General features: G+C 28.8%; 8 protein-coding genes and 3 non-coding genes across 13 annotated transcripts; 3 read left to right on the top strand and 8 right to left on the bottom strand.

Moving 5' to 3' along the window:
• Positions 1 to 7403: 7403 nt before the first annotated feature.
• On the bottom strand, positions 7404 to 7531 carry LOC124928266. Its single transcript, XR_007098485.1, has one exon. It is a non-coding gene; the product is annotated as a U6atac minor spliceosomal RNA (small nuclear RNA).
• Positions 7532 to 7632: 101 nt separating this feature from the next.
• TRNAV-AAC lies at positions 7633 to 7706 on the bottom strand. Its single transcript has one exon. It is a non-coding gene; the product is annotated as a tRNA-Val (tRNA).
• Positions 7707 to 8170: 464 nt separating this feature from the next.
• Positions 8171 to 16064, bottom strand: LOC124923772 (vacuolar protein sorting-associated protein 41 homolog). The gene is made up of 19 exons (XM_047463742.1): positions 15660 to 16064; positions 15108 to 15374; positions 14703 to 14882; positions 14088 to 14348; positions 13809 to 13941; positions 13645 to 13735; positions 11980 to 12082; positions 11743 to 11846; positions 11531 to 11624; positions 11273 to 11428; positions 11116 to 11178; positions 10964 to 11029; positions 10606 to 10806; positions 10307 to 10384; positions 10105 to 10224; positions 9948 to 10028; positions 9750 to 9835; positions 9028 to 9109; positions 8171 to 8937 (listed from the first exon to the last, which is right to left on the bottom strand). The coding sequence occupies exons 1-19, from the start codon at positions 15930 to 15932 to the stop codon at positions 8485 to 8487; spliced, it is 2892 nt and encodes a 963-aa protein (XP_047319698.1). The 5' UTR covers positions 15933 to 16064; the 3' UTR covers positions 8171 to 8484.
• A 2245-nt stretch (positions 16065 to 18309) lies between these two features.
• Positions 18310 to 21254, bottom strand: LOC124926108 (serine carboxypeptidase-like 51). Its single transcript, XM_047466275.1, has 13 exons — positions 21029 to 21254; positions 20852 to 20946; positions 20659 to 20766; positions 20321 to 20561; positions 20210 to 20253; positions 20047 to 20114; positions 19864 to 19969; positions 19539 to 19777; positions 19394 to 19463; positions 19078 to 19128; positions 18940 to 18992; positions 18724 to 18856; positions 18310 to 18388 (listed from the first exon to the last, which is right to left on the bottom strand). The coding sequence occupies exons 1-13, from the start codon at positions 21171 to 21173 to the stop codon at positions 18314 to 18316; spliced, it is 1428 nt and encodes a 475-aa protein (XP_047322231.1). The 5' UTR covers positions 21174 to 21254; the 3' UTR covers positions 18310 to 18313.
• A 4095-nt stretch (positions 21255 to 25349) lies between these two features.
• LOC124927315 lies at positions 25350 to 29189 on the bottom strand. Its single transcript, XM_047467711.1, has 6 exons — positions 29032 to 29189; positions 27796 to 28661; positions 27560 to 27678; positions 26392 to 26985; positions 26042 to 26270; positions 25350 to 25968 (listed from the first exon to the last, which is right to left on the bottom strand). The coding sequence occupies exons 2-6, from the start codon at positions 28579 to 28581 to the stop codon at positions 25735 to 25737; spliced, it is 1962 nt and encodes a 653-aa protein (XP_047323667.1). The 5' UTR covers positions 28582 to 28661; positions 29032 to 29189; the 3' UTR covers positions 25350 to 25734.
• A 1838-nt stretch (positions 29190 to 31027) lies between these two features.
• Positions 31028 to 31922, bottom strand: LOC124926815 (uncharacterized protein At1g08160-like). Its single transcript, XM_047467122.1, has one exon. It carries the CDS (start codon positions 31838 to 31840, stop codon positions 31244 to 31246), a length of 597 nt encoding a protein of 198 aa, XP_047323078.1. The 5' UTR covers positions 31841 to 31922; the 3' UTR covers positions 31028 to 31243.
• A 14399-nt stretch (positions 31923 to 46321) lies between these two features.
• Positions 46322 to 49687, top strand: LOC124927642 (increased DNA methylation 1-like). The gene is made up of 16 exons (XM_047468098.1): positions 46322 to 46408; positions 46484 to 46782; positions 46860 to 46964; positions 47038 to 47119; positions 47207 to 47266; positions 47349 to 47401; positions 47482 to 47657; positions 47758 to 47950; positions 48042 to 48099; positions 48174 to 48230; positions 48327 to 48563; positions 48669 to 48739; positions 48834 to 48878; positions 48955 to 49048; positions 49133 to 49273; positions 49355 to 49687. The coding sequence occupies exons 2-16, from the start codon at positions 46553 to 46555 to the stop codon at positions 49442 to 49444; spliced, it is 1692 nt and encodes a 563-aa protein (XP_047324054.1). The 5' UTR covers positions 46322 to 46408; positions 46484 to 46552; the 3' UTR covers positions 49445 to 49687.
• Positions 49688 to 51051: 1364 nt separating this feature from the next.
• TRNAS-GCU lies at positions 51052 to 51133 on the bottom strand. Its single transcript has one exon. It is a non-coding gene; the product is annotated as a tRNA-Ser (tRNA).
• A 160-nt stretch (positions 51134 to 51293) lies between these two features.
• LOC124923830 (cyclin-dependent kinases regulatory subunit 1-like) lies at positions 51294 to 54606 on the top strand. Of its 3 annotated transcripts, XM_047463808.1 has the most exons (6): positions 51862 to 52251; positions 52604 to 52697; positions 52781 to 53516; positions 53669 to 53810; positions 54370 to 54406; positions 54485 to 54606. In XM_047463808.1, exons 3-6 carry the CDS (start codon positions 53448 to 53450, stop codon positions 54513 to 54515), a joined length of 279 nt encoding a protein of 92 aa, XP_047319764.1. In that variant the 5' UTR covers positions 51862 to 52251; positions 52604 to 52697; positions 52781 to 53447; the 3' UTR covers positions 54516 to 54606. The 3 variants fall into 3 exon arrangements, with proteins under 3 accessions (XP_047319762.1, XP_047319764.1, XP_047319763.1); XM_047463806.1 differs by lacking the exons at positions 53669 to 53810; positions 54370 to 54406; positions 54485 to 54606 and adding exons at positions 51294 to 51439; positions 51516 to 51576 and having other exon boundaries at positions 51660 to 52251; positions 52781 to 53128; XM_047463807.1 differs by lacking the exon at positions 54370 to 54406.
• A 5150-nt stretch (positions 54607 to 59756) lies between these two features.
• On the bottom strand, positions 59757 to 61011 carry LOC124927426 (zinc finger protein ZAT5-like). The gene has a single exon (XM_047467829.1). It carries the CDS (start codon positions 60728 to 60730, stop codon positions 59837 to 59839), a length of 894 nt encoding a protein of 297 aa, XP_047323785.1. The 5' UTR covers positions 60731 to 61011; the 3' UTR covers positions 59757 to 59836.
• Positions 61012 to 69817: 8806 nt separating this feature from the next.
• LOC124926121 (aquaporin TIP1-1-like) lies at positions 69818 to 70908 on the top strand. Its single transcript, XM_047466291.1, has 2 exons — positions 69818 to 70277; positions 70350 to 70908. Exons 1-2 carry the CDS (start codon positions 69876 to 69878, stop codon positions 70725 to 70727), a joined length of 780 nt encoding a protein of 259 aa, XP_047322247.1. The 5' UTR covers positions 69818 to 69875; the 3' UTR covers positions 70728 to 70908.
• Positions 70909 to 71837: the final 929 nt, after the last annotated feature.

Below are 71837 nucleotides of genomic sequence, written 5' to 3'. Positions count from 1 at the left end.
AAATACAACTTTTTAACCAACTAGGCCAATAACACTTTATATTTTTAATTCAACACCAAATTTGATGAACGCGGGACGTTGTAAAAATAATATATATATATATATATATATAATGATGCTTAAATTTGAAAGTGTCCGGATTGTCGGGTCGAGAGTTGTGGTTAATTTGCATATATATATGTTAGAGTAAATTGATACTTGGGTCGGATTCTGAGTTGACCCGTCCATAAACTTAAAACGGTTAAAAATAAAATAAAAATGCTATAGGTATGTTTTGAACTCAAAATACTAATAACACTTTTTATTTTTAATTTAGCATCAAATTTGATGAACGCGGGACGTTGTAACAATATATTTTTATTTGTGTGTATCGCACGAAAATATTCCTAATTTTATTAATAACTTGATAAAAAAATACATCAAATATAAACTAACATCATGTACACTTCATCCCCTACTAAAAACTTAAATAAATGTAGAAACATCATCTCAAAGTCTAGAAAAATCCACTAATAATAAATGAATTGGGTTGAAGAAATCATATTTAAATATTTTGTTCATATGGGAAAGTCGTAATGGTAGTTGTAGAGGCACAGCATATGCCTTGTAGCTATTATAGTTACGAACTTATCCATAATTCAATTTTAATCCACCAACTACTATGATGTGATACTCTTTAATATTATTTTTTTTTGTATTAAACATAACATGATATATTGATATGTAATAGTTTCAAATATTATTTATTTGTTTGAATAATTTGATAATTTATGAATAAGTTTTTTATATGAATATAGAGTTGGAGATCATTTTCGCTCACAACTAAATATTAGTGTAGCGCATAACATATGGACTTGTCGTTTTAATTTGTCATTTCAATATATTTGTTGAACAAGTCTTAAACAATCATATATTATCTAATTTGGAAATACAAATTCTTTTCACGATTTAATCAAACACTATTTGGTCAAAAAGTTATAATGTGTTTTCATCCACAATTTTTTTATACTCTACTTAATTGACTGTATTAATAATTGACTGTACCTAAAACAGAGTATTGTTAAGACTTTGAGATGCATTATACAAAGTATGGAATGAAATATTTAGGGCTAGTGTAATTTATCTTATACATCCAGTCAAATATTGTTTTTTCACAACAATAATTTTCTTTTGATAAACTTAATTAGCAATAAGAAACGTTCTAAAACTAGTTAATTGACTTATCATCAATAATATCTATTTTGTAAGTGTAATTTTTTTTAAATGATAATTATTTTAATATTCAACTTTATAAAGTAAATTATTTAGTTTCAGGAAAAGGAAATTATGTATATTTAAAATATTTTAATCAGCTAAAATAATTGGAGGATAAGAATTTTCTTACATTAAGAAAATAATAATAAATTATATACAGAAGTTAGATAATAATAATAATAATAACAATATTATTTAAACAATAAGTATTTCTTCACTTTTTAGTAGTCTTTTCATCTCTTACGCCAATTAAATGTGGAAGATTCAATAATTGAATTAACACTTTAAATAAAGAGTTGTTTGAGTGATGATAATTAAAATTAATTAATACGATAATAATTGAGAATATTTCGAAGGTAATATCCTTGTGCCTTCTTATAAATTTAGAGGATCCAGCTTTTTCTTCTTTTTTTTTTAATGAAATATAATTAAGCCTTATAGCCCTGGCATACGCAATGGGAGAAGTCTAACTTAGCACTCTACAAATATTTTCTTAATTATTATATTTGGTTTTAAATTATTAACTCATTTAAATAAGATATTTAATAATAAAAAAATTATTTTTTTTTTTTAAATGTTCATTCATTATAATATAAATGATAGTCGTTAAATATAACGACAAAATCAATATAAAAACACGAATGTTTACCTTGTCATCAAACACGATCGAACACAACGAGATTAAACATTTGAGACTAATAATAAAAACATAACTAAAAAAATTATCATCAAAAACCAAACCTAACATAAACTTTAACGTTAACGAGTTTGAAGAATCTTAAAAAAATTAATAAATTCACCGCATCATAATAATATATCGATCGGTCATCAATGAGTTTCCAGAAGATACCTCATTTATTGTCATAATAACAACGATCGTAAGTCAAATAAACCATCAGAAAATAATTTAAATAAAATTAACTGACTCAATCCAAGTTATCAAAATAAAATTGATTGTATTCTTAGTATTCCAAGAGTTTGTTTGATCTTTGATTTTTATGTTTCATTTTATTTCAAATTTTTTGTTTAATAATAAAAAATAGATTTATTTGAATTTTTTATTAGTTCAATTATTAAATTTTTTTTAAAATTTAAATTTAATAAAATAAAAAATAAAAATAAAGTAAGAGATATAATATAGAGTATTTATAAAATATAATTGATAAAATTAAAAAAAAATAAACAAAAACAACTTATTTTTTTAATCAATCAATCTAATTCATTAATACAAATATTTTTATTTGTATAAATTTTAATTATAAAAATATTATAATAATTCAACTAATTAAAATTATAAATATATAATATTTTTTTATCAAATATTTTTTTTCTTCTAAATAACCCAACTTCAAACAAGCTATGGTCAAATAAATTAATTCATAAGTGTTTTCACCAAAATGTGATTTTGTTTGGTGCATGTGAAAACTGTCTATAGACTCTCTGCACAAGTGTAACAGCTAATTCAGGTTCTGAAATTGTAATAAATCCGAATTGGGCTATAGTCCACGCACACTTAAAATCCCTGACATTTTCAAAACTCATAACCTTTCTCTATGGGCTTTCAAATAATTGCATTGTTCAGATTTTTGTGGAGCGCTCTATATAGAAGTTTTTATAAATTATTTATATATTTATTATTATTTATGAATTATTAAATTACTTATTTTATTAATTAAAATATTAAAATATAATTTTTTTATTTTTATTAAATTTTAATTATAAATATATAAAATATTTTAATAATTAAACTAATTAAAAATTTAATAACTTAATATTTTATCATACAAAGTTTTAAAAAAGCTTTTGGTGTCATAATTTTTGTTGCATCCAATTACGGTGTTGTATTATATGTTTTTTCTATTCTTATTTTTATTTTCAACTAATTTATTTTCGTTTAAGCAGTGTTTATGAGTAAGTATTGTATTTTGTACTTAGTGCTAGTTGATACTATGTTTTGATTGTCTATGGTAAACTTAACATGAATTTGTGAGGTTTATTGATTTTACTAATTTAAAAAATAAATAAAAATAAATGTATACCAACATCTAATCTTCTTGGTAGACCAATATGAAATCATGGCAAAGAGTTCGAGCTAGATATCATGGACGAGATATATTATTTTGAGGCCAATAGGGTTTGTTTGGAGGATCACCGTGCCTTGTCTTTTTATTATTTAAAACAATGTCTTTTTATTAAGATTGGAATAGAGTGGTTCAGGATTTTGGTACAGAAAATTTGAACTTGTGTTAAATTGTATCTATTATATATTTGTATTTTTGTACTCTATCATATGAAATTAAATCTCGTCACATCAATTTCTTTCTTCGTTCTCGTATTAAGTTAAAGTAAAAAATGTTCTTGTGATGTGTAAAATTTTAATTAATTACAATCAGGAGACAAGTATTGATTTTTAAGATTGGGTCTAGTATCTAAAGTATCAACAACATGTGCTCATTGTCATACTTAGAAATGATTCTAGTTTGAAGACTCCTAACCAATTATAAGTCCACTCTCCTAAATATTCAATTTTCTTTATTTAAAAATGATCGTTAAGGACATGTTATCCTTGGTCGGGTGGTTTCGCTAGTCGAATTAGATATAGAAGAAGATTAAACATAATGAAGAATTCGTCTCATAATAGAGTTTAATTTTGATAGAACGCAAACAAGTGTTCTCATCTGAACGAGACGTTATGCGTTGACAAGATATTAATAGTTTCAATATGGGGGCATTGCTACAAATTGTTCTCTAAGACGATTCCATATAATTTTTGTTAAAAAAAAATTTGAGAGTCAAAAGATTTAATCCAAGATTTCGTTCTTTGGATAGAGCGTTATTCACGGTAGAATTCTTATGGATAATATGTGCATAAAAAAATGTCGTATTATGGCTAGTCGTATGTGTCACAAAAAAGTTGAATCGGCAACTCACTTACTTCTCTTCTCTTACCTATTTTTGTTCCCTCCCTGTGATAGGGAACACGGAAAAACATGAGAAAATGGAAGTAGAGGATCTTATTTGGTTGTAATCGGAATGAAAAATAAAATTAAAATCTCTCAATCGAATTTTAAATTGAGAAGATAAATGATCATAAATATCTCTAAAATCGGTCCCCAAAAATAAAAAATAATATATATAATAGGTTAGTTTACTACACAATTTGGATGAATAGTATTATTCATGTATATTTGAATTTTTTACTTCACCATTTGACATCCTTTTCACATCAATCACTTTATTCTGATTTATTATATATCACAACAACCATGCATATTTCTTGGTCGGCCATCCCTTTTAGCGATTGTTGTGTTTTATGGTACACACCGGTTCTAGTATAAATTTAAAATTATTCTTGTGATATGTAAATTTCTAAATAGTTGCAATTGGTTTCCGGAATCCCCGAGTTTAGGGATGAGATAAAGATGAGTTAACATATCCCTTCAAGCTCGAGGACAAGTATTAATTTTTAAGTTCGAGGACGAGTATTGATTTCTTTATTTTTCATATAATTCAGATAAACTAATTATTGGTTGAATGTAACACCCTCTTTAGTTGTAATTTCTTTAATTAATTACCCTCCACTTGAGTAAGGATCTTGAGTTTAGAGAAAATGATATTGCTAGCAAACCTACTTAGAATGAATTTTATGCCCAGCAAATAAAACATGGGTGTTGTATTAAGAAAGATTTATTTTTTTAAATGTCAAAACTGTATATTTGCGGTTAAATGAATGAAATATTGATGTACATAACCACCTTAATAAGTAGTTATACAATTCGGTCGAGGTGAAAGACCGTTATGATGAGATGCATTTCTTATTGTAATCCTTTAAGATCTTGAATAATTGGAGTTGAATATATATATATATGGAACATTAATTACTTGATTAATTAATTAATAGTGTCGATCCCCCGAGAATTGGGTTGCCCCATCCTCATGTAAATAAACGTGGAAAAAAGACCGGCTCTGTTAACAATTTGTGGATGATATATATATATATAAATAAACTTACTTATCAATTCCAACTATTGTTTTTTTATGATGAAAATAATACATCTTCATTGACATCATAACAAAAAGAATTTCCACAGTAGTTCTCAATACTTGCAAGCAGGAGCATAGCTAGAAATAAAAATCATATAGAGCTGACTTGTAAAAAAAAAATTATAATTATAAAATCACCTAGAAAAGGAAATTGTAGATTCTGAATCGAATTACTGAAGTTCTGAAGTTGTATCCTGTGATTTTTCATTGAATAAAACTCATCAATTATTGAATCAATATCTATCATTGTAGTAAACTCTCTTTCAATGTAAATAATCATATAATCTGCCAAGAATTCTTTTTCCATCTATCATTCTTTTTCCATCTTTTTCCATCATATAACTGAGAATGATTGTTCCGTTGTTGCAGTAGAAACAGGGAGCATTAAAACAAAACAAATTCTGTCAATTAAGTGATAATGATGTGCTTTTTCAGTCTCTACAAATCGTCGACATAATTCCGAAATGGTAGAAATATTCTGAAACCTTTCATGATTAGCTATATCAAGCTTATAATGCTCCAACTGACTTCTCAAATAATGTAGTTCTTGACTACTAAAATTATTGGAATAGAATTTTTCTGCAAGATTGTGAATATCATTAGCATTAAACAACTTAAAGTAGAGCTAAGTTTAAGAAGTTCTACAGTCTCATCATCAAATCTTCTATTGAGCTCTTCAATTTGATAATCTATTACAACATGAAATACGTGAAAACGATAATGATGCTCAACTGTAATAGAATCTCTTTACTAACATGAACGTCTTGTAATTGATTTATAACAAACATTCATATTAGGTATCTCAATACCATTATTTTCACAAACTGATTGCACAATCATTAGATGATTATCATAAACTTATGTTCTCAAAATATGAAGTAAAGACTTGGTAGTTGAGACAAAATCCATTGCATTTAAAATATCTAAAGAATTCTCTTGTAAAGCTCGACAAAGCAAATCTGTGATCCCCATGATCTTATGCATTAGATATAAATTAAATATGAAATCAAAGAACTTGTTGCCTCTCCCCATACAGAGTTCGAAGGTATTTCTTCAACCATGTGCTCAAGAACGATAATTACAGACTTGTACATATCTATCGTACTATAAATCGACTCAAAATGAGAACTCCAATGTTTTCCAGCTCGCTGCAAAGTACCTATTTGGTTAAGGCCATGACAAACAAATGATAAATGAAATGATTAATGAGAAATCAAAGAACTTAATTTTGGAGTTAGTGCCTGTCTCGTGGATACCAGTAGCTACCATATTTGCAATTTAGATAGCTTGGGTAGATTGCAACATAGTGTGACGTTTTGGAGATGCCTTTATCAGATTACAAATAGAATTCAATTTTGAAAAAATATCCAAATAGAACTCTCCTTAAGGTGTTTACCGGCAAGAATTGAACTTTTTGTTAAGAAGTTTCAGCCCGTTTTCGTGTAAAGTAAGTTGGTCAATTTTCAACCAAGACTGTTTTATTGTATTGTATTGTAGCAATTCAGGCTAGTATCCTGAAATACACAAACAAACAAGGTATCAATATTTTTAATAATATTATTAACATATATATAACATAATCTTGAGATAAATACTATAGTAATTATGTTCTCATATTATAAAGATTTAAGAAGTCCTTGAAGAACCAAATAATTTACAAAAATTGGGTCCAAACAAACCTCAATGTAGAGCAGAAGAGCTTTAAAACGGTTGGCATTGTCAGGAAGAAAGCCAATGGAAGGGAAAACAGTGTCAAGTGAAGATTCAGTCCCAAAAGTAAACAAAGATGGGAGAATGGTTTTTTTGACCTCCCCAGTGGTTAGAATTCATGAAATATCTCTCTATGCTTGAACTTCACATAGCTTTTTGGCCTGTAATTAAAGTGATCAAGCTCGTTTGGTCGTAGAAGAAGGGCTTCAGATTCTGATCTGACTCCCCATTGGCCTTGGGATACCGAGAGATAAAGAAAGTATGAATAAGCAAGACAGGAGATGATGATCATCATGAAGAAGGATTGATTCTTCAATACCCACTTACTAATTAATTCTCGTAATCTCTTCTGCTTTTGAACTTTTTAGAGAGACCAAAGACAGTGAAAATACAAAAAAAAAATTGGGTTATAGATCCACCGAAGTGGGTAGCCTTAACCGGATGTGTGGTAACAGGTAAGGCCCGAAAGCCGTTCCCGTCCCTGTCGGGGGAGATGCCAACCATCTCTCCTTTCTACGAACACGTTCGTTACTTTTGTTTCTTTCATTCTTATACATTGTCTCAAATATTTAAATTTCCGATGTGGTACATATTAACACTGATATAAATATTTATTATTAAAAATGGCTTCGCCCGGGTTCGAACCGGAGACCTTCAGTGTGTTAGACTGACGTGATAACCAACTACACCACGAAACCTAGTTGTTTTGATTCATCATTTATCACAACTTAAAAACAATATTTAATAAATTATTATGATTTTTTGTGTTCATGTTTATGAGTTTTATTTTCTTAATTGTTAGTCTTATATTTGTAAGAGACAACAACAATGAAAAAGAATAGGATTAAAGATCTCAATTTGTAATCCGTTTTAACATTAATACTAAAAATCAGACTTGCTAGCTAGGTACATAACCAATACTTGGTATAAGAAAACATATCTAATGGATACATAATATTATAAATACTCTAATAAAAAAAATAGTATTTGATGATAATGTATAGATAGGTGCATTAACTTTGGTATTAACCCTTCACTTATCATAAACTATGACATATTTTCTAATTCTACATGGTAAAATAGGTTATTTACTAACTTGCTATAGAAATTGGGGAAGAAAGAAACAATATTATAGTTTTGGCAAAATGTTACCTCCATAAAATGATAGAATGCCCACTGTAAAGTTTATATTAAAAAAAGAATTTTAAACAGTCATTTTAGTCTGCAAATCATCATAAAACATCACAAAACACAGTCTTGTTTTCACTTCACTCATCCTCAATACAACATTATCTACTCCGATTCAATGTGACACTTTTAAAAACCTATTGAGTAAGAAATACTTCCACCAAATAGACAAAAAGGGCACACTGACATGCCAATACCACAACAAATAGACACAAAAAATATATATAATAATGAATAAACCAGCCTATACAGGTGTGTACTCAAACCAACATCATTCACACTCACGCCTCAAGCTCCTTTGGCAGCTGTCGTACACAAAATACAACGCAGTCGAGGACCATCTAACATTGTATCTCCTTCTTCTCCTTCTTCTTCTACTTCCTCGTTCATATCCCCATTATCGTACTCATAGTAGGATGATGTGTTTTCGGGTTTCTTTGCCGCTTCTGTCTCTTTCGAGACTGTGTACATCGAATCAGTAAGGCAACTAGTGTGGTATCCGTGACAGCAAAAGAATACTACCACAGATACATTCTGGATGGAAAAGGCGTCAAAGCACACGCAACAACGAGCACCTCCCCTCGTTTTTGACTTGATTTCCATGTTTGGTATTTTCTCGGTTGACTGAGAGGCAGAAGCGATACCATCCCGTTTAGCATGTGCTCCATCATCTTCGTTACTCAAGTAAACTGCTCGCCTTGCTTCTTTGTAATATTTTATCAGAAGATTGACACTATCAGCCTACAAAATCAGCAGAAATTTGTTTTCAATTCATTCCTATCAAAATGGAGATACAATAGCTATGGAATGTATCAAGCTTAAGAAGAATACCTTAAGAATATCATTGCAGCCATGTCGCAGAGATGTTTCTGTCCTATAGTCCGTTATGATTTTGACCAGTCTATCTCTCAGCCTGAGAGGAAGTAACCGTAAGCAATAGTCAATTTATATCTATAGTTAGAACTATAAGTTACATTTTATCAGGTTCAGCAGTATTGGATGTGGATTAAATTTCACCAACCAATTGTTTGTTTTTATGTGTATTTTCCAGTTAGCAGTTGGAATCTTCTTCCTCCATAGGAGGTCAAAGGTTCAAACCTCACCAATGTAACAAAAAGGCTAGAGGTATAACCAAACCTAATATGTTCAATTGGAGGACTTATTTGACATTGTTATTTCATCGATGTCTTTGTAATTGATTACGTTTAAGTAACTGTTTTGAAGTTAGTTCATAAGCACGTGGAATGTGAATTCTTGGATATATAGGGAAGGGTATTTAAAACTTGACAAACCATTTTCCCAAAAAAAAAAAAATTAAACTTGACAAACCGACCCTATATCTTATATCTCAGACATCTAATCTGCCAGATATAGGGTTTAGATATAGTAGCCGGGATGATATTTAGCCAAATACCCGTACCTAATTCACGGTCACCCCTACTAAAAACAAGTCCCGGGAAGGAAACAGGCTATATGACATTGATTGGTGGCAAGAGTTTGATGGCAATCTTCAAAACTCGAAAGAATCTCAAATAAATAAATAAAATACTAACCGTGGAATTTCTAGACCATTGGGCACAATATTCACTATATACAATGGATCCAAATTGCCCACAGTGTGCTCTAGCAATACACCCACCTGCCAATCAATAAAATTATCAAATTAAAAATGATATAGTATTACGAAAGCATCCTGCTCATTTTTTGTGTCAAGTGCATTTAACAACAAACAAAAAACAATGATTATGTACCATTTCAGGCTTATTAAGACATTGTTTTATCAACTCTTCCCAAAGTTCATCATCTTGCTGCATACTAACAAATTCAATAGCCTGCAAAGCAGCACAATTAGCCACTAACAATCATAGCTGAAGAGACATAAGGATTTTAAAACATTAAGAACACTACCTCAGCAATATCCCCCAAGTTATTTATAATTACTGCAAGGGCTTTTTTTGAGTTGCCCATTCTTCCAAGGATGAAAACCTGCTCTCTTAGTAAACCCTTTTGAAGACAAATCTCATATGCCTGAAAGATATTGTAAACATTTACAGGTAAGACAAAACTAAATTATGAGAGGAATTATTCAGAGCCAATTAACAGAACAAACCTTCTCAAGTGTATAGTGCTGACTGCTGCGGAGGAATGGAACCAACATCTTTTGATCATATTCTGCATAGAGTTCCACCTATTATATTTGGTAAATAATTACAAGATTGTTAGAAGTAATACACAACTGAAAACATAAATCATCAAAATATTTGGAGCAATAACTACTATTTTTTCCATAAACAAATTGAATAACTTCCTGTCAGTCAAAAGCTGACTATGACACTACCCCACAATCGGAAGCAGTTCATGATATTTGTCAATCATTATATCGAATCATTGGCCTCAGTAAATAAGTACCTGCATATCATGGAAATCCCTTCCAGCATGTGGGTTAGCTTCAAATAGTGAATGAAGATATGTATGCAAAAAGTATCTGGAGTCAGATTTGTTCCCCATAGCCAAGAGTTGTGAAACTACTTCTGATGGAGTTATTAAGTCTCTGTACTGGATTAACAAACTAACTGCTCTTTTGCAGTCTACCAACATCAGCTGGGCAACCTATTGAGTTGAAAAGATATAATGTTATTCACATATAAAATCCAGACTATCATTTTTTAAAGACATCGCTTTCGTAACAAGTTTATTAATAGACTTTTTTTTTAAAATCATAATCCAGAGTATCGTAGATTTCTAGGAAAAAAGTATAAGCACATACCTTTCCACGAATTGCATCATGTAGGTTATGCTTTTCAATAAAATCAAATACATCAGGCTTCATAAGCTGAACACAAACCAATTTATAGTTAAGATCAGTGGAAAAAAATTGTTAAGAAGAGAATTATTTCACATAATCCGCAGAGCACTTACATCAGCATATAATGCGAATGCTTTCTCGTATTGCCCCTCAATGACATACAGCTCTGCTAGTGCCTGATAAAGAAAACTTTTTAAATACTTGAAGAAATGGATTCACACTAACATAGAGAGACATTTTCTAGGACAAAAAGAAATAATCATTCATTACCTCTTTGAGAGCATCAGTAGCAGATGAAGCATTTAGCTGAGGTTCGATGGCTGAGATAACTGGCAAAGCAGAATAAATTGCTGGTGGCCAAGATTTGATAGTTGATAGAAGAGTTTGGTGGAAAGATGGGTTTGTAGCTAGAGCAACTAGCGCAACCTGTAAAATACCCACATCTCATTAAAAAATAGAAAATTAAATTAAGACTTTAAATGCTGTCTGAAATAAAAATAAGAAGTAAAACTATAACATATTGCAAACCTCATAAGCAGTATCACGCAATCTTGGGTTTTCAGATGGTATATAGGGAACCAATACAGGCAGTTGACGAAGATGAGCAAAATGGAAAACCCATCTGTAGTGAATAGACAGCATGGTTAATATAATATATATATTATATATTATATATATATATATATATATATATATATATATATATACAATTAAATGCATCTTAAATGAAATAAACTCACCTCTCCCATGCTGAAGCAGATCCCCTCAACAATTTTGGACACAGAGATGCAGCTTCAGCGTATTTTCTTTCAACGATCAGATGATCAAGATATCTAGATCCCACCTAGTCAGATAGGAAAATAATCAGTATGAGCAATTGCCAAAACATGTCAATGATGGGACAGGATGAACCAATAGCCTTGTAATTAGGTTGAACTAGCTAAATGTTTAACCCGTTAAATAATGAATTGAAGTACCTCTTCAATTAGCTCACTCCGTCCTTGTCCAGCTTCAACTGCAGCCAAAGCTTTTTCATGCCATCCATGTTGAAGAAGCCAAGAAATGTGATCTTCTGTATCCCTAGAAATCAGAATCATGTAGCTTAACCCATAATATCACACTAACTTCACATACATTCATCGTTTATCAGTTCCTTTTTTTTGTCCGGTATGGGAGAAGAAAAATGTATCATATGAAGCATCTAAACAACTAAAAAATCCACTGTCCAATTTCCTAACCACAAAGACAACCTCTTCAAACTTCAATGTGGATTGATGGTTGAGTTGTTTAATGAACTTTGGTAAAGTATTAAGACTTGGTACAAATATGGTTTGTGTTATTATAAGTAGAATTTGTGATAACTCAATTCATAGAAACTTTAACATTTCAAAAAGAAAAATAACATTCATAACAAAAGAAGATTGGCCACCAAAAATCTCCTTCAAAGTTAGTCCTCACAGAATAATCACCTGTACTTAGTGACTTAGGTAAATTTGAAATCCATAGAAGTTCTAAACAATTTTGGCAGGGTGGCATTGTCTGTTGTGCAAATACTCTTCTCTTTGCAGAAAAATTCCTATACACCTAATTATCATTTCTCTTTTTGTGGAGACAACTGCAGTATGAGTTCTATACACCTGTAATTATGAGCACCATCAAACAGATCTAAAGAAACTTATACAGAAAACTAACTTTCTGAGTATTATAGCCAAAGGTAAACATTTTACTTCTACCACCAACTGGAAAATGACACCTTTTCTGAAAAATAATATAATAAAAGGGACTTGTACTCCTTTACACAAATGTTTTGATGTCCATACCAGCTGGTAGCATTGTTTTGTTACAATCTAAAAATGGTCTGTGCATATACCACCTTGTCTATAAATATACTCATTTAAAGCAAGCAAGATATGGAGTTTTCTTCTCCAGATATAGGGTTGTTTTATTATACAATTTTGTCATGTTCGTCATGATCCCGAAAAATATACATTTGTTATGTTTGTTAAAAATGACAACCTAAAAAACAATCTGGATCATGATCCAAAAAATAATCTAATCATGATCAAGACAAAAATCTTATACCAAACTAAAAAATGTATCTATTCACTTTCACTTTCAATTTTAAGTTTGGTGATTTTCCAATGGGATTATGATTGTGACAGAGATTGGAATTACCAGTTTCCAAATAGGTTAGATGTTTATGATGTTGATTATCTTTAAAAGGTTATGCAATGAATAGTTCTGATGCTTCTGAGCACCAAGAGGAACACAAAGCCAAGGATGTAATTAAGTATCAGATGGACATTGAAAAGTGAACAAAGGAACAGAATCCCCATTTTAAAACACTTATTATCTGGATAAACATAATAAATTTCTAACTCTATCTCTAACTAAATTTAGTTTCTAAACGTTTCTCTATCTAGAAACGGTACAGAACCATAAGTGTGTCCAAATGGGGCAGTCTATGTGCTTGTGGCGGGATAAAAAAAGAGTACTGATTCTACAGGCAACCGATAAAGAAAAATAGTCGTAGCTTCTTTGCAGGGGAGTCTATGTGATCATTCTTGGCTCATGCACTTAGTAAGCGAAACAGTTCCCACAAATCCTTCATTAAAATTAAGAAGACATAATATTGTACTCACCGAGGCTTTGCAATAACTACATCCTTTGGAGATACAACATAGTATAATGGTTCATCACCAGCAGCCCATTGACCACCGGCATAGCTGCTACCTATATCCAGAGAGTTTCCCTGCTGTAAAAATGACCAAAAATATGTGTATGTAGATATAACAAAAACTATTACCTGAGAACGGAGCATGTGCGAGTGAATAGTCCTTTGCCTTGTAATGCTCAAAGCCATTTACAGGCAGTGCATCGGTTGCAAGCTCATCATTATTCCAGGTGACTACGTGCACTTCTGGTCTGTGAGCATTTCCCTGGTAACAAATTCACATAAAAAATTGCTTACAAGACGCATCCCTTTTTTTATGCATAGATGTGTAGAAGAATTTCACGAGAAATGCATTAATTTAACTATTAGCCAGAGTACCCAAAGGTACACTACTTAAGAAAAATGAAATACCTGGCGTGATGGAGTACTGCTGCTAAATTCCTTTTCACCAGCTTCGTCTCCCGGAATATAAGCCAGAACAACCAATGAATCACCAAAAGGAGCAATACCAGATATGAAATAGTTAGTTTGGAAAGATGCTACAATATCCACTTGGTTTATACTAGACATAGGAATATGCCTATGTGTTCCATTTGTCCCAGCATTCTGATATGTTTTTATTGATGCAATCTTAACAGATGTTCCCCAGCCAATAACCAAACGAGTATCATCCTGCATATAATGAGATAAAACTGCCATTTGATATCTCCAAAACAACAAAATCTGGTTGTCACTTTACATTATTACTTGTGAGTAGTTGGAGTATATATGTATAACAAATGACAACCGGTCAAAAAATAATAATTATAATAATGTACAATAAGTTGGAAGCTAAGGCATTTTTTAGGAAGGTTAATCAGGCCTCTGATTGGAAAGGGAAGGCCTACAGGTTCTCTAATATTGAAAAGGGTTGAAGTTCAGTTTGCTTCACGAACTTGCATCAAAGGCTTTTTTTTTCCTCAATCTGTTTCGGACTCTTTTCCCTCAATGAGTCGTATATCTATGAAGATGAACAGTCCAACTAACCTGCCAAACCAAATGAGGAAGCAAAACTTCCGGATGTGGGCTTCCTCGTGGTCTCTCAATAAATGTAATACGCTGATCATTAGAAGCATCGTAGATTTTGACACCTGCATCATTAGCCCATGCAATAAGGCTTGCTCTCCACTTCACTGCATGAATCGGGCCTTCACCAGAGTGTAAAACCTGGATAAATGGATGAAGATAGATAGTTCATTGGAATTAGAACATCAACTGGGCATATTTATTTCATTAATCCATGTAGACAAAATGAACAAAAAAAAATACTCCTAGGATTACATAACACAATTTTTTTTCACTGTCTAATGAAAGTGTGATGATGTCTACATGCTTTTTAAAATGTATTTGCAGTTTTGATTCATTGAATACATTAGATGACCTACAACAAACCTGGTCGCGGTAGCCTATCCATTTCTTCGAATTAAAGAATAACTGACCAGCTAAACCACCAGTGACGAATCTTCTGGATTTTCTTGCATAGTACGGGTCAAGTGCAATTGCCTTCATTGGGCGATGATATTCAAATTTTAGTTTCTCATCAGTGAAGAGACTGTTTATTACAACAGAACCATCATCAGAACAGCTCGCAATGTATTCGCCATCACTATCGAAAGATAGATCGTTGACAGAAGCAGTATGATCACGAAATTCCTTAACCTAATAAATATATTGAAAACCCAAAGAAGATATTAGGTTATAATGCCAGATGGAAGTTCAACCGTGATTCAGATTGAGATTATATAACATGGGCATTACACAAATTCTGATAATGAAAGCTACAAAAGTGACAGGCAGCTGAAATCCTCTCACATCGAGCATTACAACAGCTAAAATGAAACAAAATAATTTTTTGATGTAGATGAAACCATGATCACGCCCATAAAGTCGTCACCCACCTACCCTACCCTAAATTTCTATCTCAGAAGCAAAAGAAAAACTCACTTGATTGCCGAGGAAATCGAGAATATACAAGTTGCCGCCATGAGTGCCGAGGGCGATCATCCGCTCCGCAACAGCAACGCAGGAGGCTGAGTCGGCAGAAAGAAGTGACGGCACGCTGCCTCTCATCCTCTGGTACTTGAGCCTCGGCTCATCTTCTTCCTCTTCACCCACCTCTACTTCCTCCTCCTCCTCCTCTTCTTCGTCTTCAGAATCCTCCCCTTCTTCTCTTTCATCATCGCCGTCGACCCCATTCTCCAATTGCTTCTGAGACATTGTTGTGGCCTCAATCCCTCCTTCTAGCGATTGAATTAACAGCGAGATCCAGACGACTGTTCACAATAAATGATCGTGATGAGGAAATGAATTATTCTATACCTTCTTCGAGAGAGTGCCCTTTTAGTTGCAGGTGAAGAAGAAAAGAAAAGGTATGGCCTTTATTATTATTATATTATTTATTTGTTAATTTTGCTTCCATTTACAACACAAAATGAAGATGGTGACGAGAGAGAACATAAGCCACCTGTCTTTCCCTTCTTCTTTCCTCTTCTTGTCCGAACCTCCTGTCTGTGTCTTTTCTTATTTTCTTTCTAAAAAATCCCTTCTTAATTAATCTGTCTTATTTTTCTCAAATTTGCTTTATTTATCATGATATTCAATTATTAAATAAAAGTAATTTATTCTTCTTACTAATTTTAGATATTAAAATTTATAATAAAGTATTTAAAGCATGAATTATCATTTTGGTTCATATTCATCCCCATTGGTTTGAGTGGTTACTATTTAGAAGCATTTTTCTCAATTAGTAAAAGAATGTTTGAATATTAAAATGATACAATTATTAAATTATTTTAAGTCATTATCAATATTTTGTTGGTCGGTTATTGGTCCTATAAATTTATAGAACGTGACCCAAGATTAGGAATTTGATTGTAAAAGCTAAATGATGGCGTGTCATATGAGTCACACTATAGTTAAAAAAATAAAAAATTGAGAACTGGTATTTTTTTTTGAAATTTAATTTATAATATTTATTTTTTAAAATATTAATTTAAATGATTTGAATAATGTTATTTTTGTTCTTTTAATCCTTTTATAGTTGGATCAGTGAACATCTAAATGATAAGGCCCATAAGGGGAGAAATGATGAGCATTTGGGCTTATTGGGTCGGTTTGGATTGGGGTTGGAGTTGGACCCATATAAATGAAGGCTATTTTTGTTGTTGTTTAAAAATTAAATGTTAGTTTTTTATTTTAATTTCAATCTTTTTATTTAATAATATTTTTCTACAAATAAATATAATTACTCTTTTATTAAACAATAACATTAATTATGATTTTATTTAACAATAATAACACATATTTTATGTATAAAAATATATAATTAAATTAAGATAAAAAAATATGTTTATTAATTATTTAAAATATGTCTATATATATATATATATATATATATATATATGAACTATTAAAAATATATCATGAAAATATAAGGATAAATTAATATAATTATTTTAATATTTATATATATATATATAAGAATAATTAATAATTTAAAACATCATTACAAAATGACAACAAAAATATATTATAAAACGTATTAGTCTTTATTTTTAATGTTCATTAAATAATTAATTTAAAATGTTATTATATATCTTAAACTTTTATCATAAAATATTTTATGATTTAAAAATAATAGTAATAATAGTTAAATAAAAAAATTAGTTAAAATTATTATTTTGAAAAATATAATATAAAGTAAAATTTTAAAATAATTTATTTATTTAACATGATATTTAAAGATATTTTAAATAGTTGATAAATATTTATTATTTTAAAATTTAATTATTATTTTTAAATATGAATTTAATATTGAATAAAAAATTAAAAAGAAGTCCAATACAAAAGTTAGGAAAGATCAAATAATAAAACATTTAAATTAAAGAAAAGAAAAATGAATTAATAGTGTTTAAGAGAAATATTTTTTTTAAAGTAGTTTGAGCTAAATTAAATATTATAGTTGACGATCAAAATTAAAATTGATAATAAAATATAAATATATATATATGTCAATTATTTTATTATAATTAATAGACTTGTTTATTTTATTTTAAGAAATATATATAATACAAAATGGGTGATATATATATATATATATATATATATATATATATATATATATATATATACCGTCTTCAAAGTATTATCAAACCTACCAAAAACGTAAACAGATTAATAATTTGAGAAATAATATTTAAAACATAATTAGTAAAAAAATATTGGCAAACTAACAAATATAAATACCAGCATTAATGATTTCGGATTCTTAAAAATATCAAATAATAGTTGACAGCCTCTATTGTTTGTTTATTTATAAAAATACTGTTGTGGAGTAAACATATTTTTCGACCAACACCGCGATCATTGTATTTATTAAACCTATTCTTTATTTAATTCATATAGGATTGTTCCATTGTAAAAATATATATATATGAATAACTAATTAGAAGAAGTGATACTAAAACAAGGGGAGAGGATTAAGTTTATTTGATTGGGATCTTTCCTTCAATACTACATCTCATCCATTACCAATCTAATATATGTAAATGAAAATATAATTATTATTGCTGGTTATACATATGAATGATGATCCTTAATTACTTGGAAGCAACTGGAGACTGTGTGATGGCCCCCACCATATCCAATGCAACGCAGGGTTGATCAACTGGCGCCTGTATTACGTACACATAAAATTAATTAATTCATACCTACTTACTATTTACTACTGTAAAAACAAATTCTCAAATTCAAATAAAAATAAAAATAGTTAAACTTTCTTATAAAATTGTAGTTGGTTATAGTGGGTGGGTGGGTGAGGGTTACATAGTTAAAGCCAGGCAGGCATTAACAATAGAAATGATGATGGTGACTTCTCAAGTCTCAAAATTTATAAGTCAAATAACATATTTATTACATTCTATTTGACTTTTAATTAATTAATTAACTGCATGCCCAAAAAAAATATTTATTTATCAAGATAGATAGATAGATAGATGTGGAGACTTACAAAATGACCAGTTTCAAGAAACCAATAGAAATGTAGGTTTCTGTATGACTTTGTGAATCCTCTTGTCCTTTTATCATCTCCACAATAAAGTGGTGTTCTATCCATATTCAAGAATTCCTTCAGCCCTTTCCATCTGTTATATTATGTTATCAATTAATTAATTCTTATATATTATATATGATCAAAGAAAAAAGAACAGATTATTAAATTAATTACTTGAGCTTTTCAACCCATGCCTGAGTTCCTTTGGTGGAACAAATGAGATCAACCTATACATATATAATTATATAAGAATTAAATAGAAGTTTGGGATATAATTTTCTACACTTGAAAAGAAAGATTAATTAATAATACCTGACCCGTGTAAATTGTGAAATTAACTCCTTTGGCCAACAGTTGATCAACCTGTGTGTTTATAAACATGAAATATTTGAGTCAAGATCAAATAAAAATTGAATATTTTTTAATTGAGAAATTATACCTATCTCTGTTCTGAAATCACGACTCGCATCCTTATACAAAAGGGACCTTGTTATACAAAAGGGATTTCGCCGACTCAGGGTCCCTCTCTTGTATAAGGGCGAGGTCTCTTTCGCTATGCGAGTCGCGATTTCAGAGTAGAGACAAGTATCATTTCTCTTATTATTAATTTAAGGTAGAAAGAAATGACCTCATTGATCCTTGGCTTCATAAAATCACCGGACTGTGCGTTGAAAACATATTGGGCTTGAAATCCCCATCTGTGGGCATTAATTAATTAATTAATAATTCTTCTTCTTCTTCTTTAAAAATAAATAATCATGATGAGTACTCACGTAACATGGGGTGGAATGATCTTGAGCTTGTTTTTAACGTGGCCATTCATTAGATCAGGAAGACTAGTTACCCCATCACCACCATTAGAAGCCTTAATCCTTAAAGATTCAAGATATGTTGAATATTTCTGCATTAATCCTGTCCTCCCTCCTACTACTGACCTCGTACTACTACTACTACTAACAGTAATACCTTCTACTTTTTCCTCAGCTGAATCTAACAAAAAGTTGTAGAAATCCTACAATAATAATAATAATTATTATATTATATTATATTTATATTCAATCAAAAACCCTTAAAAAGAAAATCAGGGAGGGATCATACAACATAGTTACTGGTTTGCAATATCATGTTCTCAAGATTGTTCCATGTATCTGTCGCCTCTTGAAACTGTCCATTCTCAATCTGCTTCTTTATTTGCTGTGTCAACCTGCAGCCCACCACCACTTAATTCATTAAAATTAATATTCAAATTAATTCAATTCAATTTAAGAAAGAGAGAGAGACATGTTTGCAGTCTCGACGCCACTGTTATCTATTCTCGACAAATCTTTAAGCAGAGGTGCCCATGAAAACTGCAGGGGTTAGGTCAAGGTCAGACCATATATAATTTAAGAAAAAATATATATATATAATGAAAATTAATTAATTGAAATGTTTATATACTGACAACAAAATCCTCTGGAGAGATCCAAGAATCTCCTATTGTAACGCCTGAAATGCAATTATGGGTTTTAGTTACTAATTAATTAATATAATTAACAATTAAGTAATTAATTACCAGCAAGGTTAAGCTTTAAGGTTTTGGATTTAATGGCTTTGAGAACAGACAAAGCAAGAGTGACTGCATATTTGCCTCCATAGGATTCAGCAAAGATGTGAAGAGGACTGTTTTGTAAAGCTTTGTTCTTGTTAAACAATCCCTTCAATAATGTTGTCAAATCAGTTGCTGCTTCTTCATCTGTCTTCACCAACAGCTTCTCATCCTCCACGAAACTAAAACCAGTTCCCACTGGATTATCCTTAATTAATTAACCCCCGACCGACCAAACATGTTACATCATCATTCATCAGAGACATAATTATATCTTATTATTATTATTATTATAAATAACTCACCACAAAAAGAAGATCAGCTTTGCGCAACCATGTGGAATTCCTTGGTTTCAGGTTTGTATCCAATGGTCCGAATTCTTCAAAGTTTCCAATTGCAACCCCAGATCCACCCTGCAGTATTATTATATATTAAAATTATTATCAGGAACTATATATATTCTAATTTATATTGATTTTCATGAAAATTAATATTTACAGGTCCGCCTTGCAACCAAAGGATTATTGGCCAAGGCTTGTTTGGATGTTCAATTCTGAAAGGACTTTTGTAGTACCACCAGAACATGTGGGCTCCTGTTCATCCAACAAGAACCAATCATGCATTTTATTATTAATCAAATTGAAAATGAGAAATCAAACGTGCTTAATTACTTACTGGGTCTCACTTGGACATATCCCCATCTTTCAGATCCATCATCAGTTCCAGTTCTTGCAGCAATGGTGAATCCTCCTCCATTGAAGAAAAGAGACAACAGCCAAAACCCACACAAAATAACAGTGAATTTCTTCACTCTTTCCATTACTGAAGTTCACAGTTATTCTCTCTCTGGTTCAAAAAAAATAATAAGAATTAGAGAGAGAGAGATTGCAGATTCAATGAGCTAGCTAAGAAATGGAGATAGAAAACTGAATGGGTTTATATATATATATATAATTGAGAGAAATGATGGGTAAAGACTAGCTAGAGGGAGGGATCATTATTAAAAGCTAACATTTTTATGAGATACGATAAACTCAAAAAAAAAAATTAAAATTAAAAAAAAAATTAACAAAAGTAAATCCACGAATCACAACAGATGTGGCTGACAAGTTGTTTTCATTTCTCGAAAACGCTCATTTCGAACCTCGAAACGGTCATTTCGAGATAAAAAAAAAAATCCCCCATTTCGGGATATTTTTAATGCGTTTCAGGACACTTTAAAAATTTTTTCTCTCCTACCCACATGTCATGCCACGTTTATCCGTAGACTTACTTTTCCGTTGATTTTTTTGTTTGAGTTTATATTTTTTCCATTTTTATTTGTATAATGTTGGAAATATCTTTATAATTATAAAAAATCAAACTAAAACAACATACTCCACAATGTTTTTTATTTTCTAATTAAAATATTTTCTTATTGGCTCATTATTTGTTTTTTGCATTGTCATTTTCTATAACACTTTTGGTTTGATTTTTTATTATCAGGATTTGTGTTAATTCAATTTTGGACCAATTATAGGAAATAATTAATTAGTTTTCTTGTATGAAAATTAACTATATTTAGAATAATAAAAAATATTAAAGTGATGAGAAGGTACTGTAATAATTATAATTGAATAGTATATTTCTTTAGAAGGAAGAAACTGAATTTATTCACCTAATATAAAGATATTGGTAATCTTAATATGGATTTTGATTTTATCAATATTTTAACTTATTATATATAATTAAAATTTTATTTTTATTTATTGTTATTACTAAATCATATATGTATTATTAAAATAAATTTTACTTTTTTATTTATATTGTTCTTTAAGCTATTTTTATATTAGAATATCAAACAAATGAAATACATAAAAAATATTATATATATATATATATAATTATAATACTAACTCATAATTATAAGATTTTTAATTCAAATTGTTAATATTTGAAATAATTAATGATGATAATTATTATTTTTGGGGTGTAAATATATAATATTATAAAAAATATTTTATTACTTATATTTTTTAAAATTTAAGATTTATTTTTTAATAATAATATACATGTTAATATATCATCCTATATATATTATAAATAAATAAAATTTTCATAATCTTTTAAGAATAAAATAAACAATCTTCTGGATTCTCTTGAACCAAACATGTGGTCAAGAATGGTAGTAAAAATCTTCTAAATTAAATAAAACATGGCAAATATCATAAATCTACATTATCTATCTATCTATATATATATATATATATATATATATATATATATATATAATGATGCTTAATTTTTAAAGTGTTTGGATTGTCGGGTCGAGAGTTTTGGTTAATTTGGATATATGTGAGCTTTGGTCGGATCGTGGGTTGATCCGCCCATAAACTTAAAACAGTTAAAAAAAATTCAAAATGCTATAGGTATAGTTTCAACTTGCAACATAACAAAACAAGTATAACCTTTTAACCAACTAGGCTAATAACATTTTATATTTTAAATTCAACTCAAAATTTGATAAACGCGTGACATTTTAACGATATAAGTTTAACTTTTTAATTAACTAATATATATATATATATAATGATGCTTAATTTTTAAAGTATCCGGATTGTCGGGTCGAGAGCTGTGGTTAATTTGGATATATGTGAGAGTAAATGGATACTTGGGTCGGATTGTGGGTTGACCCGTTCATAAACTTAAAACGGTTAAAAATAAAATTAAAAATGCTATAGGTATGGTTCGAACTTGCAACATAACAAAACAAATACAACCTTTTAACCAACTAGGCTAATAACATTTTATATTTTAAATTCAACCAAAAATTTGATAAACGAGTGACATTTTAACAATATAAGTTCAACTTTTTAACTAACTAATCTATATATATATAATGATGCTTAATTTTTAAAGTATCCGGATTGTCGAGTCGAGAGCTGTGGTTAATTTGAATATATGTGAGAGTAAATGAATATTTGGGTCGAATATTGGGTTGACCCGCCCATAAAAATTTTATCGTAATATTTTTTTCACGGTTTTTTATATTATTACTCGTGCAAATGCACGGGATACATGCTAGTTATACTTATGATATTAATAATGATTTCAAATTTGGAAGAAACTTTAAGTTTACAAAAATAAAATAAAAATGAGATTGTATTTAAACTTTAAACCATATTTTTATTCATTATGCTATTTGGCCTTTTAATTATTGTTGTAAAAGTAAACTTTTATTTAATAATTAATTTTTAAAACTTTATTAAATCAATATCAATTTAAATATTTTTTTTGTACAAGTTATAACATAAACAAACAAAACTTTAATTTTTAATAAAAAATAAATAACACATAACTAAAATATGTAGAACAAAAAAATAATATCTTATTTATATATATGTCCCCTTAAGGAAATTTTGGTGACATTATTGTCTAGGTTGAACAATAAATAATAATGTCTTATTTAGAGAGAATTCATTATGAAATTCCCTACCATTGTAAAAGAAATTAAAGTTGTGGTTGTTGATGGAACATATACACTAGTGTGTGACTATTTCTCATTCACTAATAGTGGTGTGATAGTTACACATTCCGACTTTTTGTTTTAAGACTAAAATTCTTTTGATTTTCATTTTTTTGTTGTTGCATCCACTATTATCCTTTAGCTGTTTTTGTAATGAAATCAATTACATTTTTGTCTATTATAGTAATTTATCCATTAATGTCCTCAAAAGCTGTTTATGTAATAAAATCAATTGTATTTTTGTCTATTATATGTAAATCAGTAAATGTAATATGAATAAAGTTAAGTAATATTTCTTAGGTTGGAAGCAAAAGATATTTGTTAACAAAGGATGTCCATTCATTGTGTGCAAGAAAATGACTTCCAAAGATGACTCATTTGGTTATTTGGTTATAGTTTTGTCAATAGTTATGTTTACTCTTTAATTTAATATATATATATAATAATAATAATAAAAGAATAATGAGTTTTTTACATTATTATTTTATCACCGTCATCTTACAATATAATTACTTGTAAAATAAAAGATAAAAGTAATGTATATTTAATATAAAAAGTTTAATTAAATTATATAATATTTTTAATTTAAAAATGATTAAAAATATATGTTTTTGGAAAATTTTGGTTAATAACAAATGTTTTTTTTTTATATTTTGTGAAAGTAAAAAAAAAATATTAATATTTATTTTTAACTGATATTTTCTCTTCCATTCAAATTCTCTCCCTATTCATTTCTCAATTTACAAATACTCCCTAACTATGCCTAATTGTAAGTTGCGTCTTTTTTCTTTTTCCATTTAATGAGGTGATATAATGCCCTTTCCATCCTCATTCCTTTCCCTAAGTTCCTCTCTAATTAGAGGGGTTAGGGATATGTTTGGAGTAATTGTAAATTAAATATGATATGTTTTGACACATCTTAATATTGAAAGTGAAATTTATTATAATTACATTATTATTTGTGAAAGTGAAATGTATATTCTTAATTTTGAATTCTTAACTATATAATTATATTTCAATTTAAAAATGTAAAAATAATTTAGAATGAAAAGTCTTCCTACAAATTAAATAATATTCTTAACATATATATTGTATTATTATTAGTGAAAATGAAGAAGATAATATATATATATATATATATATATATATATATTATTAAATGTTTTTTTAATAATAAAAAAAAAATTGATTTTGTTTTATTAAATACGGGTGACCGTACAACTTAAAATATAAGATTGAAAAAATGATAATATATATATATATATATATATATATATATATATATATATATATATTAATTTGATTAAAAATATAATAAAAGCTTTCAGTCTTTAAAATTTTAATAAATATTTTTTAATTCTAATTTAGTATATTAAATGTTAAAGTTGATGTCAAAACATTTGATAACTGGGCTATGGTGATCCATTCAAAAAAGACAATTGGGCTATGTTGAATTTTTGCAATACAAACAACCATAAAAACTAAAAATGTAGGAAAGATGTACAATATGACATTTGGAGATAATAATGAACAAATATCAGTTTATTAATCAGTTTAGACTACATCTTCACAACATGACATGGGTTTGGAAAATGAATAAAATATCAGTTCAAATAAATTTAGACCTATATTGTCATTTTCCTTCAAATTCCTTATCTAGATTTGAATTCAAGAGAAGATTGGATTAATTTATCAATTTCTCAGTCTGATATATAATATATATTGTTGAGTACCAATGAAAAAATATAAAAATTTAAAGAATACTGTCTTGAGTAGCAAAAATGAGAAAGGAAAAAAGGAAAGAAAAACACAGGTATATTGCGTTTTTTTTCCAATGACAGTGCCGAGAAGGCAACAAGCATTAATGGATCTATCCTCAACCCGAATGTAGGCTCGAGTGGTGCTGCTGGGACTGAGAGAGTTGAAGTTCTTTTGATAGAAATCTATAATTTAGAGCTGCTGTTGCTGCTGCAGAAACCACCTCTTCTCGGATTGATTGCTGCAATTCCATTTGCATGTCCATAAATGACTCCAACATCCTTTGCATCTCATTCAACTGCTTTTGAAGCATACCCATCTCAATCCTTAGATCATTTATCACCTCCCACTCCTGTGTTATATTCAAACCACACATTAGTTCTTTCAAAACTCTTATTATTTCTTTAAACTTCAAAAATACTCACAATTCTACCGCGTTGGCGCACCCTCAATCTTCTTGACCATGTGCTATCATCAATTAGTTCCTCCTCCTCCTCTTCTAGAGGCAACTCCATGAAACTCGAAGAAGTTCCATCAGATTCCCATTCATCAGAAGTTCCATCAGCAGCAGTTTGCAGCCTTTCTGCATATGATATAAGTATTCGGTCTAGACTATGCCTGAACTCACTGCTCAGAAGGTTAGACACTTGCCTCCTACAACAATTTCACACATAAAATATTTAAAACATTTCCTAACATCACGAGCTAGCTTGTTTGATGCAGGGTAATTTGGAAATAATCTGAAGAGAATATATAAATATAGAGAACATCAAACCTGTTTGAGAGTTCCTGAAGCTCTGCATTATTATACACAATATCATCATCATTGGGGAAATTTGTTGTTTCAGTTTCTATTACATCTTCTTCTTCTTCTGCAGCAGCAGCAGATGATGATCTTTCCGGTGAACTATCAAAATTCTCATCATCCTCCCACTGTTCTTCTTCTTCGGGTAATTCTTGTATGACTTGGGCGGATTGAATGTCATTATGAGACCATTCCTCATCCTCATTATTAGTAGTACTAGGGGTGGTAGGACTATCATAACCAACCATATTAGATGAGCTAGCCTCACCTTGTTCATGCAATGGGTAATCACTATGTTCGCCAACTTCTTTTATTATTACATTGCACGTATCTTCATATTTTCTATCAACGGATCCCACATTAGAATCCTCAATTATTTGCTGTACATGTAGTTCAACAGTAGCTTCTTGCATAGTGATAGCAATATCCGCAGAAGCAACAGAGATTTCGTCTATTATATCAACTTGACCATCACTAAATGTATTATTATTATTGCTGCAGATGGAAGGGGAATGGGATTGGCTACCCGCATCCAAATTGTCCAACCTGGAAAGAAATCCTTCTCTGTTCATGGAAATCAACTGATTATCAGTGGAATAAAAAGTATCAGCTGCCAACAAGACAATGGAGCTTGTTTGATGTTATATTTAAATAATCCAATTATTTCAAAGGGAACAAAAGGTTTCAAAAGTGGATTATTTGGATTACATGAACTAAATATCATTTGCATTAAATATTTTAAAATGTTATAAAAATAAAGGAAGGGTATTTAGCTGATGATTTAATTGATGATGAGATATTTTAGTTGATGATTACAAATAAAATGTTTAATTTTCAGTTCTACTTAAAATTTAGATTTTCCATTTGCTTTGTTCACTTCAACCTTTATTTTTCAGATACTTAACTCCTTCTAACACTTAAAATTCAACATTCAAAACTTAATTTTCAGTTCTATCAAACACACTCTTATTACCTTAAAACAACAATATGTCAGATTCTAGACATATTTCAGCAATTCTTAGGTTACTTTCATCATTTAAATTCCAGTTCAAATTTAGGGGACATACAAAAAGAAGCAAGCAAATCAAAGAAAAGAAAAAACAAGTTAAATCATATAAGAGTTAACCAGGCTTAGTACCTTAAACCAGACACTGGAAGTTTTTTCCTTAATAATCCCAGTTCACTTGCCGCTGAAGAAGAGGGTTCCTTATCTTGTACCAATCTTCCACTTTGCAAGAATCTTCCTCTTAAGAGTGACTGCAAATGTTTCACCAAACTTCAGGAAACAGATATGTTTTAAACTAAAAATGACTTCAACTTCCAAGAATATCATATTATCATGAACTTTTCAAAAATGACTTGCCAATAACTTACCTGAATGCGGTTTCTGTGAGCAAAACAAGTTACAGGTTGACGTTGTGATAATTCCTCTAGCTCTCTTTTCCTTTCCTTCTCGGCCATTGCCAAAAGTTCAACAAGAGTCTGTCTTCCGTAGATCTTACGTATCCTCCTCCTTCCACTAACTTCACAATCATTTGAAACAGATCCATCTTGTAGTTGGTTGATTTGAACAACATTTTGATTGTTTTGTTTCTCTCTACTTCCACTGCCTCTATGCTGGCCATTCATTTTTACCCATTTCCTTACAATCCTCACTCTTTCAAACTCATTTTCACTACTCACATGAGAATTTTTGGACACAGGACCCCTGATTACACCATTCTTCGTATGCCAGTCCTGAAAGATCTGACGTACCCTCTCTCGATCAACCTCATCGATATCATCGGTCAGTTCTGAACTACAACTGTTCCTGTCGTCTTGATCACACAGTGTTGGCCTTTGGCCATCACATACTCCACAGTCTTGAACAATAACACTGTAATCAGATAAGCTGTCTTCACTATCTTGTCTATCAATTGAAATTGTACTCGCTGTATCTACATTAGAGACATCACTCTTATCGTTATGTCGTCTAAACCTATCTCTGGTGTGGGAATGACTCACTACATGTTCACGCTCCATTTCTCTCCACATCTTCATAACCGTAGATGCCTTGTAACCAGTCCTATCATGGTTAATCCAGGGACCTGAAGGCAAATTCTGAGACTCACCGTGGATAGAATTGAATCCACACATATTTTGAAAACCAGCTATAGCCATTATTTGGATATAATTTCAAGTTTCAAGTTAACCTAATTAATCATCAAAGATGAAACCTCTCTTGAGATCCGCAGAATGACCTGCAATCAATAAAGAACAGCAAAAATACATTCAGAGAAATAGAAATGAACAGAGTTGCTGAACCAAATCTTATGTATTAATGTATAGAACATGTACAAGAGAATCCAAAGATAACTGATCTGAATTAGATTGGAATAAACGACTTAACTATTAACAACAGCTAAGCAAGGTATATATTCTAGTTCGCATTGGAATTGGAGAAATTCGATATACGAATTCACAAAGAAAATCAGATTGCAGCAGGTAAGAAGATACAAAGGTAATTGAATACAAGAAACTAAATCAGAATAGCATGTTGGAGTACTATTATCAGTTGACAAAACAGAGTATAATGAGATCTTGATCTGCCGGCAAGAGATTGAGAAATACCTTAGAGAACTAACTCTCTCTTTCTTGTTCACCTTAGTTCAGAAGAATCAAAACAGCAACGTATATAGAGAAGGATGAAGAAGAAGATAGAAAGATGGAGGGAGAGAGAAAATGCAGCGTGAATTGGAAGAAGAAGAAGAGAAGAAGAAACGGCGACTTGAAAGAATAATGCCAAAAAGACCACGACACGACCGGTCCGGTTTATATGCTCATGTTTCTCTCTTTCTCTCTCTAATGTTTATATCTCAAGTTAGGCGCGCGGCAATGACACGTAGCAATTTTTTATTTTTTTATTTTACCCTTTTTGGACCAAAAAATAAATAAAGTGTGAGATATTTTATCGATTATTTTATAACCATCTTAATCACAACGGTAACATTGCACGCAATATCAATCTAAGTTAACATGATTATTATTATTATTATTTTAAATTAAAGTTGATTTTTTAAAATAAATTAAATATTTTAAATTCAATTATTATGTTAAATTTATAATTGTTTTCTGCATGGATTGCTATGCCATTATATATGACTCATGAGGTTTATTTTTAATAATAATTTCTTCTCTGAAAATTCAAATAGGAAGGACTAGGAAAGCTGTTTTCAACAGTAATTTATTATATTAATAAATTTGAATTTAAAATCATAGCTAATTCCTTCAATTTATGTTTTTAGTATTATTTTATATTTACAATGATTCTTTTCATGATTGTTACATTGTTAGGTAATATATTGTTGCCTTCTAGTAATGTATATTTTTGTATATACACTTATGTTCCTCAAATTAGGGATGAATGTTAATAAAGTTTTCTGACCAGTCAAACTTTTTTTTTTATTATATATTTTTATTGTAAAAATACAATAGGTTAGGTTAGGTTAGGATTGGATTAGAAAGATGTGATAGCAGTAATTTGTATTTCTATTAGTAGGGCCGGGATTGTTTCATCTTTATTTATTTATTGATTTTGAAAAATAAAATGAATTATTTAAAAATAATTTGTTTAATTATGAAATTAATTAAATAGTTTATATGGAGTCAATGGTAGTTATTACATGATTGTAGATTTGAGTCTTCATGATTTAAAAAATCTACCATAAATTCTTATTATAGTAGATGAGTTTGTATAATTATAGTCACTTTTTAGATATTTGTATATTTTTATTGACTTTTTAGTTTTTGCAAATTGTGTCTATTATTTTTTTGTTTACAAATCATTTATTTAGAATGAATAATTAAGAGCCACTCTTAAAAAAAAGTCTAACTAGTCATAAGAATACTGTTTTATATTTTTTATTTTGTAATATGTAATTAAAAAATGACCATTATTGATCCTATTTAAAAAAAAAAACTAATATTTTACAGATTTTATTGAAAAAACTTTATAGTTAAATTAGGAATGATATCTTAATCTTTTTCTGGATTATAATTTGATATCCTCATTATTAAATTACTTTATAGAACATTTTGAAATATTTTTTTAGATTAATGTAATTTATTCCAAACATAACATTAATTATTTTTAGTCAAAATGAGCCTGAAAAGATTTGATACCATAACAGTCCATTAGAGAATGAATTAAATTTGGTAAATAATTAGTGGTTGAAATAATAATGGATGGTGGAAATTAAAATGCATTATATAGATAATGTTAGGAAGGAGGGTATACAAGTCTTTTTCTTTTGAATTAATTTGGACCAATAGGCATTAACATCACACACCTAAAATATCAATTAACTTAGAAAAGAATCCAATTAGTAAAAAGACTAAAAAACATTTTTGAAAAGAGAATTATTACATACAAACCCATATGTTTAATTTAATTTGCTTGACAATACCCATCACATGGCCCTTCACACCACACCTCACATGAAAGATGAACATCTCATTGATTGCATGTGGACATAACATTTATGCCAATCACGTTTATATATATCTCATCAATTAATCCTTACTATTATTGCATTTTTTTTATAAATGTTTGTAAATTGAAAAACAACGAGAATCTTTATAACATTATTAAATAATAAATAAAATAATACATCATTCATTAATTAGTGACCTTCAAACCACCCCACATTAAAAATAAAATTAAAAAACAAACATTTGAAGAATCAAATGATCAAACCAACTTGAGCAAATTCGTAAATTCACAAAACAAACAATTGGAAAGGAAAATAATTTCTTTTTGTACCATGTTGACGCCACCAAATCATCACAAGTCCACGTCACATGATGTTCTCTCGAATTTCTCTGCCTTAGAAAAGTTGATCACCACGGGAGAACACGTAATCTTCAATGTCCGATGTCTTGACTTCCAAATTCCGACCTTAAGCCTTATCCTAGCCCTAATTTTGACATCAAGTTCGACCTCTCCCGATGTCCTCTCGAGCTTCAAATCTTGGGCCACATTGCTATAAAGCCCAACTTGTTGGGCCACAAAGCCCAAACCAAGACGAGTTACATTCCTATGAGGTTGGTAAAATGGGCTTAAAGTAGTAGAAGCCAAAATCTCATCATCATAATAGACAGAGGCATCTATCTTATCATAGTAAATGGAGACTTTGGAATTGGGATTATAAGCCCTCAAATGAAAGCTAATGGAAGCATTGAGATGATTGTCATTAGTCAAGTTGTAGCCCTTGATTAATGCATCCTCTACCGAATAGACGAGCTTCTTGGGCTTGACGGCTAGCCACACGATGAGCACGGTCAAGCCCGCGACCACAATTAATGAGAGAAGGATGAGGGCAATGCAACGGACCAAGCCAGACGGCCTGGAAGGTGGACCGGTGGCGACTTGACCGGCCATTATATAGGGATTACTTAATTAATCAAATGGACCACAGCTTATAATTGTGAGGAATAAATTGAAGTGATCAGATAAGTTGGTTTTATATAAGAGAAAAAGCTAAGATGGAGTTGGAGAATGTTTTTTTTTTCTAGCTGTATAATTCTTTTCTTTATCTTCCCCCATTGGCTGCTTTAATTTCATGTCTTGCTTGGAGCTAAAGCTATATGAGGAATCTTAGATTCCATTTGCATTGTCCCTTCAAAAAATATAATAGTTGGAATCAATATTATAGTATAGAAATAATATGTGGGGTAGAGATGAATAATTAGTTTTTAATATATATATATATATACATATATTTATATTTATATATATATATATATAATTTATATTTATATGCTTTGCTTGAGGAAAGAGACAAGGATCGAGAAATGGAGGATGGAACTCCATGCACGGCCATGGCCGTATTAATATATTTGTTGATGTTGATTCTTTCTTTGCCTCGAAGATGTTCCAAAGACTATTTATTGATTATTTTTTGTTTTTCTTAAATAAATTTAATTAGTCTGAATAGATAAAGATATATTTAAAATGAAAACTCAACAATTAAGAGCAAATAATTTTATTTTAAAAAGTGTCATATAATTATTAGCATAAATTCAAAAGATTAAGAGATGTCCAAGTTAATTAGCCAAATTGCAAAATATCCGAATGGTTAAATTGCGGTTCTTTATTGGTGCCAATTGAGATTTCAGAATTTTTCGGTTAAATCTCACAATCTAGGGCTCATAATTATTATAATTATACAAAAACGAGATTTTATCTTAACAATATTATAACATAGTTTAAAGCTTCCAATTTTTTATACATAAATATATTTTGCAATTAGTGAATTATCAACTTGACACTTTTTATTTGGAGTTAATTGAGATTTTGGACAGCTTATTTTTAAATTTCACAATTTAAAACTCTTTATTGTTAAAGTGATACAACTTAACGGTTTCAAACTCCGTTAATTTATTATCTATCTAACATTTATAAATAAATAAATAAAAGATCAATATTACTAATTTAACTACCGAATTTTAGCAAAGTAGGAGTTTTGACTATCGATTCTTTAAAATTTAGTAGTTAAATGAGTGACATTCATATTTTATTTATTTATAAATTTATATATGCCACATAAATAATAAATTAACGGTGATTAAAACTGTTAAGACAAAATATTGTTTTGTATATTTTAAACAATAAAGAGCTCTAAATTATTATGAAATTTGAAAAAAGATATCCAAAATCTCTATTATCTCCCAATAAAAAACCCAAATTTAATAATTCAACAATTGCAAAATATAAATAAAAAAGATTGGAAGCTTCAAACTGAAACAAACTATTATAATAATAATAATATTATTATTATTATTATCACGTTATTTTGGTTCTTATGAGAACCTTGACCTCACGGATTAGCATTTATCTTTGATGTCCGGGACGCTAGAGATTCATCTACTTGTAATTGATGCAACTCTTATGATGTTATTTGATTGAATTTGCTTCATATTAGTGTAATCCGCAGCAGTTAAAACTTGTATCAAACACTTTAAATAACTTGTTTTGTAATTTAATATTTGGGTTTTTATTCATTATTTTTGCCACCCTTTAGAGTAACAAAAAAAAAAAGTGTAACATAAAGTCTCAAGAAATAAAAATGTTGAGTCCATCCACTTAACAAAAAAAATACAACAATTATATGAAAAAAGGAAAAATACCACCATGACAGAAAAACAAAAAATAAAGAGTTCTAGCATAAAATGAGAAATGAACTCTCGTTGAAACAAAACTCAGCTATATAAAGAAAGTTATGATATTGTTTATTATTATAAGTTAAGAGGAATGAGAGAGGGAGAGAATTTGGTGAGTGAATGACTTGGCATCACCTTCATTGGTTTAAAAATGTAAAAATGGGAGGAAAGAGAGAAATTATTTGATTTTTTCAACGAATAAGATTATGCCAAGTCATTCTCTCACCAAATTCTCTCACCTTAATCATTTATTAATATATCAAAACAAATAAAACTCAAAATAAACTTTTGTAAGGTATGTTTAAATGAGTGGAATTAGAATTAAATTGATATTAAAATTTTAATTTTAATTCAGACATTAAATTATTTAATTTTTATGTTTGAAAAAATTATAAAATTATAATAAAATTTAAATATTTGAAAAAAAAGAATTTTTTTTAATATATATTATCTATATTATTAAAATATTAGTTTGACACAATTATTTAAGATAATTAATGTGCCAAAAAAATTCTCAAGGATTTATTCTTATTAAAAAAAATAGTTAATTTACTAAATTAAAAAAAACAAAAGACTTCTTAAAATCAATAAACAAAATACTTTTCAGTTCAAATTTTAACTTCTTAAATTACTATATATTGGTTCAAATTTAATCTTATTAAATTTAAAAAATATTGATTCCACGTCGACTTAATATTATAAACAAAAAGAAAATCTCGTTTGAACATGTTAATTTTGTTGTAAAAAATAAAATATTTTGTTTAAAAAACATAAAAAAAAATATTTGAAGTTACAATTTTGAATTAAAAATATGGAATTTAGAATTATAAAATTACATTGGTTACATTCTAATTTTTAATCTTGAATGATCTTCTAAACATAATAATTGATATTAAATCCGATTTCAATTCTATGATTACCAATCAACTTTTAATAATATCCAATATATTTGAAAAAAATTACGATATTCCGACAACCTAACAATAAAAAGCATACTTGTATGTCTTTTGTTCAATATATATATATATATATATATATGTGTGTAAGACCTTCATTTTGGGCACCTCAATTATAGTAAAAAGTAAAAATAGTTTTTATGTATTAATAGTCATTATTACCATGGGTCAAATTAATTGATTTTTTTCAATTTTATTATTTATTTTATTAACTTAAAACTAAATAAATAAATATTTTATACGTAATAATGCGAATAAAACTTATATACCGATGTCGTGTCGGATATAATTCAGTTAAATTAGTACAAATAGAAGATTAAGGTTAACCTAAAATTCAAATTATTATTTTTTATTAAGAGAATTAGCACAACACTGCATTTATGTTTTCTCGCTTCAATACAAAATACTTGTACAAAATCGAACAATGACTTTTTTTTTTTGTCAATCTTTTTATTTCACTTAATTCATTAAACAAAATAATAAAATACTTTATATTTTAAATTATTATTTTATTTTATTTATATATATTAATAACTTGTAAGTATTTTTATAAAAAATAATCTACACCTTCTCAAAATTATCCATCATCGTTATGTTTTTTTCCGTTTAAGACAGTCTCTCATTCAACGGCACAAGTAAACCCAAAATGAGTTTGAAAACTCCAATCCATCGTTAAACTCATACGCATTCTCTCTCATAAAAACGCATATATGCGTTTCCACCGTAAATTTACAGAAATGTTATTTTTTATACATTTTTGAGTAATTGATGTATTTTAATATTTACAAACTGAGTTTAATTTTATTTTTTATATATATTAATTTGGTTTATATAGTTTATTTTACTTTTTATATAAGTTTTTAATATATTAATTTTGTTTTTTTTTATATATTTATATATTTAATTTATATATATTTAATTTTTTTTTATAATTTTATTTAATTAAATAAAAAAATATTGGAGATTTAATTTGTAAAATTTATAAATATATAAATAGTATTGTAAATGTTAAAAAAATTGATAAAAAAAATTATTCAAAAATTATTCTTTTAAATTTAAAAATATATTTTTAGATTAGAGATGAATTATTGTTTGATATGACATAATTTAAGTTATATAAATAACTCTATCCCAAATAACTCTTAATAACAATATAATTTAATTAGTACTTGTGTAAAAATAAAAATAATAAATAATGGTGGGAATAAAAATATTACCTACTAGATAGACTAAGAAATTAACCTAGATGTGGAGAAACAAAGTGTTGTGAGGCAAAAGGGAATTTCTATTATATTCTGTATTAGTGAGAGGAAAATAAGAGAGAAAGAGAGAGTGCATATGTGGAGCAGTAGTGATGGTGGTCGCCGCATATGCCATAGAAGATGCGGTTCCTAACCTAAAAATTAAACCTTTAAAATTGGTACTATCTAGAGCTAGCCCAGATCAGATCACAGTGAATACTGTCTTTTCTATTCATATATAAATTCGCTTTCCAACAAAGAAGAAGAAGAAGATCAATCGAAGGTGCAACCCTAGCTAGCTAGCTATTATTAGCTATGGTTGGATTTGGATGGGTCGGAGTGCTTGATGCAGATGATGAGTTAGTCTTAACATGTTACCAAGCAGGAATTATTAAATAGTAATTAAGTAAGTTGGTTTCTATTTTATCAGCAGGGCAACTTCAGTATCCTTTGGCAATTTCATTTCAAGTTAATTAATTGTTCTCTTTTAGATCAGATCAGATCAGATCAGATCAATCCTTTACTTTTACATCATTTTTTTTTTTGTCTTAATTTCATTTCCATGGAAGACCTAGCTACTTATTTCTGCACTTAATTTTATAGTTTTGTTTCTTCCTTAATTTATCATCATCTTGAATAAGAGACCATATTTTCCAATATATTAAGTTGAAATGATTTTGGTGATAACTTCTAAAGAAAAGTCAAGAGTCATATATATGTCAACTCATGAGTTTCTAAAACAAAACCCATGAAAATTGCTCCTGCTCCGGTCCAAGCCCACACAATCCCAAATACATTACATTCATATAAAAACATTTATTATTCATTTTTTAAAGGAATTATATTTTCTAATAGTCCCACTAATCTTGTTAAAACATTCAAAACTAAAGTTAAAGTTAATAGGATTATGGTATCAAATTAATTAATAAAAAAATAAGCCTTCATAAAAAGGCTTTCAAACCCATAGTAATATTCTAAAAAATGTTACTTAGGCAACTTGGTGCATTTTTAAGAAAACCATTTCATTAATGCATTAAAAATAAAATTTGAGGGGAAACCTAAGAAAATAAATAGAAAAATTATGGATAAACGTGGATTTTGCTCTTCTTTTGAAAAGTAAATAATTAAAAAATGAATTAAATAAAAAAAATATTAATGGATCGTATCACATTTTTATCTTTATCGTAATTGTTTGTTTTGATGTGCGAGTCCCTGCCCAATATAAAAATATATTATTAAATTGTCAAAGAAAAAAAACATACAAAAACGTGAACAATCATCATAGAAATATACCTATATAGTCTAAATTGGTCATGGTACCTCAATGTTCAAACCCAGTATTCTTTTTAAATGTCTAGGTTGTATAATTTATCCATATATAAAACTATGAGTGGCACTCAAAATTGTCCGAGATGCTTTCCCCTCTCCAACTCTACCCACAAACCCAAAATGCATTTGTTTCTCTTTCACGGGATTCTCACATTTTCAATTATTTTTTCCTAATTTATAAATTAAGAAGGATAAAGAAGAAAATTGAAAAAATGATATTTAATTACATCACTACTTGAAAAAATAATAAATCACAAGAATAAATAGAAAATTTGTTACTTTTTCAGCGAATCAGTTTGCGAAAACGTCATTTCTTCTTAAATTCACTCCACAATCATTATATTTATATATTTAATTTTATATTTTTATCATATAATTATTATTAATATTTTTTTAAATATCATAAATTTTTAATAATGACAGTTAGAAAAATAATTTTATTAAAAAAAACAGTTACAAATTAAGTGTTTATTTAATTATGTTTAATTTTTTTAATGTATATAATTTATAATAATTTTTTTCTAATTAATTTGTAATAAATATTGGAATTTTAATTTATAAAATTGATAAATAATATTAAAAATTTAGTGTGAAAAAAAAATTAAAAAAATTATTCTTTTAAGTTTGATAATTAATTTTTGGGTCAAAGTAGGATGAAAATGATGTACTACGACTTTTTTGAGTTTGAGAATTAAATTTGGAGTGAATGATCATTTAAAACACAATGATACTTAATTTTTAAAGTGTCTAAATTGTCGGGTCGAGAGCTGTGGTTAATTTGGATATATACGTGAGAATAAATATATATTTGGGTCGGATTGTGTGTTGACCCGCCCATAAATTTAAAACAGTTAAAAATAAAATAAAAAATGCTATGTGTATGTTTCGAACTTGCAATCTAACAAAACAATTATAACCCTTTAACCAACTAGACTAAAAAACTTTATATTTTAAATTCTACACCAAATTTGATGAACGCGAGACGTTTTAACTATATAAGTTTAACTTTTTAACTAACTAATCTATATATATATTTAATGATGCTTAATTTTCAAAATGTCCGGATTGTCGGGTCGAGAGTTGTGGTTAATTTGAATATATATGTGAGAGTAAATGAATATTTGGGTCGGATAGTGGGTTGACCCGTTCATAAATTTAAAACGGTTAAAAATAAAATTAAAAATGATATAGGTATGTTTCGAGAGTAAATTAAAAATGCTATCACATTTAAACCGTAATTTTTTTCGATTTTTATATTATTACTTGTGCAAATTCACGGACTAAATTCTAGTAGTGTAATAAAAAGCCTTCATTAGTTTCAATAATAATATGTGTGATGAAGTATAATTATAAATTTATTCAAATATCTAACAGAGTAGATGTGAATGGAAAATCTGAATAATTCCATCAATTAAACATGTGCAAATAATATGTTCTATTACAAGTCTAACCATAGGATAAAGCACATGATCACTCTCACATTTCTGAATTGTTTATTTTTTTATATAATAAATAGATCTCATAGTTCAAACTTGGGGTCTGATATTAATAAATTAATAATTGAACTTTATAACTGATTTAGTTCAACAATCATAATTTTTATGTTACAATAATGTTTATTTATAATTGTACTTAAAATATACATAAATATACTAATAAAATTAATATGATAATTAATGATTACGAAGTGAATAGCTTAAACAAGTAATGATAAGGGGAAAACAATAATTTGACTGTTTATTGGGATTGACTTAAATAATATATTGTTATTGTTTTTCTCTCTTTTTTCATTTGATTAATTGTTTCTCAATATTTTATTTTTTATCAACTAATTTTAAATATATATTTTAATTTAATTAAATAATTTATGCATTTTAAAAATAAACAATAATAGAAAAGTGAATAAATTAAATTAATAATTTATATATATATATTATATTTGATAAATATATATATATATTAAATTATAAATTTGAAAATTTATAAAATAATACAAAATTAATATTATATTATTTGATTATGTGAGTGAATATTTAAGTGATACATTTTTTTAACTATATTTAATTGATATTGATTTTTTTAAATTATATATATAATTTATTATTGACATAATTTAAGTAAATTAATTAGTAAATTTCATTTAAATATAATACAACTAATCTGACTATTTTATTTGATTTTATAATAAGTTGAAGAATAAGTTAATAGGGAACTAAGAGAGAAATGATTATTATTTTTTATATTTAATTATATATATATATATATATATCATTTGTAAAATTATAAAAATGTTTTATATATATAACAAACTTAATATATATATAATATAATTAAGAATATATATATATATATATATATATTTAAGTATATTAAATATATATCATTTTAAAATGTTATATATAATTAAAACATTAAGATATTTTAACAAATAAAAAAATGACAAAGAAAATAATTGATTAATTTTATTTTTAATTAAAATAACATATAAATTAAAAACAAAAAATTGAAAAAAGAGAATAGTTAACTTTTAGGATAACAAATAAAATAAAAAATTGAAAATAGATAATTTATACAAAACAATTATATAGTGATATGTATAGTGACAACTCATTTGATGCACCGTATAAATAATTAGAAGTCACTATTTAAAATATTGTCTATAAAATATTGTCTATAAAATATTGTCTAAGAGATAAGCATTAAAAGATCACAAATATTTTATTGAGAAAGTTTTAAGTTTACCTAGAATTCTAATTACGAGTTAACTTTTTAAAATTAAAATAAAAAATAAATATAACTATTTATACTTAGATTGACATTTTTGTATGATTTATATTTTTTATAATATGAAAACACCCTGACCGAATACGAAAAAATCAAGTTATGGTCATTTTTTTGTTCGGGTCCAAATCAGGTCAACATGTTTAACCTGATTAATAACCCGGTTAAAATCGGGTCGATCTTATATGATCCAAAGTAGACCCAATAACTCGTTTAAGTTTTTTTTTTAGTTTTGTGTTATTATTTTATATTCACTAACTCATTTTCTTTTGTAATTTTTTTTATAAGTGGATTTGTGAGTTAAGTTTATTTTTTTTTTTGTATTTGATGTTATTTTAATTTAAAACAGAAATATGTGAATTATGTACCTCGTGTTTAGTTCGAGCTAAATTAGGTAAATCGGGTCAAATAAGTCAGATTCAAGTCAATCACAAACAAACATGTCAGATTCTGGTTAAAATTTTGACCCGAATTTAAATAAGTCGAGTTTATGTAATAATCTGACCACATAAACTAATCCAAATTGTCACCCTAGTTTGTTTGGTTTTGATTATTTATAATTAATTAAATTATTTTATAATTCTCAAACATAAATATTATGTATTTCCTAAATTGAACTTTTTTTTATTTTGTTTATAAGATGCTTAAAAAAACAAAACAAAATTGAGATTAGTTAATTAAGAAATACATGATCAAAATAAAAAATAAAACCAAAACCAAACAAGAACCAAGACCAAAGAGTTCCGTGAACATTGGAGAATTCATTAAAATAATGTGTTTGATGATGTTTGTCTACATAAGTGGCACGCCTACTATGACACTCTTACTACCTAGTGTAACCACCTCACAATGTTGTTGTGCACCATCCTCCAAATTTTAAAATATAAAATTAGATATTTTAAACTAAGTAACTTCAATTCAAATTTACGTGTTTTAAATGGGAACCACTTTTCTTTTATTTATTTATTTATATATATATATATATATATAATAATAATAATAATAACTTAGCTTTATTTAATTTTATATTTTCAAAAAATATCATATACACAAACAAAATAGACATAATGAAGGGTCAAAAGTAGTTTATAATATTTAAAAAAAATAAAAAAATTGGTTAATACTTATGTCACTTTATAAATACATCTCCCTAAACATAAAATAATTTTTTTATTTAACCATATACATGACTTATAGGCTTGTGTGTCAACTAATGTTTTATTTCAATTTTTTCAATTTAAAGTAATTTTGTTTAAATGAGAGTGTTAATGACTTTTTTTTTTCTCTTAACTAAGACTCCAAACCATTAAAATAAATTTGTGTGTTGCATCCAATTTTGTATTTTTATGAAATTGATTATTGTCAAATTTCAGTAATTAAATTAGAAACAATAAAAAATTAAATTCATAAAATAATATAAATATTTCTAAACAAAAAACACATTATAATAATGCCTTCCACTAAAAACTTAAAAAAAAAAAGTAATTTGAATATTATTTTTAAAAGTCAAAATGAAGGACATGCATTTGGTTTTTGTTGTAACTATATTTTTAATTAGTTTATTCAACATTTTTTTTTATTAATGCAGCTGTTGCCGCTGCCTCTACAATTGTCTCTTGCATGTAGAAAAGGATCGCAACACCATATTTTAATAATTAATTATTCAACTTAAACTAGTTTTATATTTATAAGTTTATACATTGTTAAAATATTATATTATTTGTTACATGGACTAATAAATTAAATACATTTAAAATTAATTTTTAATTATTTTAAGAATTAAAATAAAACTAATATGACACTTCAAAGTCTATAACTACACTTATTTGTTAATTATTAGGTAATGTTAATGTATCATAATTAAATTATCAAATAACCACATAATTAGTTATAAATATTTTATAAATAAAACCATCAAATGAATACAATTTTATTTTATTTATTTAAGTAACAAGCTAATAGAACCTCATAATAACAAGTTTTACCTTAACTTATTTGTAATATTTAGTCTTTTAATGTACCAATTTTTGTCACTAAACTAATATATTTTTATGCTGAACAAATGTTTATTTTAATTAATTAATCTTGATAACTCAAGTGAAACTAATAATCTTATTTAATATATTAAGATATTTTGTTTAATTTGTGAAGGATATTCTGATTTAAATAAATATTACAATAATGAATTGTAATATTAGTTTTTCATCTAGAATAAATCTTAATTATAAACTGTTGTTTGTATTTATTATTTTTTTTTGTTAAATAAAGATATTTAGTTAAGTGGTAACCATTATAACAACATTATAAAAAATATTATTTTTAAATTAATAATCTTATTTGAAAACCTTAATTATTTGAACGCTGAATTATCTATATATTATATATATATAATGATGCTTAATTTTTAAAGTGTCTGGATTGTCGGGTCGAGAGCTGTGGTTAATTTGGATATATGTGAGAGTAAATGGATACTTGAGTCGGATTGTGGGTTGACCCGCCCATAAACTTAAAACGGTTAAAAATAAAATTAAAAATGCTAAAAGTATGGTTTGAACTTGCAACCTAACAAAACAAGTACAACATTTTAACCAACTAGACTAATAACACTTTATGTTTTAAATTCAACCCAAAATTTGATAAACGCGTAACATTTTAACAATATAAGTTCAACTTTTTAACTAACTAATCTATATATATATATATATATATATATATATAATGATGCTTAATTTTTAAAGTGTCCAGATTGGCCGGGTCGAGAGCTGTGGTTAATTTGGATATATGTGAGAGTAAATGGATACTTGAGTCGGATTGTTGGTTGACTCGCCCATAAATTTAAAACGGTTAAAAATAAAATAAAAAATGTTATAAATATGGTTCGAAGTTGCAACCTAACAAAACAAATACAACCCTTTAACCAACTAGGCTAATAACACTTTATATTTTAAATTCAACCCAAAATTTGAGAAACGTGTGACATTTTAAAAATATAAGTTCAACTTTTTAACTAACTAATATATATATATATATATATAATGATGCTTAATTTTTAAAGTGTCCAGATTGTCGGGTCGAGAGCTGTGGTTAATTTTGGGTCGGATTGTGGGTTGACCCGCCCATAAACTTAAAACGGTTAAAAATAAAATTAAAAATGCTATAAGTATGGTTCGAAGTTGCAACCTAACAAAAACAAGTACAACCTTTTAACTAACTAGGCTAATAACACTTTATATTTTAAATTAAACCCAAAATTTGATAAACGCGTGACATTTTAACAATATAAGTTCAATTTTTTAACTAACTAATATATATATATATATATAATGATGCTTAATTTTTAAAGTGTCCGGATTGCCGGGTCGAGAGCTGTGGTTAATTTGGATATATGTGAGAGTAAATGGATACTTGAGTCGGATTGTGGGTTGACTCGCCCATAAACTTAAAACGGTTAAAAATAAAATAAAAAATGCTATAAATATCGTTCGAAGTTGCAACCTAACAAAACAAGTACAACCCTTTAACAACTAGACTAATAACACTTTATATTTTAAATTCAACCCAAAATTTGAGAAACGTGTGACATTTTAAAAATATAGGTTCAACTTTTTAACTAACTAATATATATATATATATAATGATGCTTAATTTTTAAAGTGTCCAGATTGTCGGGTCGAGAGCTGTGGTTAATTTTGGGTCGGATTGTGGGTTGACCCGCCATAAACTTAAAACGGTTAAAAATAAAATTAAAAATGCTATAAGTATGGTTCGAAGACAAAACAAGTACAACCTTTTAACTAACTAGGCTAATAACACTTTATATTTTAAATTAAACCCAAAATTTGATAAAGACATTTTAACAATATAAGTTCAATTTTTTAACTAACTAATCTATATATATATAATGATGCTTAATTTTTAAAGTGTCCGGATTGCCGGGTCGAGAGCTGTGGTTAATTTTGATATATGTGAGAGTAAATAGATACTTGGGTCGGATTGTGGATTGACCCGCCCATAAAATTTTTACCGTAATATTTTTTCACGATTTTTTATATTATTACTCGTGCAAATGCTAGTTTAGTTAGGGACTTGTTTGAAATGTCAGTTAAGTTTATGTATTTTTTTAAAAGCAGTCATTGTTATTTAAAAAAATCATGATAAAAATATAAATATTATAACAAATAAAGAAAAAATAGTTTAATTGAGAAAGTAAATAATAATAATAAAAAGATATGTAATATTATAAAAATAATAATCAAATAACAAAAGCAGCTACTTATTTTCTATATTAATGAATAAAGATGGCAAAAATAAATTGACACCTAAAAGTGATATTTAAAAGTAGCTACTTACTTATTTTCTTCATATGGTTGAAAATTCTTTATGATTTGATTAAATGTGATAAACTTTAGGTAAATTTAAAATTATTATAATATTTCCTATTATGTCTTCAAATTGAGGATTGTGTAAATCTGAATTGAGATTCTATTTGCAATAAAATAATAATAAAAAATTTATATGACATATCATATCCTAGTAATGGGTATAATTTTATAATTAATAACCTACATTAGGTGCTTTTTTTATATTCACAAATATAATATTATAATTAATAACCTGAACTAATGTGTATGTTTTTATTTATTTATTCACAAATATAATAATATTATTATTTTACATTAATATAAAATGTTTTAAAATTAATTTGTGACAGTCATAGTCAAGACTGACAGTAATGTCCCGCGCCACTATGTTTGTGTAATTTTTTTTAATAATCTTAATATATTATAAAACTCAATTTTTTATTAGTTATTAAAAATAATATTTAAATATAATTTATAATTAAATATATTTAAATATAATTTATAGTTAAATATGACATTGACATTATTGAGATATTATGCTAGCCCAAAAATACCCTTGCCCAAAAATACCCTTCTCACTATGTAATTGCCAAACATTTTAACACATTCATTAAAAATGTGTTAAACAATAAATTTGAACAACTTCTTGCATGATAACTCATTTTAGCCAAATTTAGGATGGAGTGACTTATAGTGTCAAATTCAACTGTGGATGTTCTAAAATAAACAATCACTCACTAATTGTTTTATTTTATTTTTTTAAGTTACATTTTATTTCTTTAGAGTACACATATTTTATTGATTTTTTTATCATTTCAGAAAACAAAATTCAAATAAAGAAACTAATAGTGAATAGTTGAATGTCAAAAACAGTTATTACAAAGACATCTTAGAATAGATTTTGAATAAAAACACCTAGTTGAAATTAGATATTACCATTATGAATTGTTTTGGTGTGATCTCAATCAAATTGCATAAAAGTTAGTTCAACGCTTTAATTACACAAATAAAAAATTGATTAGATGACGTTAGTAAGGGGTAATTTAGACATTTTACATAAAATGTTTCGCCTCCCCTAGTATAAAATACGCGTTCAGAGTCATTTCATCGAGCATACGTTCCGCCGTCCTCTCGTAAGAACGAACCCTAAATTTTTCTTTCTCTAAGTACTCCGGTTTGTGTTTTGTCTCGCGATTCTAAGCTTCCTATCGTTGTCATTCGATACATTCGCATACCAAACATATCCGAATTCTCAGATCCGAACTTGAATTTTGTTTTCAAGTTTATTGTTTGAGTTTCCAAGTTTGTGTCATTGAGCTTGTCTTAAGAAGCCGATCATCACTCGATTGATCTCTTCTTCCCTTGAAAATTAGCACATTGTGTTTCAACTCTAGCTTGGTAGATTGGTACAGATTCCTCCGGCCCTGTTTTGCTTATCCTTAAAACTTCAATCTTTTTGTGTCTATTTCTTAAGTCAGTATTTCAATGGCGAATGCTGGGGATATGAATGACTGTGGGAATGCTGCTGCTGCTGCTGTAGATTATCTGGTATCTGGTGCCCGTCGCGGTTTGAAGCGGGAGTTCGCATTTGTTTCTTCTCAAACAGAACTGACAACTCCTCTTGCTCGAACTCGTATTCAGAAATCAAGCAATCCATTGGTGGATGATGATGATGAATCCATTGATTTGGAGAACCCAGATGAAGAAATTACAACCAATGGTAACATGGGTAATCATTCTACTATCCCTGTTAAGGCTGCTGCAACTGCTACTAATGGTGCTCCAAATGGGAAGACTCTATCACTGAGGGCTGAAGAAGCTCCAATGACGGCTGAAACTGGGCTGCTGAAGAAGCGCCCAACTAAGCTAAAAGATCTCCTCAAAACCCGACTGCTTGAGGGATTGGCAGTCAGGTACCAACGAGGACCAAAGGTAAATTATATAATAATATATATATTTTTTATTTATTTATTTTATTATTTATAATTAATAAACTAACTTAACTAAATCACTCACCGTTTAAATGTTGTAGACGAGAACCCATTTGGATGCTGCTCTTCAGGGAATAATATCCGGCAATGGGATATTGTGTTCTTGCCAATCATGTGAAGGAAAAGAGGTAAAATTTAACTAAACCTTCGAATTTAAATATTAAGAATGTTTTAACTTGTTGAACAAACTCTCTGTTGTATAGGTTGTCAGCCCCAATAAATTTGAAGTCCACGCGGGGAGTGGAAACAAGCGACCCGCGGAGTATATCTACATGCCCAACGGAAGAAATCTTAGGGATGTACTGAACTTATGCAGAGACGTACCTTTGCAAAACATAAAATCAGCCGTTCTAACCTTCATCGGGTGCATTTCAAAGGATCCCCTTCCACCCAAGGGAATCTTGAACGAATCTGAAGATGATTGTTCATCTTCTGTCATGGGGGAGTGTAACCCACCTCAAATCTTGGAGAATTCTGAACCCTCTGAAGGAGTTGTTATTGGGTATGTATTTCTCATATTTGAAATAATTTTTCTTGATATTCAATTGATTTGTTGTTTTTGTTGATGGTGTTTGTTAGGTCGGAGAATGAAGCTTCCTTGCTGGTAGCCTCTCCTCTTCCTCTTCCCACTCTTCCTCCAAGCTTGCCTGTCAAGAAACCGCCCACCGGAAAACTGACAAAAAAGTTAGTAAGATGTTTATATTTTAGGAAATTTGAGTTCAGCTCTAACTAATTATTTGGCATTTTATTTTGGAAGGGATCTCCGGATGCATAAGTTGGTGTTTTCAGAGCATGTGATATCAGATGGCACTGATGTTACTTATAGGGTTGGGAAAGAGGTGTTTTCTATATTTCTCTTCTTCTCAAAATTGGTAGTTGTATCCACCCCCATTTCTCTTCTTTACCTGACTCTTTGTCATTTACAGGATGTCCTATTTGGCAAAAAGAAGGGTTCTGCAATTGTTTGTTCCTGCTGCAATAAAGAGGTATGTCATGTTTATTATTAAGAATTGTCGCAATTAATTGTGCTTCATATCTCTAAAACAATCTGAATGTTTTTGTGAGCAGTATAGCCCTTCTATGTTTGAAAATCATGCCGGAAGGGGTACACGTCGTAAACCGTAAGATAGATTACATATCTCGATAGAACAAGTGGCTTTCTTTTGAAATTATCCTGAGATGTAATTTTAATTTCTGGCAGGTACTTGCATATTTTTGCTTTGGGGCGTTCACTCCATGAGCTGGCAGTTAGAGCATTGAAGACGCGCATAATCTCCGATGAGGATAAGGATGATATATGCTCAATCTGTAGAGGTGGAGATGAAGTTGGAGGGGGCCTTATCAGCTGTAGTTCTTGCCCTAGGGTTTTCCACACAGGTGAAACTCCTGTGTTCTTTTAAACCAAATTCTTCTTTTTGTTACATGTTTTGAGATTTTGGTTTTTGAAGTAAAAATCATTCTTTTTGTGTAATTGCAGTGTGCCAGGTTTTACCCGCCAACCTGAATGATGGTTGGCATTGCAGATACTGTCTGAATAGTTTCCAGACTGAGAGGTGTAAAAGGGTTGTTGGTAAAAGGGATGATGGTAAAAGGATTGTTGGTAAAAGGGTTCGTGGTACTAGTGCTCCAGAGGCTGATGATGGTCGTCCTGGCGGATGCACATTATGCCGGTCAGAATTAAAAAAAAAAGAAAAAAAAAAAGTGTTTTACTCCTACCTAGTCAGAAAATTGTGCATGACTTATGTTTGTTACTTATTGCAGGAAGCACTATTACGTAAAAAAAGGATTTTGCCCAAGCACAGTCATGATTTGCGACCAGGTATTGCTTTGTGCTTGGATTGAATTATTACTGTATATGGAAATGATAACTCATTTTTGCATTGGTTTTTTCAGTGTGAAATGGAATATCATGTTAGATGTTTGAAGAACCACAAGATGTTCGACTTGAAGGTCTGCAATTTATCTTAATCTATCAAGAGTTGAGTTAATGTTTGTTTCAATATGTCTCCCTCAGTATATATTACATGAATTTTACTTGTCTGACAGGAATTGCCTGCGGGGGTATGGCTCTGTTGCACAGACTGCAACATAATTTATTATGCTTTGCAAAATCTGATTGCAACTGGAGAGGTGAATCTGAAGGAATCATCTTTGAGCCTCATAAGGAGAAAGATTGGTTCTGAAACTGTTGCAAGACTAGATATAAAATGGAGGCTCTTGAGTGGGAAGATTACTTCAGATGAAACCAGATCTCTGCTTTCAAAGTCTGTTTCCATCTTCCATGTAAGCACACTACTGAACCCAAAATTCCTATAGAATATTTAATTTACCAAAATTCTTCCAGCTGATGACAAGATTGCATCTCTTTTTATTTTTATTTTTCTCCAGGATCGGTTTGACCCGATAGAAGAATTAAGAAATGGCCGTAAAATTGATCTTATCCCAAACATGGTGTATGGGTGAGCATTTTTCTTCTTCTGTCTGATATCCGTCTGTTTCAAAAATTCGTCCCAGGTTATGTTGAACATTTAGTTGTGTCTTATTTTCTTGCAGAAATAAAAAGACCGAGGGGATGTATTGTGCGGTATTAACTGTCGAGTGAGTTCATACATTCAAACCAAATATTTGTTGTCTATTTGCATTTATAGTTAATCATCTTGGTTCCAAACTGCAGTTCAATAGTTGTTTGTGCTGGTGTTTTCCGCATATTTGGAACTCATGTGGCGGAACTTCCTCTGGTAGCAACCAGCAATGCTCACGAAGGACTGGTGAGCCTCTCAAGAAATCATCTAGATTTCATTGTTGATCAAAATAAAGTTTTTTTTTTTAAAATTTTATTCTGTGTCCTGCAGGGGTACTTTCAAGCACTACTATCATGCATTGAAGGTCTCCTAGCATCCTTGAAAGTTAAAATGATTGTGCTGCCGGCTGCTGCAGAAGCCAAATCTATTTGGACGAACAGATTTGGTTTCGTTGAGATGTCCGACATTGAGGTTTGTTTCATATTTTCTGTCATTCAAATCATATTCTACAACTTGCTCTAATCTTTTGGATTTTGACTATATGATGTGCAGGAAGAACAGTACAGGAAACAATTTCAGCTGTTGTTCTTCCAAGGTACTAGGATGCTTCACAAGCCCGTTATGGAGGAGAATGTAGTATAGGGGTGCGGTTTTTTATTTTGTTCATAATGTAAGCAAGAAATAGGTGCTGCTGTCTGACATTTTTAGTTTTATTTGGGGGGTGGGGAAAGGGTCATATTTTTATGTATACAAACAAACAAAGAACAACTGATTTACCTTTTTTGGGGATTGAAGGTTTGGAAGGTTTGCTGCCTTCAAAAGTTTAGTTTATTGATGATGATTCTAGTAGGACTGATTGTTGATTCAATCAAAATGTTGCTTTGAAAGACAGGTGAATTTCGAGGATCGATCGATTCTGCAGTGATAGTTGCCCTGCTCCTTTGAAAGGATCGATCCTATAGTGGTAGTTGCCAAACAATTCAGGGGTGGTAGTTAGTAGTTACCCTGCTCATTTGATCTAAATTTCTACAATGGCATGCACTATCATTAATGTGGTCAGGCACAGTAAAGTGATGTATTGGATTATTTGAATTAAATCAAATTATTTCTATCTTATACTCCATACTATGGTTTACGTAACGTATTTAATTCTATCAGTCGCATTCACAAAACACTATATACAAATTTAACGCGTAACACAAAAAATACTCCTTAAGCTGGTTTGAATTCAAAAGTAGATTATAGCTTATTTGAGGCTAAAATATTATTTTGTCATTTCATTATATTTATATTGGAAAAAATAGTAATTAATTATATATAAAGTACTTTCCTAATTGCTCTTTTTGTTATGCTAAGATACATACCAATTATTGATCTTGAACATGGAAAAGTCTAGCGGTTGAAACAGATGAGTTCTTGTTTATATACAACTTCATAATATCGAAACTGAATTTAACTCTTAGTAGAAAATCTCATTTCAAGCATAAGTGGATTAAGAGAAAAGACAAACATAGATTGTAAAGTTTGGATCTAATGTCTTTTGTAACGGTTGTTATGCAATCCTTTAAAAAAAATAAAAAAAATTATATCTCTTAGTAGAAAATCTCATTTCAAGCATAAGTGGATTAAGAGAAAAGACAAACATAGATTGTAAAGTTTGGATCTAATGTCTTTTGTAACGGTTGTTATGCAATCCTTTAAAAAAAATAAAAAAATTATATCTCTTAGTAGAAAATCTCATTTCAAGCATAAGTGGATTAAGAGAAAAGACAAACATAGATTGTAAAGTTTGGATCTAATGTCTTTTGTAATGGTTGTTATGCAATCCTTTAAAAAAAATAAAAAAATTATATCTCTTAGTAGAAAATCTCATTTCAAGCATAAGTGGATTAAGAGAAAAGACAAACATAGATTGTAAAGTTTGGATCTAATGTCTTTTGTAATGGTTGTTATGCAATCCTTTAAAAAAAATAAAAAAATTATATCTCTTAGTAGAAAATCTCATTTCAAGCATAAGTGGATTAAGAGAAAAGACAAACATAGATTGTAAAGTTTGGATCTAATGTCTTTTGTAATGGTTGTTATGCAATCCTTTAAAAAAAATAAAAAAATTATATCTCTTAGTAGAAAATCTCATTTCAAGCATAAGTGGATTAAGAGAAAAGACAAACATAGATTGTAAAGTTTGGATCTAATGTCTTTTGTAATGTTTGTTATGCAATCCTTTAAAAAAAATAAAAAAATTATATCGTCGCCTGAGAGATTCGAACTCTCGCGGGGAAACCCCATGTACTTAGCAGGCACACGCCTTAACCACTCGGCCAAAGCGACTTGTTGAGATATAAATTAAATTTTAATTGTATTATTAATTTCATAAATAAATTTAAAGAAGAGAGGGAGCCTAAATTTGAATTTTAAGAAGTAAAATGATCGAGAAATATCTTATATATACTCATAAATTTTCTTCTCCACAAAAAATACAATAATAATAATCATCAAGCCTCCTTCCATCGATCGATCGGCCTTCCTCTTTCTTCTCTCTTATCTCTGATTTTCATTTTCATTTTCAAATCTGTGTGCAGATATGGCTCAGATCCAGTATTCGGAGAAGTATTTCGATGATACATACGAATATCGGTGATTAATCTCTCCCTCCTTCTTTACTTTACTTGAAACCCTAGTTTGTTTCTAATTGTTTACTTTACATACACAGTCATGTAGTTCTTCCTCGTGAAGTGGCCAAGATTCTCCCCAAGGGTCGCCTTCTTTCTGAGGTTTTTATTCGTACTCTCTTGTTCAGATTAGAGAAACATGATAAAACCTGATCTGATTTCTTGATTGTTTGATTTGATGGTAGAATGAATGGAGATCAATTGGAGTTCAGCAGAGCAGGGGATGGATCCATTATGCAATACATCGTCCTGAGCCACACATTATGTTATTCAGACGATCTTTGAACTATCAACAACAACAACAACAACAAGCCAATCAGTTTGCTCAAGCAATGCCTCATATTGTGAACCACCAACAACAACAACCGTGATCCAACCAATCCTCTTGTGTTGTTCTTTCTTCATTCATTCTCTCTATTTGTTTACTTACATACACAAGATGATACTGTAATTGAAACTTTTTTGGATCATTCTCTTTCTTAACATGAAGAAGAACAATGGATATTTCATGGCCATTTTATAAATCTCAAGATTTCACTTCTTGGATTTGGTATCTTATAAACCCTAGTTGACAGATTTGGTTTTCAAATAATTTTATGTTTTATAAAATTTAAATTAATATAATAAAAGACTCTTAAAATTGTTTAAGGGGTATTTTCGAATAACATTAAACTTCAGGGGTTTGTATGTAAGAATACCCTTCGCCTTCCTCAATCCTCAAACCTATTTCCGCCCTCGATCGAATCTCCTTCCTCCGCGGCCATTCCAGTTCAACAGGTTATTTCTATCTTACGCCTAAATGCATATTATTCATTTGATACTTTCATATTGACCTTCTTATTATTATTCTTGATTGTTAATTCTGATGATGTGAGAATGTCTCGTTACGAATGGAAACCCTAACATGCTTTTGAAATTGAACAGTAAATTTGCCCTTGGATTTGGACTCTACTGTGAATCAATATGAATTAACTCCAATGAACTATTGAATTCAAAATCAATTTGTCCAAATATATTTGAATCATGAATTTGAACATTTTCATTGTTATTGTAAGCAAACTTCAAGTTCTGTTGTTCCTAATTCTTATAGATCCATCCTCAGCTGTATTTGATTTCTTCTGAATTTCAGAAACGTTGGTGATGTCCCGTAAACGTAATGTAGTTCTTGCTACTGGTTTACTAACTTTTGCAGCTGTGGGCATGTCTTTCCCCTTTTACATGGCGTGAGTAATAATACATACTCTCTATGAAATTCCAGAAACATGAAGGGCATTTTTTATCATTCTTAAATTTGAATTGTGTTCAGGACCAAATCTTCGAGGTCAAATCCAGTGATTGATTCCTCAAAGCCTCTACCACCTCAAGCGACATTTCGTGGACCATATATCAACACAGGCTCTCGAGATATTGGTCCCGAGAATCAAACTTATCCAAAGAAGAAATTAGATTGAATGGATCTCAACTGTTCATATTCAGATGGGATGAGTACCCATCATGGCCATGGATGGAGTCTTCTTCATCTTCAGGATATGATTGCTCTCTACATATGAATTCCTTTGTCTGTGCTTATAAAAACACTGCTTTTGATTGTAGCAAAACAAAATCTCCAGTTCAATTTACAATGTTTATTTATTATCATTGCCATTGTGGTTCGGAAACTTGGAATATTTTTGCTTGCCTGAACTATAATATTAGCTTCAGTGACCAACAGTTTTGAATTCATTTAGAAATAGTTGATAATAATATGTGGTGTAATTAATTACACTTGTATATAAGCATTTCAGTATTGGCTTTCAGATAGCCAGTCCAGCCAGACAACTGAAGGAAGATATTTTTTTTGTTTATTTGCTGATTCTCCAAAAGGGTATTACTTTCCTTGTTTCCATTTCATGCTACTGCTTCTCCAATTTCATTGCTTTACATGAAGAGGCGGCCCCTTCGAGCCATCAGTTCACTGGTTGTTCATACACAATATGCAGAAGAAGCACCGTCCTCCCTCCTCCCCAGGTAGTCGCGCCACCGTGGAAGAAGCAGAAGAACAGGTGATATCCAACTAAACAGTAGTAGAAGAAGAAGATAATGACTGTTCTTGACTTGTAAATCAGGCAGTTAGTAGATTCTTATTCCATATTTTGAATATTGATTATAAAGATTGTCCTTCTGAGAATGGAAAATTTGCTAAATCATTTGACAGGTAACTGGGAGGAGGGATAGGGCCAAAGCTTCGCCTTTTAAGATGGAATCACCTGACTTCTGGGGCTTGGCTGGGTCCAATACTGACACGACCAAGATCAGTGCTGAATTTATTGCACCTTGTTACTGTATAACATTAACAAGTAAGGTCAAAATGTCATCTCATTGTGACTTCTGTTCTGGTAAAATGTTCTTGTGCTTTTTTTACATGAACGGGAGAAGCATGGAATGTTTACTTACTCTCATAACTTATTATTTTGCCTAGATTGAGGTTACTGTAGAAAAATCAGGAATACAAATAACCTTTTTTGCGGTAAGAAGGTGACTTATTTCGGTAAAATGATCAAAATGTTCTTATTATTTAATATTTTAAAATATTGTAATAAAGTAGGGATAATTTGACATTTTTATTTGTGATTCGAATAATGGATTGAAATCCAAATAACCCACATCAATCAAGTCTTAGGTGTAGATTTCAAATGTTTATGCCGGCTGCAGATATAAAGACAAAAATATGATGGCACTTACTATTATTTGCACCTTATCAACTCTTTTTTTGTAAATTGAATATTTCTTTTGCTTGCAATTGTGAATACACATCACTTGTTTTCACTGATAGTTGCACTTCTTACTATTATTTGCACCTTAGTTGTTTTCACTGCACAAATGATAGTGAAGATTGTTGTCTTTGTGCATTTTCAGGATCGAAAATTGACACAAAGCTTCCATTAATTTTTCGGTAGTATGAATTTGTTCTTTCAATGTTCCAATGGCACCTGAACACTCAATCCCAACTTTTTTCAATTCTCTATGCCAGGTCCTTCCAGTTTGGCTTTTGGTTTGCATGAGCTGGAGAAGAGTTTTGTTTTGTTGATTATTGCACTCTTAAACTGACCGAGGTGATACTTTATCATTTATTTTTAATGAAGTTATTAGTTATCCGATAATTATTATTTAAAGTTGATATGTTATGAATAATATATTAAAAGTGTTTGAAAGACATATTTTAAGTTATTAAGAGGAAAACATGTAATTAAACAAAGGTGAAAAGTCATTTTTGTACTCGCCATGGTGGGGTATTGAGTCTTTGTCCGTCCTTAGCGTTGAAAGGAATCAACGTGACATCGAATTTAACCTAAGATGTTTTAAGTGGGAATTAAACTTCTGATTTTTAGTCTTTTAGAAACCACTCGAACTACTTTAGTGAGTTATTTGTTCATTATTTGAAGTGATATTTCATTTAGCTCTTATAGGTATCCTACCTTGATTTTTATAGGTTTCTTATTATTTTTGGTCGTATATCTTACCTTATAGGTGCAATGACAATTTTCACTATGGTTCAAAAAATTTGATAGATATTCTTTCGACACGATTTGATTTACTTGTTTAGCTTACTTTCTCATTCTCATTGAACCCAAACAAATTTGTTTTTAAAAAATTCAAGAAAGTTGAGTTTTATGGATTATAATTATAATTTTTTTTTAAATTTGTAAATTATTGAACATTTAAATTCTATTTAGTGGTTTTGACATTATATATGTTATCTTGTATTTACAAATTCATTTGTATGTCCTGAAGTATCTCTTTATAATATATATATATATATATATATATATATATACTATTATTATTATTATTATATATATATTATTATTAAGAGAGTAAAACACTTTCTTCAATTAGTTTCACAGCTAAATATAGGAGAAGTGAAGAAAAAGAAGAAACGAAAGTGCATGTGCATGCATATTGGTGTCAATGATCAAAGTTGATGGCCAAATTTGGAACAAAGGGAAAAGAAAGAGGACCCACCAAACAAATATTGATGTTCTTCTATGTATAGTTCAAGGGTAAGTAACTTTATTAACGTTTTGGTAGTTAAAAGTCAATGTCTAATTACTTTTACAGTTGGCTAGCCGTAGCAGTAATAAAATCATGGCAAAAAAAATAGAATTTTTAAAAAGAAAAAGTTAATAAGGTTTGAACTTTTAATCAATCAAATTAATTTATTTTTTTATTAATAATAATACAAAATTATTATATTTATTCATCAAAATATTTTTTTTATCACTTAAACAAACACCTACAAAAGAAAGAGTGTCAAAAGTTATTAGCCTCTCCATATTAGCTATATAATGTTTCCTTTTTTCTCCAAAAGTATGATCATTAAAGATCAAATAATTAACCACATATTTTCCTCACAACTTTTCACACCCACTCAATCTCCCTAAAAAAAATCTAGGAGTTACTCCGATCAGTTGAATTTTTTTAAAAAATATCGAGATTTAAGCGAGAATTATGGTGGTGATCAAAGAATTATTGTATTAACCATTCTCTAAATTAAATTATTCTATTGAATGTAAACTGCCCAAGAACAACTTAATCATTAAAAGAAAAAAGAAAAAGAAAAGGTGTAGCTGTAAGGTTAAGCTTTATAGGAAGAAAGAACACAGAGGAAATGAGTTAGGAATTAGATGTTAACATAAAGTTGGGGAACCCAACAAACCAACCACTAATATCAAGCCATCTGTAAAGACCACAAAACATATGAATCTCCTGATTTTATATATACATTTTTATATTTATTTATTTATTTACTTACCCAACAAGTGTCACATATTTTATCTACCCATTAAGACCAGGACATGACATCTTCTTCTTATTACACTTTCTCATTTATTTTTATCTAAAAAAACATTTTTATTCTAAGTCTATAATTAATTAAATGATTACAGATAATATTAATGAATAAAAACAGAGTATACACCATGGCAGTGGGCAGTTAGCCAGCCAAACCACTACTTTGGTAGGGAATTAGGCCTAACTCTAATTTCTCTATCCATTGACCTTATAAGTGAAGAATATGTGGACATTATAAATCATTTTATTTAATTAATTAATCAATTAATTAATAACTAACTAGCTATCTATCTATGAATTAAGGCCTTCCACTACATGTGACCCAATTCATTTAAATCAATGAAAATGAAATGCTAAGTAATTATTAAATAAAAAAAATTGAAATTGCTAAGTGTCATTGCATTTGGACAAAGTAAGTACTTAGCTCATTCAATGTGCCCACACGTTTGATTGGCTTACCAGCCAACTATGCATATATATGTATGTATATTCACCTAAACGTGCACATAACAAACACTCTTAATTAACATCTACTAAACTAAACCTTAATTCAATTCTCCCCCAACTAATCTACCTTCTAATCTTTTCACAACCCGATTATAATCGCGGGTTGAGTTTGATTTCGATTGATTGTTATGTGCCGACATTTAAATTTTAAATATAAATTCATAAATTTCTTGGTTTATTGATTACACACAGATTATAATGTATATATTAATATTTAATTAAGTTGAGGGAGCCATGAATGGAGCAAGCAACATATATAGCAAACTATAAAAGTCCACTAAGTGATAAGTTTGGGAAATTAATATTATTTTAAATGAAAGAAAGAGTCTAAAAATCTCAGATCAATCTCCATGCTAGTAGCCAATGGATGACATAAGTGACAGCACCTTTTATTTTATTTTTTTGGGTATAAACATTATTATATATTAATTTAAAATATAATTACATGAATAGATATGGATAGGGATAGAGATGCAACTATAAATCATTTACAATATAATAAATAAGAGCTATCTAAAATAGGATGAGATTGGCCATGGACCATGACTCTTTTTCTTTTTTGTATACATGCTCTTGTGTTGTTTATTTTTTAACCATTATAAACTAATTATGATATATATATATATATATATTATGTAATGATTTTTTTACAAATATTGTGAGAAATATAAATATACAGTTACTATATCAGGAATTATATATGAGCCATTTTTTGCATAAAAATTGCTCTTTATTTTGGAGATATATTGAGAAAATAACTTAATTCTAAGAATAAACTCAGAAATTTTGATTCAGGTATATATAATACATTTTAAGTATTGTGTAATATATATTTAAGTGGATGGCTGATGAAAATTTTAAATTTGATTAAGTAACATCTTATGAGCTGAACTCAAGGTTCGGTCTCTTTGGATATTTTAAGGTATTATTCAATTTTTTATTTTTTAATATTTTTTAAAATAATATAAAAATATATAATAATTTAGTGTTAAAATTAACAAAAGTAAGTTAACTTAGTTGATTGATTATATTTTGTATGACTGTAGTGAAGGATTAAAATCTTGAAAAAAATTATATTTTTAATTTTGTTTTTTTTAAGGTGACAGTCCTATGCAAATAGCTGACCTACATTAGTTACTTATTATTATTATTATTATAAAATATATACAAAAACATATTCTAGTATTTATAATTCTTACAAAAGATTTAATGTATTCTTATTTATACATGTTTCGTACTAATAATATTGATATAAAACAAAATTATCGAAAAGATATTTAATTATTAAATTTGATTTTCATTAAAAACGTCTTAAATTAAATTAAAATTATGAAAATTATAATAATATTTTAAATAAACAAATAAAAGATACAATATACCAACATTATAAATTACGTGTTTCTAACCAATAAAATAACTTGCACATAGGTACATTATCCAATCTTAATTAAAAATTGCAACTATCGAACTTTGAAATTCGAGAAGAGTGGAAGATGATGCAACATAAAATTCTCATTCTCACATTACGAACTTTAAATTTCGAGAAGAGTGAAAGATGATGCAACATAGAATCCTCTTACATTACAAGGAATACGTTACAAAGAATGAGATTTTAGCCCGGAATAGTGAAATCCTGCAAATAAAGCAAAAACAGAATTTTTATATTTTTCCAAAAAAATAATGGAATAAAAATACCATAAATATATTAAGATATGGATATTTGTAAATTATATAATATTTTTGACATTTCAGAACTAAAATTTTAAATAAAAATAGATGATATGAATTCAAAATAACGTGAAACAAAAAGTGTGAGAAATGTGTTTATTATTTTGGTTTCTTATGATTTAAGTTAAGCAATTAAAATACGTTTATTTTTATTTTTTTAAATAGTAACGGTTTGAACCTATTTTTCTTTCTTTCTCGGAACTTTCATTTAATTCAGGTTACACGCTACCTTGTCAAATAGATTTCAACTCCATCTTAAAATTGTTAAATATTTAAATAATTTTCATTTTAAGAAAAGGTATATTATTAAAGAAGGCAAAACATGACTTGAATTGGAAAAGCGTATGAAGAGAAAACAAATAATAATTAGTTTGAGTTAGTTATAACTTACAATTAAATTGACTTGAGATCAAAATAAGGGATGATTATACTCAATTGATTAGGGTTAAATAAATTAAGGGAGAAATGTGAAGATTCATACAATAGGCAAGGAATTACAAGGCTTAATTAAAGGTAAGCTAGTTAGCTAGCTAGCTGTTGTTACTTAATTGTTATAAATAAATAAATATATCAATTAATGAACCAAGTCCACCAATATATACACTTAAACATTCACCCATTTAATGTCCTACTTTGTTCTTATATACATATTTATTACCTTCTCCCAATTAAACCCAATAATACAAAATAAAAAACAAAACAAAACAAACTTAGTAGATACATCTCTTTCTTGTGGTTCTGGTTTTGTTTTGCCTAAACCCTACCGAACCACAAAACACATTCTTTCTTTCTTTCTTTCTTTATCTCTCTCACTCACTCCCTCACTCACTCACCCTGAGTGTTTTGTTTTGAAGTCGTGTATTGTTATTGAGTGTTACACATCGCTCTCCCACTAAGTAAAAGAACAAAATAATAATAATAATATTGCAATTACTTATATAAAAAGAGATGGATTCCGTCATATGAACAATTACTTTTCGTGAATCAAAGGCAACCTTCAACTCTAACCACTTGTTCACTCAAAGTATAGCTTAGCTACTATCATCACCATCCAACTCCAACTTGTAATTATTCATCTCTTTAATATTATATATAATATATTCATCTGACTTTTCTAGATCGATCAATTGGCCGGTGGTGGACGGTGGTGAACGGTGGTGGTGGTGAAATTTTTGTATACTATTATTATTATTATACCAAATTGATTCCATGATGAATTAATATATTTATGTAAATTACATATTATAATTGTGCCTTGAAAATTAACAAAGATATATAATAGTAAGTAATTCAAAACTCAGTAATGACAACCCACCAAACTAGGACCGGAAAACACCATCTTTGGTGAAATATATTGAAACTTATCATCTTCAACCGGCGCCGGCAAATTCAGATCCAGCTCCAACAGATTTCTGCTCTTCTTATTCTTCTTCTTCTTTTCATCATCCTCTTCTTCGTTTATTGATCTCCCTCCGCTTCCAGAAGGACCCAGAGTGGCCGTGGCCGTCGCCGTCGCCGGCGGCGACCTGTGCCGCCTCATGTGACCGCCTAACGCCTGCCCGGAAGAAAACTCTGCCCCGCAGATTGAACACTCGTGAACCTTGTTGGATTGGGTATTGCTGATCTTGCTAATTAACCTCACCTTTAAAGCTTCATGAATCTCTTTCTCTCCTCCTCCTCCTCCTCCTCCGTCGATGATTTCAATTACCTTATCATGATCATGACCATGACCATGACCATGATCGGTAGTAAGACTCTGTTTTTCCTGTGTGATCATGATCTTCGGTTTCTTGTGACTTGCCCTGTGACCTCCAAGGGCTTGGAAAGAAGGGAAAGTCCTGTTGCAGGTTTTACATTCGTACGCATCGGAAACAACAACACTATTATTATTATTATCCTTCTTCCTGTTGTCACAGTCTAGATCCCCCTGTTCGTCGACTCTGTTTTGATCAGCCGCCGGCGACCGGATTCCTTGAGCAAGAAGAATTAGGCAATTAGCCATGTCTTCGTCCTCCTCCGACGAAGTCATCATGGAGATCTCACCGGAAGTGGTAGAAGAAGTCGAAGTGGCAGCAACCAAGGGTGAGGATTGCCTCGGCCGTTTCGTCCTCTTCCCTTTGATGATCGCAGCAGCCCGTTGATCAAGATTGAATTCTTCCTGTAAAGCTTCCATCTTTTTCTCAAAAACCATGAGCCCTGAAGAGAGAGAGAGAGAGTAGAAGAGTGAGGAATTAAGCGAAGTGTGGAGTGAGAATGTGGTCTTCACTTAGTGTCCATATATATGGGTAACTGGTAAAGGAAGGAAAGAGAGAGAAAGAGGAGTTTTTTTTTTTTAGATTGTGGGTGGGGGAAGTGAAAACAGTTACAATAAAAAAAGTGTTGGCAAATTAAGACAAAGGCAGAATTCAATCGTCTTTGCGTTTCCAACTCATAACATGATATATATGCATTTAATTTTAATTAATATTTACACACTTTATACATATATCTATATATATTATAATGTATGTGTAGGTTACTAAAAAAAATTACTTTAATTAAAGAAACCACCTCACACACACACACACTTTTTCTACACTTCTTAACCATGATAATCACTAGCTTACTCTTTTCTTATTCATCTTGTCATACATTAACATTTCATTAACTTTTTCGAAAAAATTATATATAATATTGCTTTAAAAATACAAAATAAAAAAAAATATTTAAAAAAAAAATTGAAATTGAGTATATGGAATACAACTAAGGCTTACTTAATTGGGATATAAAAAAAAAGGAAGTGATGGAATGGAGTATAGGAAATGTGTATAATTTATATATATATTTCATTGAGAATAAGAATAAAAATAATGACATTCCCACCTCTTAGTACATGCACATAACAAACTATATATAATTTTGTGCACATAATTAGAAGTCGTCTTTCTATCAATATTAGCTTCAAAACAAATCCCAATATTATTGATATCTCAATCTGTTTGTAAGGATTCCATCCATGAGACTTCTCTTTCAAAATTTCTATATTAAAATTGAAATTTGTGATTTAATTCCAATTTGTATGTTTGTTAAATTATTTTATAATTCTAAATTTACTCCTCTTAATTACAAAATTTTAACCCTTCTTCAATTTAAGTTGTCCTCACTCCTCATTATAAATTAAATCCGTGAAGAAGTAAATAAAAACATTAATAAGATGGTTAAATTTAGGAGAGAGGGATAGTTTAATTAATTAGTAATTACGAAGTCCGTTTCAAAACATACATAAGATTGACGGGAAATAGCAAGTCACGAATAATAATAATAATAATAAATAAATAAATAAATAAATAAATAAATAAAGAATAAAGGGAAGTAAATTGCACGTTAAGAGCATGATCCGCCTCATTCACTCCCAATTGTCTAATTCCCCGACGAACAATCAAATAAATAATTTTTATAATTTTTATTTTTTTAATTTTCTTTCTGTCATTGTGTGTTTTGTGTGTGAGAGAGAGTGGGAAGGTTGATCAAGTATGTGGTGGAACAAGTATACGTATTAATTATGTACCCAAATTATATATATTAATTAAAAAATAAGATTTGATTAATTTGTTTTCTTTCTAAACTTAACTACCCAGACTATACATTTATTAATTAATTAATTAATTAATTCAGTCATTCATCTTCCTCTTCCTTCCTTAAGCCAGTAAGCCACCGCATTGATTCTTTCTTTCATTTTAACTTTTCATTTATTATAATTAATCTACATTAAACTAAGTGTATAATTAACTATTTCCGGGTGAGTAAAATGTTACTTTATAATTTCTCTGTAACATTAATCATGAGATCGATCTGAAAGAGAAGAAGAAGAATAATAAAAAATTGCTGGTGCTGGATTGAAGAAAGAATAATAAAAACTGCAAGTGCTGGGTGGAATGTAATAAGGATGTAAATGTAAAGATGCTCACAATTTATTCCAATCCCGACTCTTGATAAAAAAAAAAAAAAAACTAGTTCCGAAAAAAAAAAAAAAAACTAGTTCCGCTAAAAAAATTTAAACGAGTCAAACTAGAGCTTTTAGATGTTCGGTTCGTTAGCTTACAAATATGTTCGTTTAGAGACTAGTTTATGGGCTTGTGAATATATAAGTATAAAAGCTAAACTTGAAACCTAGTGGAATGGGACGAGAAAAATGGCTAAGTCATCTCAATTGGCCATATTAAGGAGAGGAGGATGGATTAGAGATAGTCTTGTACCCTAAATACTCTTTCTAACTCACACATTTTATTGCTATTTTTACTACTTAATTATCATAGTACACATCTAATTTATTTTTCTTCCCATATTTATTTATTTATTTTAATTTATAGGAAGTTGGCACAAATATTAAATAATTAAATGATTTTAATTATGTGGCATTTATTTTATTTATAAAAAATAAAGGGAACTTTGATCGGGATGTGATCATGAAGTGGAATGAAAATAAAAATAAAAAATGAAGTGGAATAATTAGATTAGTCCTTCTAGCTAGTTAGATATTTTAATAAGCTAATTAATTAGGTGACATTACAAAATATGAAAAGTCGGTTACACACTTTATTGGTATTTTCTTATGCAAAAATTCACACTCATTTTTTTTTATAACACACACACAAGGTCCTTAATTGGACTTAGTAATATGTACTACTAATTTAATTAGGTTTATCTTATGAAGCATTTTGTTATACTTTGCTTGTTCAAAATTAATGGTTAATTAAAAATGGGGGCCAAGAAAAATCAATAGTATAAAGTCAACTATTTTATTTATTTTTCATTTTGTAGAGATGGATAGTATAAATTCCATAAATAGATATAAGTACACCCAAATTTATTTACTTTTAAAATGTTGAAATTAATTTGTGTTAAAATGCACCCAAACTACTAATTATTGCACTCCAAGAAATGCAAAACCAAAGATTCTCTGTCAAAATAGAATATGATGCAAAATAATACCAGCTGCCCATCTCCTCAAATGTGTTAAAATACCCTAAAAGAGGCCATTTTCATCTTCTTCTTTTTTTATATGTGACAAATGCTTTAAAACCCCTTTATTTCCTTGATTAAGAATATGCTTTCCATTTTTAATATTACATAAAGATTATAATATACATATATATGAAGATAATAATAGTAGCTAAAAATTGAAAATTAAGATTAGCTGTTGTTTCCACAGTAAGGGTTAATTAGAGTTATAAGTAAATATATATATATATATAATGAAATGGGTAAATAATGATAGGAAAAGTTGGGGATAAATGAAATATGGTGGTGCACACATATAACCCATAACAATTGGTGGGATTTATCATCAATTTGACTTGTTATTTTTAAATATAAAAAAGAATCATCAACTTGATTTGGCTTTTATCTTCTTCTTTTTTTTTATCAACTTGATTTGGCTTTTAAATATAATGATCATGAACTAAAGAGTCATGTCAACAACATTCTCCATTACCCTTTTATCTATGAAGAACAGATTGACCCCTTCTGTTTTTGCATACTACTGTTGTTATAATGATGGTAATTTTGTATATTTATATATTACAAGACCAATTAAATAAAATAAAGAAGACTTAGAAAAGTCCACAAGACCTCCTAAAAGTGTGAACAAGTAAATCAATCTCAGCTAGTTCATTATTGCCTCATTGAAACAAGTTATGAGGAAGGCAATATTCACTTAGTTGACTTCTAGACTCCATATTCCTTTACCAACTTAGTCTTCACACTGTTAGAATATTATGTTCTGTTTTTGTTTTGTTTCTAGGTTTATTTTCAATTATTACAATGCATATGTTTTGCTCTAATTGCTCTCTTACTATGTTCTTCAATACACTCTTTACCAGTTTATGAGATTAATAATTGTATCTATTAAAATCCTCTTTCAAGTAAAGTTAATTTGGTCAAATTTGGTTGTGGTTACATCATGTAGGTTAAATAGAGTAACTTTGAATTAAGTCACCAATTTGTTTGTTGGAAAGCAGTAGTAGTACCATACCCACAAGAGAAGTATGCTTTTTTGTGTGTGGTTAGTAAATTAAAGTATACTAACAGCTAGCCTTAATTAAGCAAGTCATAGTTGATTAATTAGATAGAGGGTTTAGTAAAAATGTAATTTGGTTGACTTATAATTAAATAATTACAAGAGGAATGGTTATGGTCTTCATTGTAGCTATAGCTAGCTAGGGAGGGATAAATATATATATATATATATATAATTAAAATATATGGGGGTACATGGCATGTTGGGAATTTATTTATATAGACATGATGAAGAGACTTTACTAGTTTATAATCAATCATTTCAGTGTTGGAACTGATCAATTGATTGATCTATGTTAGTTTAAATTAATATTTAAGTATCCCATCAACCAAAGTAAGGTGTTTTAGGAAGTGGGGTAGGTTTTTTTTTTTTTTTTTTTAACAAAAACATGAAAACAAACAATGCCAAATTAAGGAAACTAGTGCTACATTTAGACCTTCTTTGGGTTGGGAATATTTAAATAAGTAATCTTTTGGTTTGAGTTATGAAAATGTTAATTATTTAGGTAAACAAATTTAAAGGGGTTTTGATATATTCTTATTGACAATTTAAATAATAAAATTGTGAATTATGAATGAAATTTTCAAATAATCCAGTCCCAAGTGTGTAGTGTGGGTAGTTGATGGGAAGGAGTGTATATGAATCAAAAGTAGTTAGGAGACCATATAATAATATAATATCACAACCCCTCTTTATTTTTCTTCTTCTTTATTGACAATGACTTTGTGCCTAGCTTCTATCCCTTATTCTGCTGGATCAGCTGTTAAAGAAGATCATTGGAACTCAGCCAGCCCTAAACAAACTGTCTTGGACATTAATTTATTTCACTAAATATCTACTCTTTTTTTTTTTTTGCAGAATTATTTTTGATATAGACCTAGAACGATTATTAATTTGCACATAGCATTATTTAAAGAACTAAATGAAAGCTTATATTACTCAAAAGGTTGATTTATTAGATTAATTCTGCACTTAGAGTCTGAGAGGAAACTTGGATTATGCCAAGGCCTGTGTTGCTTGTGTTTCTTTTAATTATTCTGATAATTACTTCACAATATGACCTAGTCTCAGAATAAAAAATAAAAACAGAGCATCTCATGTTTTTTTACTGATTTTTTTTTTGCTGCTGTACTTGTTAATAAACTACACGTTTTAATTCTACAAATTTAATAAACTACATGATCTGGGCACTAACTTGTATAAGATTTTTCAGTTTTATATATATTTCATATCAGCTTTGAGTATTCAGAATTTATAGTCTAAAAGTAGAATGTGAGAAAAACTCTGAAGCCTGCTCAAGTCTAAGATAGATCTGGAAACAATCACTAATTAAATACATAAGGATTTGAGAATTAATGAACTCATCATCATATATGCTTCCTAATATTATGTTTAATCTATTTAAAATAACTTAATTTACTATTCAAAACTCAATTATCTTATTTTTTTATATTATTATTAAATAAACTCTAAATTTAATTTATAAATTTTCATATATTCAAATTATTACTTTTATATAATATAATAAATATTATCATCACTTAATATTCTTATAAATGTTTACTTAATTAATTTATTTTAAATATTTTAATAATTATAATAGAATAACTTAATAATAAATAAAATTATTATAGACATCTTATCTTAAAATTATTTACAATCTTGCTATATTAATATTAATACTATAATATACTAAATTTTATCGTCACTTAATATTTTTATAAATATATATATATATAATTAAATCAAAATTAAACCTACTAAATTAAGTAATTATATTATATATAAATAATAAATAAAAATAAAAATAAAGTTTATTACATAAACATTAAAATACAATATATATTTTATTTTATTTCTTTTATTTAATAAATTTCATAATAAGTTTGATTTTTATAATATATTTTATTTAGAACTTACTAGAGAAGACTTCCATTTCCTATGAGAAAAAGTCTTCCGCTCCAACCAAAGTCAAGTTATGTAAGACTTGTTTGGAGTTGGGTTTTTTAAAAATTTAGAAAGAAAAAAATAATAATTTAGGATGATTTTGATGAAGTATGATTATTTTTGATAAAAAAATATTTAAAGCACATTAATATGTATAAATAAAATAAAAAATAATAATTTAAAATATAAATTATTTTAATTAAGAAGTGATTTATTAAAAAATTAATTATAATTTTTTTTTTTTTAAACCAAATAAAACAATGCCTAAGAAAAGGGAAAATCTGTTTCTATTGACTTCCAAATTTTAACGCATTTTAGAGGGTGGTAAAGTGAAAGTCCAGGGAGATATCTTGAAGGAGTTTGCGAACCCACTACTCTGCTTTTCAAATAACTCTTAGAATAAAATTAATTTAATTCAGGTTTCTTTGAAAATATAATAAATAAGGAAAAAATTATGTGATACAATTTGATTTGTTATATTCTCTTTTCATCATCGTTTATCCTTTTTACAGTTGTGATATAGGATAATCTTTTTTAGTAAAACATCTTATTTTAATTTTTATTTAATATATTTTAGTTTAATGTATAATATTTTAGTTTATTTTATTTTAATTTTATTATTAATTTAGTAAGTTTAATTTTATTTATATATATTGTTTATAAAATTAAATAATTGATGAATTTAAAGAGAAATTTAGTAATTTAAAAAAGATAGTGAAAAAACTGTTAATTTGGGAAAGAAATGGAAAGTTTAAAATTAAATTTAAGCCAATCCTTGTCCTATGTGCATTGTCGGTCCATTATTATGGTCTGGATATTGATGAAATATCTAGTGGGCTGGCATAAGCTAAATCTCATATTAAAGTAGATATTTATAAATTAAAAATAAGTTACGAAAATAAAGAGTTTAAAATTAGATTGAGTTTTTCAATTTGTGTTGGAGTTTGGAATTTGGGCTGCCTTATGAGTGTGTACCACAGGCCCAATTGTAATGCATATAAATCAAAAGTAGTTAGACCATATAATATATTAGTATGTCACAACTTTCTTCTTTCCTCACAATCACTTTGTGCCCTAAACATATATTAATTTATTTCTATAACAATGTACTTTTTCTTCTTTTGTTTTGGCAGAAAGAATCGAAATACCCTTGGCATGGTTATTTGCACCAAATATCAAAACATTTTTTAAATAATTATAAGCCTAGACTCTTTGAAACAAAAATAGTTATTAGACAATGTTTTTTAAACAAAACTCAATTTCTCTTTAAAGAGAGTAAGTGTCATGGTTATGAAATCCTTTGAAAATTGAAAAACATCATGCTTTCATCCCATGTTAACCTTTGTATCTTAAAGGAATTAAAACAAATATGTATCGAAAAAGATCATGGAGGTTTGAGATTTAGAAATACTATGCTCATTTAAAAATAAAAATATCATTAGATTTTTGAGAGATAATGGGCTTAGTGTTATTCAATGTTATTTTTGTTTGGTTTGTTTATTGGTTAGAGAAATTGCAACTACCAATCAAAAGATATATATTTTTATTTTAATTTTAAAAAAAAATGTTTAAAAAATGGTTATTTTAAAGGATAAAATAATTTATATGGCTGAAAATGACATTTCAGTAGAGAAACATGTGTTTGTCTCAAGGGACACATTTTCTACCTAATAAGTGTTTTTGGCAGTTTATATGCCTCATTACTAAGCTTGAATATTAGTATTTAATAACTGAATTATTTTCATATATTTATAGTTAAATAAAAATATGGGAATGGAAGGTCATTTAATGAGGACATGTGTCATTAAATATAATGTAGCCCTCATAATAAATATACCTTACATAATAATTCTTTCACCAAACCCCCCGCATTTATATTATAATTAGGAAGTAATTAAACCAAACAAGCCTTTATTTAATATTCATCATCAGCTTGACAGGCCTATCCATTTATGACACGTGTCCTCCACGGAGTGTTTTGGAGGTGGTTTGCTTAGCTGTACACATGGGATTTGTTCCGCTCTCCTCTCAATTGTAAGTCAAACCAACAATTCTCTTCATAACAATTCTTCTTCTTATTTTTTTTTTTAATTAATTATTCTTATTATTTTTCTTTTTTTTTTAATTAATTAATTATATTTATCTACTAAAACATAACATTATAAAAATACTTTAATGAAAACGGCTATTTAATATGAAGGGTCTATAACGACTTTATAAGATCGTTACTAAAAATCGTTACAAACTACCTTTTTCGATTTAAACTAATTGTAATAGGAAAAAAAACATGTTTTTAATAAAGGAACAAGCACTAATACTACACAACAGTATATTTAAAAAAATATAAACTATCGTGAATGTCGGATCATGATTATAATATTTGATTTAATCCTACCTAATTAATGTTTGAAAGAAGGTTGTAAAATGAAGTTTATTTTATTGATTAATAAAGCCGTTCATTTTTAATTTGATAATATTCAGCTTAGTTTATCATTCTAATTTACTCAATATTATTCAGTTTATTCTTCAAATATTAATGTATATTTGATTTTGCTAAAACTATTATATTAACATATAATCATGGCTTATTAACACTTATAATCCAAATCAAACTAGTCCAAGTTGATTAATGACATTTTCTGCACAAACTTCAACTTTTATTGTTTGCAAAGGTAACATCAATTCATGAATAACACGGTCACAAAGATAATAAAATAAAAAAAAAAACTTAAATTTAAATATCATTTCTTTCATCCTAACTATACAAAGAATCTTGTTAACTATATTAATGCAATAAAAAAAAGATTATTTAAAAATAACATCATACCCAATATACAAGCTTTAATTAATCATCGATCTATATATCACGTGGCTAAAAATGCACCAAGTAAAATGGCTAGCTGAATCATACTAAGTATAGGGAAGCCTTTAATGCATAAAAATGCATGTGAGTTACAATTTTAATTAAATATATATAGCTAAATTTATAAATAATAAATAAATCATTACATTACACGCGTACTTAATACATGTCAAAACATATTCATTGAGCACTTATAAGTAACTTGATTAAATTTTAAGATTACCAATTTAATACCAAATTGAAAATAAATAATATTATTGTTAGAAAGTATATTCACTAGATATTTTGGTTAGATTTGAATAAAAAAAAAAAAAAAGAAAAGAAGATATAGGTGAATGATTGAAACCGGAAACCGGCTATAGTAAGTTCCTGGATCTCAATATAAACGAGCATAATGAGCATGCACTCACAACAAATATCCTTCATCCCATTAATCGCCGATCGATCATCTTCTCCGGCCGATTAACGATGGCGCCGCCGTTCCACTTTGACTACAGACGTATAGAGGTTGGCCGGAGAGAAGAAATGAGCCACCCTGACACCCTAAAATCAGTATTGGCCGAGTTCATCAGCACCCTCATTTTTGTCTTCGCCGGAGAAGGCTCCGGCATGGCCTTCAACAAGCTAACCGACAACGGCTCCAGCACCCCCGACGGTATAGTGTCGGCAGCCCTAGCCCACGCATTCGGTCTGTTCGTGGCGGTTTCCATTTCCGCCAACATCTCCGGCGGGCATGTGAATCCGGCAGTCACCTTTGGAGCCCTCCTCGGCGGCAACATTAGTCTGATAAAGGGTATACTATATTGGATTGCTCAGTTGGCTGGATCTTCCGTGGCCTGTTTGCTTTTAAAGTTCTCCACCGGAGGCTTGGTATGTAATATTTAATTAATTAAGTTAATTTAATTTCCGACCAAATATATAATTATTAATGTTTGATTACAGACGACGTCTGCATTTTCTTTGTCGGCGGATGTGTCTGTTTGGAACGCGTTGGTGCTAGAGATAGTGATGACATTTGGGCTAGTGTACACGGTTTATGCGACCGCAATTGATCCAAGGAGAGGGAATGTAGGAATAATAGCACCCATTGCCATTGGTTTCATTGTGGGTGCTAATATTTTAGCAGGGGGTGCCTTTGACGGGGCTTCAATGAACCCTGCCGTGTCGTTTGGACCGGCACTGGTCAGTTGGAGTTGGACCCATCAATGGGTGTACTGGGCTGGACCACTTATTGGTTCGGGAATAGCGGCCATTGTTTACAACTTGTTCTTCATTGACCACGGTCATGTTCATGAACCTTTGCCGGGCGGTGACTTTTGAAATATTGTTTGAGTTGTCATTTGTTTTCTTCATGTATTGTCATCTACGTGTTCGTGTGTGATCAGAGGAAGAGCTAGCTAATTAAGTAATTATTATGGCCTTAATTCTGTCAATAAACTGTACTGCTTTTTTTTTTTATTTTTTCATGAATAATAATAATAATAATGTGCGTTGCTTTTAATTGAATTGTATTTGGGAATATTAATTAAACCTACTTAATTTCTTTGTACTATATATATATATATATTGTGTATAATTAAATTATAGATATGGACTTGCACTAGCTAGCTAGTGTGCCGAGCTAAAATTTGCTTTCTCCAAATTAAGTCCAACCTACCACTATCTATAGAACACATCTACCACACTCATATTTATTTAATTATTTAATTTATAAAAAATTACTCTATTTATTTTTTATTATTATTAGAGAAAGGATAAGGAGCTGATAAAATATTGAAAAAGAAAAGTGTAAGAAATGATGTTACAATTAATTAAGTGAGTAGATTGAAAAATTATTTCTTATATTAAATTTTCAGTCCACTCAATTCATTTATATCATTTCCTACATTTTTGGGTCATCATTTTTTCTCTGTATTTTTTTTTAAACGGATACTTACCTATCAATGAGCTTCATTTTATATATATATATATATATATATATATATATATATATATATATATATATATATATATATATATATATATATATATATATATTTTTATTATTTTTTTTGTCTATTTACTTGCTATCATCCTCTCACTCTCTTCAAGAACAAGGGCGCATCTATATAGCCCTGATACGCTATAAAATTTTCATTAGCGACAACAAAAAAAAGTTATTTTATTTTATTTGCTTAATATTAGATTTCAAATCTTAAATTCGCCATTGTTTAAGAAGAAAAAATATATTATCTATATATGTTTCAATTCATAATAATAATAATATTGAAATAGAATAGAAATGAGAAATTGCCTTGTATACATATATTTATAGTTGTTGATTAAGTTTTAATAAGATAGATCCATAATAAATTATTACCAAGTTCTAATTAACTTAATTGTGATTTTTATATTACTTCAACTTTAATTGTTAAATTATGTATAATGTAA

This window comes from Impatiens glandulifera, chromosome 2 (genome assembly GCF_907164915.1).
Source record: "Impatiens glandulifera chromosome 2, dImpGla2.1, whole genome shotgun sequence".
NCBI lineage: Eukaryota > Viridiplantae > Streptophyta > Magnoliopsida > Ericales > Balsaminaceae > Impatiens > Impatiens glandulifera.
This window is presented reverse-complemented; position numbering and strand designations above follow the sequence as displayed.

Excerpts from the sequence above, each read along its gene's own strand:
- LOC124923772 (XM_047463742.1), bottom strand. The coding sequence starts at position 15,932 with ATGTCTCAGAAGCAATTGGAGAATGGGGTCGACGGCGATGATGAAAGA. Across the intron at positions 11,179-11,272 it reads CTACTGATGCTCTCAAAGAG|GCACTAGCAGAGCTGTATGT; the intron begins GTAATGAATGAT and ends TTTCTTTATCAG. Across the intron at positions 8,938-9,027 it reads GCTGCAATGATATTCTTAAG|GCTGATAGTGTCAATCTTCT; the intron begins GTATTCTTCTTA and ends CTGATTTTGTAG.
- LOC124926815 (XM_047467122.1), bottom strand. The coding sequence starts at position 31,840 with ATGGCCGGTCAAGTCGCCACCGGTCCACCTTCCAGGCCGTCTGGCTTG.
- LOC124923830 (XM_047463806.1), top strand. The coding sequence starts at position 51,387 with ATGGCTCAGATCCAGTATTCGGAGAAGTATTTCGATGATACATACGAA. Across the intron at positions 51,440-51,515 it reads GATGATACATACGAATATCG|TCATGTAGTTCTTCCTCGTG; the intron begins GTGATTAATCTC and ends TTACATACACAG. Across the intron at positions 51,577-51,659 it reads AGGGTCGCCTTCTTTCTGAG|AATGAATGGAGATCAATTGG; the intron begins GTTTTTATTCGT and ends ATTTGATGGTAG.
- LOC124926108 (XM_047466275.1), bottom strand. The coding sequence starts at position 21,173 with ATGGAAAGAGTGAAGAAATTCACTGTTATTTTGTGTGGGTTTTGGCTG. Across the intron at positions 20,562-20,658 it reads AAGCTGATCTTCTTTTTGTG|GATAATCCAGTGGGAACTGG; the intron begins GTGAGTTATTTA and ends TAATTAATTAAG. Across the intron at positions 18,857-18,939 it reads GCATGGGTTGAAAAGCTCAA|ATGGAAAGGGCTGAAGGAAT; the intron begins GTAATTAATTTA and ends ATAATATAACAG.
- LOC124927426 (XM_047467829.1), bottom strand. The coding sequence starts at position 60,730 with ATGGTTTTTGAGAAAAAGATGGAAGCTTTACAGGAAGAATTCAATCTT.
- LOC124927642 (XM_047468098.1), top strand. The coding sequence starts at position 46,553 with ATGCCCAACGGAAGAAATCTTAGGGATGTACTGAACTTATGCAGAGAC. Across the intron at positions 47,402-47,481 it reads AGGGGTACACGTCGTAAACC|GTACTTGCATATTTTTGCTT; the intron begins GTAAGATAGATT and ends AATTTCTGGCAG. Across the intron at positions 48,879-48,954 it reads TGTGCGGTATTAACTGTCGA|TTCAATAGTTGTTTGTGCTG; the intron begins GTGAGTTCATAC and ends TCCAAACTGCAG.
- LOC124927315 (XM_047467711.1), bottom strand. The coding sequence starts at position 28,581 with ATGGCTATAGCTGGTTTTCAAAATATGTGTGGATTCAATTCTATCCAC. Across the intron at positions 27,679-27,795 it reads CTCACAGAAACCGCATTCAG|TCACTCTTAAGAGGAAGATT; the intron begins GTAAGTTATTGG and ends AAACATTTGCAG. Across the intron at positions 25,969-26,041 it reads TGCGCCAACGCGGTAGAATT|GAGTGGGAGGTGATAAATGA; the intron begins GTGAGTATTTTT and ends AATATAACACAG.
- LOC124926121 (XM_047466291.1), top strand. The coding sequence starts at position 69,876 with ATGGCGCCGCCGTTCCACTTTGACTACAGACGTATAGAGGTTGGCCGG. Across the intron at positions 70,278-70,349 it reads AGTTCTCCACCGGAGGCTTG|ACGACGTCTGCATTTTCTTT; the intron begins GTATGTAATATT and ends GTTTGATTACAG.